The 72,089-nt window shown below is 34.8% G+C and overlaps 2 pseudogenes; both read left to right on the top strand.

The window, feature by feature from the left end:
• The first annotated feature begins 42,794 nt into the window (after positions 1 to 42,794).
• Positions 42,795 to 44,640, top strand: LOC120130980 (annotated as a pseudogene).
• Positions 44,641 to 49,461: 4,821 nt separating this feature from the next.
• On the top strand, positions 49,462 to 58,705 carry LOC120130979 (annotated as a pseudogene).
• The last annotated feature ends 13,384 nt before the right edge of the window (positions 58,706 to 72,089 follow it).

Genomic DNA, 72,089 nt, shown 5'->3' with positions numbered 1-72,089 from the left:
TACGGGCAAGGCATTTTACTACTTTTTGGATGGATACTCGGGGTATAATCAGATTGCCATCGCACCAGATGACCACGAGAATACAATATTCAAGTGCCCTTATGGAACTTATGCTTTTCGAAGAATGCCTTTTGGACTCTGTAATGCTCGTCTACTTTTCAGCGCTGCATGCAAGCCATATTTTCGGACATGGTTGAGGATTTTCTGGAAATTTTTATGGATGATTTTTCTGTTTCCGGCGATGACTTTTAAAAATACCTCGGCAATTTGGAAAAGGTACTGAAGCACTGCGATGAGGATGATCTCGCGCTGAACTGGGAAAAATGCCACTTCATGGTAACCAAAGGCATTGTTCTAGGCCATAAAATTTCTGCAAATGGCATTGAGGTAGACAAAGCAAAGATCGAGGTGATCGACAAGCTACCCCCACCAAATTCTGTCAAGAGCATTTGGAGTTTCCTTGGACATGCTGGATTTTATAGAAGATTCATCAAGGACTTCTCCACAATATCCAAGCCCTTGTGTACTGTTGAAAACATTTTGATGTTTAGATATAACAAATTAAATTAAAAGAATTTTAATTTTGAAAATGATTTTTCTAAGCATATTCGATATATTAAATCGAATATCAAAATATTACTCAAAGTATTTCAAAGTTCATTTTAAATCCTTACTCAAGTGTAAAATTAAGTTTTAATCTTAAAATAATTTCAAAACGATTTTACAAAATATTTCAAACCATTTCAAAGCCAAAAATTCCAGATTGCTCAGAGGGAACCGATTCCCCCCCAAGGGGTACTGATTCCCCCCTGAATGGTTTGGCTCCGAGAATTCCAGTATGCTCGGAGGGAACCGATTCCCCCCACTGTTCAACGGTCGAAATATTTGAATTTTACACTTAGGGAATCGATTCCCCATGAGGGGTACCGATTCCCCCCACGCTCCAAGCAGAAATATTAATTGTTTTCACACTTAAACGACTCCAAAAACTTCATTAATGATCCCCAACGTTCAGAAGTGATTCAAGGTGTATTTAAGCAAGCTTAGAAGCCATTGATCAATAATAAGAAATATCAAGCAACTAGAATCAAGAGAGAATCAAAGAGAAAGCATCAAACCTCAAGTTTGAGCATTTCAAGCCTATTTTTCATTCAATATTTATTTTTCTTTCAAGAACAATTATTGTGCTCAATTGTATTTATTCTTGAGTGTTCTTTCTTTGTTCTAGAATTGTGCAAACATATTTGCCTTGTGAGGTTTTTCTTGTAAGTTTGCAAATTTGTAATCTTCTCTTTGAGAAAAGAGTGTTCTCAAGAATTGGGGTATATTCTTGAGGGAGTTGTAAGGTTATCTCTTTGGCCTAAAAAAAGAAAAAAAAATGGGAAATGAGGAGCATGGAATGTCGTAGAAGAAGGATACATCAAGCCTCTCACTCATCCAAGATTGTGGAGTGAAGGAGAGACAAAAATGTTCCAGCTCAACTCCAAAGCCATCCATATCATATTTTGTACTCTTGGACCAGATGAATACGAAAGAGTTTCATCTTTTACAACCACCAAAGAAACATGGGACAAACTTCAAGTCACTCATGAAGGTACCGATGAGGTAAAGAAATATAAAATTAGTATTCTAACGCATAACTATGAAAATTTCAGGATGAAACCAAATGAAGATATCAAAGCTATGATGAATAGATTCTCAACAATTGTCAATGGTCTCAAATCATATGGAGAGATCATTTCAAATGAAAAGATTGTGAGAAAGTTAGTCTACTCTCTTCCAAAATCGTGGCAATCAAAGAAGACGGTAATCATCGAGTCTAAGGACCTTATGTCCTTAACTCTTGAAGAGCTAATCGGTTCACTTCTCACTCATGAAATGATGCTTGAAGATGTGGTGGACCTTGATAAGATTGAAGAGACACCAAATAAGAAGGAGAAGAATAAAAACATTAGAGTTGCTCTCAAATCCACAAAAGATGAGAGTGATTTGGATGAAGATGACGATGACGAGGAAATGGCATTGTTTGCCAAACGGTTCAGAAAAATGATGAGACCTTACCGAAGGAGAAAATTCAAACGAAATGAAGGCCTAAAAAATTAACCAAAAGAGAAGGACTCGATCATTTGCTATGAATGCAAAAAGCTGGGGCATGTCAAATATGATTGCCCACAATTAAAGAGAAATGGTCAATCAAAGAATAAGCACAAGGCTCATGTGGCTACATGGAGCGATGAAGAATGTTCCGATGAAGAGGAACAAGAAGTAGCAAACTTGTGCTTGATGGCATTCGGGGAAGATTCTAAGGTAACCTCTAACTCATCTGATTTTGATGATTTATCCTATGATGAGCTATTAGAGGAATATAATGGGTTGGCTTCGGATTATGAGAATTTGTTTTTAAAATATAAAAATTATGTTTCAAAATTGAAAAATGAAAATAAACTCATATCCAAAACCAACAACGATATTGAAAGTAAAATCAAAGATTTGCAAATCAAACTAGAAGAGTTTGCAAAGAAAAATTTGGATTTGAAAAATTTACTTTCAAAGGTCAATGATGATCATCAAAAGAAAATTGATGATCTTAAAGCTTCTTTTGATAAAGTTGGAACAAAACGTTTTGAAAATGGAGAAAATTCAAAATCCAACTTTGTTAGAAAAAGTTTTAAAAACTACAATCATAGAGGTCCCCAGAGAACCTCTAATGGAAAAATTATTAGAAGTATACGGGTTCCTAAAGAGCTCATTAGTACTAAAGATAAGGATATCCTACACAAATGGATACCTAAGGGGACTAGAATTTTGGAAACTAATGAATATGGACCCAAAAGAATTTGGGTACCAAAAATTAGAAATTAATCTATGTTTGTAGAAAAAGGAGCATTACGACAAGGCACGGAAAACAAATCCAAATTCATGGTACCTTGATAGTGGATGCTCAAGACACATGACCAGAGACAAAAGCCGTTCATTGAGCTTAACGCCAAAAATGGAGGAGAAGTGACTTTTGGTGATGATTCAAAAGGTCACATTGAAGGTATTGGTACTATTGGTAATACCACTTCCATACAAATTAAGAATGTTTTATATGTTAATGGATTAAATCATAATCTATTGAGTATTAGTCAATTTTGTGATAAGGGATTCAATGTCATGTTTGATATTAATGGTTGTAAAGTCATTGATATTGCATCTAATCGGGTTATGCTTGTTGGTCATAGAATAGGAAACATTTACATGGTGCATTTAGATTCTATCAATATGACTAATTTCTGCCTAGTTGCTAAGGATGAACATGATAGTTGGTTATGGCATAGGAGACTAGGACATGCTAGCATGAGTGTTTTGCAACGGTTAGTTCAAGGAGAATTGGTTTGAGGGATGCCTAAATTAAAATTTGATAATGATAAAATCTGTGATGCTTGTGCTAAAGGAAAACAAAAGCGAGTTTCTTTTAAATCCATTAATGACGTATCAACTAGTAGAGTATTACAATTGATCCATATAAATCATTTTGGGCCAACTAGAACTACTAGCTTGGGTGGAAAACAATATGCATCTGTCTTGGTAGATGACTATTCTAGATATACTTGGGTTCTATTTTTAAGTACTAAAGATGAAGCATTAGAACATTTCATCACATTTTCAAAAATAATCCTAAATGAAAAAGATTACTCTATAACTAGTGTTAGGAGTGATAATGGCATTGAATTTGAAAATATTGGATTTATTGAGTTTTGTAATTCTAATGGTATTAGCCATAATTTTTAAGCACCTAGAAACCCTCAACAAAATGGAGTTGTTGAGAGGAAAAATCAAACTTTAGAAGAAATGGCTAGAACTATGCTTTGTGAAAAATAATTTGTCAAAATATTTTTGGGCGGAAGCCGCAAATACCGCTTGTTATGTTATAAATCGAGTAATGATTAGACCAATTTTAAAGAAAACTACATATGAAATTTTCAAAAATAAAAAGCCTAACATTAGCTATTTTCATCCTTTTGGATGTAAATGTTTTGTTTTGAACAACGATAAAGAAAACCTTGGCAAATTTGATGCTAAAAGTGATGAAGGAATTTTTCTGGGTTATTCCTTAAATTCTAAAGCTTATCGAGTATTTAATAAAAGAACTTTAGTTGTAAAAGAGTCTATTCATGTTGTTTTCAATGATAATCCCCTTTCGAGGAAGGATTCTTGTGTGAATGATGATGTAGGTATTGTAAATACAAATGATGTTAGACACGACGTTGGAGAATCATCATCAAAGAAAGAAACGAAAGATGAGGAAACTCATGATCCTCTTGAGAATCCAACCATTGAAGAAAGGGAAATATCTTATCCAAGAGAGTACAACTATGTGAAGGATGGCGAGATTATAGGTGATCCATCCAAAGGGGTAACAACTCGATCTTCTTTTAGAAATATTTGTAATTTTGTTGCATTTATTTCATGCATAGAGCCTAAGAATATTAAAGAAGCATTAAATGATGAACATTGGATTATGGCTATGCAAGAAGAATTAAATCAATTTGAGAGAAGTAAAGTATGTACATTAGTTGAAAGGCCTAGTAATAAATCTACTGTAGGTACTAGATGGGTATTTAGGAATAAGCTTGATGAGAGTGGTAATATAGTGAGAAACAAGGCTAGACTTGTTGTTCAAGGGTATACTCAAGAAGAGGGCATAGACTATGATGAAACATACGCTCTCGTAGCTAGGATGGAAGCAATTAGAATGTTATTAGCAGTTGCATGTTTTCATGAATTTAAACTATATCAAATGGATGTTAAAAGTGAATTTTTAAATGGTTTTATAAAAGAAGAAGTGTATGTGGAACAACCTCTAGGTTTTGAAGATTCAAATTTCCGAATCATGTTCTTAAATTGACAAAAGCACTTTATGGTTTAAAACAAGCTCCTAGAGCTTGGTATGAAAGATTGTCAAATTTTTTAATTAAAAAAGGTTTTTCAAAAGGGAAGGTTGACACTACATTGTTTTTAAAGCATAAAGGTAAAGATTTATTAGTAGTTCAAATTTATGTTGATGATATAATATTTGGTTCTACTAATGATGTTCTTTGCCAAGATATTTCTAAGCTAATGCAAAGCGAATTCGAAATGAGCATGATGGGGGAGCTCCCATTTTTCTTGGGACTCCAAATCAAGAAAAGAAAAGATGGCATCTTCATCAATCAAGCTAAATACGTCAAAGATATGCTCAAGAAGTTTGGACTGGAAAATGAGAAACCTCATGACACTCCAATGAGCTCTTCTACAAAGCTTGACATGGATGAAGGAGGTAAATGTGTGGATGTTAAATTATATAGGTCAATGATTGGTTCTTTGCTTTATCTAACTGCAAGTAGACCATACATTATGTTTAGTGTTTGCTTATGTGCTAGATTTCAATCATGTCCTAAGGAATCACATTTACTAGCTGTTAAGAGAATCTTTAGATACCTTAAGGACACTCCTAGTTTAGGACTTTGGCATCCTAGAGACTCTAGCTTTAGATTGCATGCCTTTTCTGATGTGGATTATGGAGGATGCAAATTAGATAGGAAAAGTACCTCCGGTACTTGCCAATTCCTTGGAAATATACTGATTTCTTGGTTTTCAAAGAAACAAAATTATGTTGCATTATCTACCACTGAAGCCGAATACATTTCAGCTGGTAGTTGTTGTGCACAAGTTTTATGGATGAAACAACAACTTTTTGATTATGGAATTGAAGTAGGTACCATTCCTATCAAGTGTGACAATACTAGTGCTATTTGTCTCACTAAAAAAATCCAATCCAACACTCTAGAACTAAGCACATTGAAATAAGACATCACTTCATTAGAGACCATGTCACTAAGGAAGATGTAGTTATAGAATTTATTGATACTTTGCATCAATTAGCGGATATCTTTACAAAACCTTTAGACAAGGAACGATTTTGGACACTTAGGAGAGAATTAGGTTTAACTGACCTATCTTCACTAAGTGTTTAAAATAACTTTCGCACTTTTAAGACTAAATGAAAAATGCTTATAATAGTAATTTTTGACTGCATTCATTGCTATTAGTTAGGGGAAGTTTATTATTCTTGATGAAAAATTAACTTTATGTTCAAATGTAGTTTAAGGATTAATTTGATTGATTGAACATAATTAATTTTTGATATATGAGTTGCCAATACCACTAGAAAAGATTAATTTAGCATTTTGAGTGTTTAAAATACAAATTTTTTAATTATAAGGCAGAGGGAATCGATATACCCCTTGAAGGGGAACCGATTCCCCCTTTGAAGGGGAGCCGATTCCCCCTAGGGGAATCCCCCCTGGGGTTCTGGTTTTATCGGGTTGAACCCTTGTATTTTGCTAAAACCTTCTCTTTTTCTTCCTATCACCGTCGTTTCCCCCTCTCTACTCTCTCCCTATATCCATTTTGCCTCAAATCAACATTTTTAAACGGAATTCTCTTCAAATATCATCTCCTAAACCTGCTAGCATCATTAAAATCGTGCAAACAACATCAAAATCCACTCAATCTCATTTTTCAAGGTAAATTTTTCTAAACTCTCTATTTTATTGATTTTGAACATAGGACTAGTTTTAATTAGTTATAGATAGAAATAGTGATCGGGCATTGATTGTTTAGTGATTAGAAACTAGATTTTACAACTAATTTCATCAAAAACACAAGAATTTTTTGAAAGTTTTTGAAATTTTCGAAATATTTTTTTTAAATTATTGTGTTTTGATTGAATTACATTGTTGTTATAAAACTATACATATATTGATTTTCAAAACCTTATTTTTCAATAAGTTTTTCGAAAACTTTGCCCATTAGGATTGGTTTTAGAGAACCTTAAAATATTGAGAACTCAATTGAGTTTTGGGATTGATTGAATTGCATACATGTGTTTTCTAAATTGAAGGTTATCCATTCTATTCCGATTTCCTAAAAAATGTCCAATCCTAAACGTGCTAGGTCATCATCATCTAGTCGCTCAAACCGTCAATCAAACCCACCTCGAAATCCTCCTCCTATTCTTGAAATTCCTATTCCTAATCCCGTTGATCCTAATATGACTATCAAAAACTCGTTCTTCAATCATCCTGGTCCTAGAAATCATCGTTTTTGGTATTATCAATATTTTGACTCTTACAAAATTAGAGAAGAACGTATCCATTCTCGTCAAGCTATGATAGATATCGATTTTAGATATCTTCCTCTTTTACAAGAGTGGAAATTTGATAAACTTTGTGACCTTGAACCTATAATTTACCCTCAACTTGTTCGCGTATTTTATTCTAATGTCGTTTGTATTAAAAACCGAGCTCAAACCAAAACCATAGCAGTTCGTTCCTACCTCCTAGGATAATTCATCCATCTTGACTCGACTTACATAGCTAATGAATTAGGATTAGATAATGATGGTATATCAAATGAAAAATAACTTTTAGGTTCTCGTTATAAAAGAAGGGATAGTGCGAGTGTCTTAGATCTTCATGATCGTTTTCTTCATCTAATGATTTCTTGATGGTTTCGACCATTCGGAGGTCGTTACTCTACTCTTCGTGCTTTAGATCTTTGGTGGTTACATTGTTTCCAAAACATTATTAAAATAAATCTTCCTGAGATTATTTTTGTTGAAATCGTTGAAACCGTAAACTTAGTGCCAAATAAGAAACTTTGTTCCTCTCTAGTTTATGGTTGCATTCTAAGTAATCTATTTTCTAAAGCCGGGCTTAGAGTAGGTCTAGATGTCGTCTTTCCTCTCAAGAAACAAATTAATCTTCTTTCCTTAATGAGAGCGGGATGGATAAAGAATAAGGACACCTGTGAATGGGTTCGATCTTCTGAAGATACTCCTGGAACTAGTTCTTCACGAGCTCCTCCAGCAGATAACGACGATCCCGAACTTGAACAATTAATGTAAGATATTGACGAAGCCGACGATGAGCCGGAACAACACGAGGAATAAGCTCAGCAAGAATATCATGTGCCTCCATATTTTCAATCATTCATGGAGACATTTGATTTCCGTTATGCATCATTGGATTCTCGCTTCACTTCCATAGAATCTCACTTCTCGACTATGGAAGCTCAATAATTGGAAATTCTCTGGGAGATACGTACAAACAATGAAGCAACCAACGCTCGTATTAATGAACTCACTCATGAAATAGCAGCTATGTGAGCTCATTTCCCACCTCCCTATCCTCCTACGGATGCTTGAACTTTAATCTTTACTTTGCTTGTTTGGATTGAACTTAGATATTTGCATTATTGTTAAAACATTTTGAGTGCTTTTGGATTGTTTATTTTTTGGTTGTTCGAACTTATGTTTAATACATTTGATTTGGATTTCGTGTTTATTTTGCATCTTTAGACATATATGACCAATTATCCATTACATGTTTATGAATATTGATTATGAAACTAATGGCTAACCTCTCTTTTGATTGTGTTCTTAGCAGTTTAAGCTATATATATAATCAATTGGCTAAATGATTTCAAAACCTTGTTTAAAATCTTTTACGAGTCTTTTTGATTTAACAAAAAGGGGGAGAAATGTTAAAAGTATTTCTGAAGAGGAGTAGTGTTAAAGTAAGGGGGAGTAGTATTTTTTCAAAATCAAAATTCATTTTGAAATTAGAAAATCTTAAAATGTTTTGTTATATCAAAAAGGGGGAGATTGTTGAAAACATTTTGATGTTTCGATATAACAAATTAAATTAAAAGAATTTTAATTTTGAAAATGATTTTTCTAAGCATACTCGATATATTAAATCGAATATCAAAATGTTACTCAAAGTATTTCAAAGTTCATTTTAAATCCTTACTCAAGTGTAAAATTAAATTTTAATCTTAAAATAATTTCAAAACGATTTTACAAAATATTTCGAGCCATTTCAAAGCCAAAAATTCCAGATTGCTCAGAGGGAACCGATTCTCCCCCAAGGGGTACCGATTCCCCCTGAATGGTTTGGCTCCGAGAATTCCAGTATACTCGGAGGGAACCAATTCCCCATGAGGGGTACTGATTCCCCCCACGCTCCAAGCAGAAATATTAATTGTTTTCACACTTAAACGGCTCCAAAAACTTCATTAATGACCCCCAACATTCAGAAGTGATTCAAGGTGTATTTAAGCAAGCTTAGAAGCCATTGATTAATAATAAGAAATATCAAGCAACTAGAATCAAGAGAGAATCAAAGAGAAAGCATCAAACCTCAAGTTTGAGCATTTCAAGCCTATTTTTCATTCATTATTCATTTTGCTTTCAAGAACACTTATTGTGCTCAATTGTATTTATTCTTGAGTGTTCTTTCTTTGTTCTAGAATTGTGCAAACATATTTGCCTTGTGAGGTTTTTCTTGTAAGTTTGAAAATTTGTAATCTTCTCTTTGAAAAAAGAGTGTTCTCAAGAATTGGGGTATATTCTTGAGGGAGTTGTAAGGTTATCTCTTTGGCCTCAAAAGAAAGAACAAATTAGTGAATTTGTTGGAAAAATTCTTAGTGTGGATAGCTAAGGTAGTGGACGTAGACTTTGGTTGATAAAGTCGAACCACTCTAAATCGTTGTGCAATTACTTTCAATTTTCTACAAAAGCTTCCACAAAATTTTAATTGCCAATTCACCCCCCTTTTGGTCGATTCTGTCAATCGATTAACTCAACATGTACCCTGCTGCAACAGAACCAACCGTTCGTGTTTGATCAGAAATATCATGGCGCATTCAAAGAGCATAAGCAAAGGCTTGTCTCTGCACCAATCGTAGTTCCCTCAGATTGGACGGCACCATTCGAATTAATGTGCGACGCAAGTGATTTTGTCGTGGGAGTTGTGCTTGGGCAACGTAGAGGTAATTTTTTTTCATGTTATATATTACGCTAGCCGTACCTTAAATGACACACAAATGAATTACACGACCACTGAGAAAGAATTACTTGTCGTGGTATTTGCATTTGACAAGTTTAGGCCATACTTGATAGGCACAAAGGTTATAGTTCACTACGATCATTCAGCTATAAAATACTTAGTGAACAAGAAAGATGCCAAGCCTAGACTACTTAGGTGGATATTACTCTTGCAAGAATTCAACTTAGAGGTAATTGATAGGAAATGTACAGAAAATCCAGTTGCAGACCATTTATCTAGGATAGAAAACATTTCAGAATGCCATGACATTGTTGATATTAAAGAAAAATTCCCTGATGAGAAAATTTTATATGCCACGGTAATTCCGTGGTACGCTGACCTTGTTAATTTTCTTGTTAGTGGTGTTTTTCCTTATGAACTAAACAGCCAGGGCAAGAAGAAGTTTCTGCATGATGCCAAGTTCTATTTTTGGGACGAGTCGTACTTGTTCAAGCAATATGCCGATCAAATGATTAGACGGTGTGTCCCCGAAAAGGAACAACGCGATATCTTATACCATTGCCATACCGCGACTTGTGGAGGGCATTTTGGAGGTACGAGGACTGCTGCAAAGGTCATCCAATTAGGCTTCTATTGGCCATCACTATTTAAAGATGCCCACGAATTTTGCAAAGCGTGCGACAGATGCCAGCGCACTGGAAACATTTCCAGACGACACGAAATGCCGCTGTAAAATATTTTAGAGATACAACTCTTTGTTGTTTGGGGCATTGATTTTATGGGACCATTTCCATCTTATTTTGGAAACTTATACATTTTAATCGTGGAGGACTACGTATCCAAGTGGGTTGAAGCGATTACGACACCAAGGAATGACTCGAAGACATTGCTCAAGTTCCTTCACAATAATATTTTCACTTTGATTTAGAGCACCAAGAGCCATTATCACTGATGAGGGCACCCACTTTAACAACAAGCTAATTGTCAAGGCATTACATAAATACAGAGTGCGACACAAAATTGCCATGGCATATCACCCACAAACAAATGAGCAAGCTGAAGTGTCCAACCGTGAAGTCATGCAGATTCTCGAGAAGGTGGTGAACCTTCAAAGGAAAGACTGGTCCCCAAAACTCAATAAAGCGCTATGGGCATACCATATGGCATTTAAAATACCTTTGGGAATGTCGCCCTCCAAGATGGTATTTGGAAAAGCCTGCCACGTGCCAGTGGAACTAAAACATAAGGCATATTGGGCAATCAATAAGCTGAACTTTGATGCACAACTAGCTGGGGGAAAATGATTGCTCGATCTGAACGAAATAGAGGAGTTTCGAGCACAAGCATATGAGAATGCCAAGATCTAAAAAGAAAAAAACCAAGAAGTGGCATGACATAATACTTTTGCCATGGTATTTTCATGTGTGCCAGAAAGTGTTGTTGTTTAAATATAGGCTCAAACTCTTCCCGGGCAAACTAAAGTCATGTTGGTCGGGACCATTCGAAGTCCACCATGTTTACCCGTATGGGGCTGTTGATATCAAGAACATGGATGATGGGTCCATATTTAAAGTCAATGGCCAGCGCCTGAAGGCATACCAAGGAGTCCCACCATTGCGTGACAAGACTGTACTTCTCTTGCATGAAGTTGATACTGGCCCAGCATCTTAAGGATGCTGTGACATTTTAAAATTACTCATGTGCATAAATATCTGTTTGTTTTATTACTGTTTTTATTCAGTTTCCTTTTAATTACTATTTTGTTTTTCTTTGCAAGGTTAGGGTCCACACAACCTTCAATCGTACCAGCATCAGATTCTAAACATTCCAGCCCCACAAAACTGCGCAAGCGCACCCGTCGCGTGACCGTCGCACCACCATAAGCATAAAGTCAAGGTACCTTGCATTGCATTGCATTTCATAGCATGTAGTTTAGTTTTACCTTAGTTGTTAGTAAGCATTGAGGACAATGCTTCTATCAAGTTTGGGGGAGGTAGGGTTCTCGAATCATTGCATGATAGTACTAGTAAAATAAGTATGCCATGACATTAGTAAGTGCTTGAATAGTTTTCTGGAGTAAATTAAGGATGCATGATGATAAAGAATTCTTTATGGCTAGGATAAAATGTACATGACTGGTTGAGGATGATAGAACCAACTCTAGGACTTGCTTCTTTGAAACCCTTGAATACACGATTGTATGTTTTCCATGCTTGAGAAACTTATAAATTTTTTATAAGAGAATTCTTAAATGTTGTGGCATAAAACTTTAAATGATGAAAACCTCAAAAAAAGGAATAAAGTTGTGAATAAATGCCTCGGCATATCTGTAAAGATACACTCCGCTATGCCACAATATTTCCTGGAAACTGCAGTTAAATAAATGGCAGCTATGGCATATGAGTGAATGAAAGAAGTCACGAGATGACACTACCTGACTAGCTCAGGGGTGGAAGGTATGCTCCCTTTCACTTAGAGTGTGGGATGGTATGAGTGATGGTCTGACTCCTCTTGTAACAGAGTTAATGAAAGAAAAGAAAACAATGTGGAGTAAAAATTTGTAAATGTTGTGGCAAATTAAGAAAGCTTGCTTAGAAAAATTTTAGGTTTGTTAAGCATGGTCTGGATACAAACACGCACACACCCACACAAAGAATCTTGCCCTAGGGGATAGTACTTGATTTCTTGAACTAGTCTTGCATGTTGAAGCCAAATGTTGAGGGCTGAAATTTTATCCCATATAACTATTCTGCTTTTGAACTTGCTATGATATTTTTATTTTGCTTAATACTATCCATTGCTTGAGGATAAACAATAGCTTAAGTTTGGGAGTTTGATAACTCCGGAAAAAGGTCACATTTTAGGACATTTTCACTTAAGTTATTGAAAGTCTAAGAGCTCATTTAGGACCATATAGATGCATTTAGGAGCATATAGTGGCATGTTGTGGAATTCGGTTTACCGCGGCATTTTATTTTGTCATCAGTGCTACTTTATGGGGAAGGTGTTTGTCTAATGATGTGTAGAAATTGAGAGTAAGGAAAAAAGAAAGGGAAATGCCATGACATAAGGATACCGTTGAGTATAATGAAAATGCCGAGTTGGATTGGCATTTTGATAGCGAGCAAAGTGCGAGAAGATATTTTTGAAGCCAGTTATCTCCCATTTTCACCAAGAGTAAGAAATCCACCTGGATTAGCACTGCAAATACCATGCCGCCCATGCTGCAGCATGCTGCCCTGCTGCAGATGTCAGGTGCTTAGCCAACCACCCAGTATGGGACATTTCCAGTTGCCCATACACGCCAATTTGAGCTTAGAAATTATTTCTCAGTTAATCCTACTTGCCGTGGCATTTCTCCGTGACAAGCTTGAGGGAGTAGCGTTCTAAGCGTCCAAGAGGAGCTAGATCGCTGGGGGTTGTTCGTGGTGGCCGAGGGAAGCTCCAGCAGTGCACGTTGAAGGCTTTTCCTCATTCCCTTAGTTCTTTACTTTTATATTTTGTTATTTGAGTTGTAAGGAACTGATGAAACTTGCTTTGTGCTTGTTTATTTCGAACCCCACCATGAACTAATCCTATTTGGTGGGAGTTCTTTTGGATATTTAAGTTTTATTTCAATGAATGGTTGATTTTCTATGCTATAATCTGTTTTGTTTGTGAAACTTAGTGCCTTAAGGTTGTAGGAGCTACGAGAGTAGTCATTCCTTAGGAGATTCTTTGGGTTCGAGAGAATACCGAGATAACGCATCCTTAGTGTTCGAGAGAAACTAGGGAGGAAATACATAAACAAGGGGTTCTAGGTAGTAACTAGGCCTAATCCACCTTAGAGAGATAAGGCTATAATTTCATTTGACTAAAAAGAGTGTGCATGAACGATAGGTTAGATGTTAATGTTGCCGCAAAAAGGTATTGCCGAGACATATCTTGTTATCTGGACCAATAGGATCACTACAAGGGTTTACACCAATCGGTTTTTCCAGGGCATCTTATATCTGTTGAGTCTCTTACTAGAGATAACATAGGGTACTATAGGAGACTTTGTCGGGCAGAAGAGGCATAGAGATAAGACCATTCAGAGAAGTAGACTTAGATTTTCCATGGTGACTCTCATCGCTCATTCCCATAGTAGCGTGTCGTGTGAGAAAGACAAAGTCCTATTAATCAAATCATATATTTACATTTTATTTTGCCTTGACATTTCCATTTGTTTTCTCTCAACACAACTTGTATTGCCAGGACATATCCATTTTCCATCACATTACCATCGTTCTATTTCCACATCAGTCATTCCATTTTGCCACATCATTATCATTTGTATATACCATCACTAACTTTACTTAGGTGACAAATCATATACTTACTCATCAATGTATTACTTGTTCGATTGTGTATACTTGCACATATTTCTGCACCATTTATAGTACTCACAAAGAGCAGACAATGTTGAACTACAACCTTTTGATATGGAAATAGAATGAACATTTCACCCATATTGAAGAAAATCTAATCAGAATCGAGCAAATATGAATGTTGGAAATGGTAACGATGTATTACCATCATAGCAGTGTGAAGGTGACAATGAATTACTGGCTGGAGATAGAGTTAAACAACCATGATATTATAGCAATGATGATCGCAACCGACCGATTAAGGAGCACATTGTATCAACACTGGATGACTTGAATCCTAGCATCGTTCGACCAACCATTCATGCTACCCATTTTGAGTTGAATCTGTTGATGTTTCAGATGCTGCAGTCGATGGGATAATATAATGGTTAATTTTCTAAAGATTCGATAGCACACCTTAAAGTAATCATGGAAGTATGTGATTTGTTTGTGCATCAAGGAGTACCTAAGGAAGCTTTGAAACTGAAACTATTTCTTTATTCTCTATGAGACAATGCTAGAGCATGGTTTAACTAATTGCCACCAGATTCTATAACATCATGGAATGAATTAGCACAAAAATCTATATTTATATTTAATTTGCTCAATATGAATGTCAAGTTAAGGAATGATTTAACATCCTTTAAGCAATTAGAATATGAAAACTTGTACGAAGCATGAGAATATTTCAAGGATTTGCTAAGCAAAAGCCTAATGCATGGAATTCTGCATTGGACGCAAATGAAAATGTTTTATAATGGTTTAAATATTTTAACACACATGGTGGTTGATGCTTCTGCCAATGGAGCACTGTTGAATAAAACATATAATGAAGCGTATGATATTTTGGAAAATATATCTAACAACGATTATCAATACCTCAACACAAGGAACATGTTTGTCAGACACAATACTACATCAGTAGATTCTGATGCTTTAAATTCAATGGCTTCACAAATAACAACATTGACAGATATGGTGAAGAAGTTACAGAAACGAGGGGGTTTGTATGAGGTAAAAATTATAACTCTTCTTTCATGTGTTTATTATGGAGATAATAACAATTATGAGGAATACCCACAAAACCCCAAATATGTCTAATTTATGAGAAATTGCAATAGAAATGAAAACACCAATGCATATGGCAATACATACAATTCCAACTTCTGTAACCATCCCAAGTTATCTTGGAAAAGCCAAAAATGTTGCAAACCCCAATATGACATTTCAATCAAATATACAGTATAATTACAATCATTAGTAGACAGTGCCTCAGCATCAATTGTAACACCAAGTAGCTCAGTTATAGTAACGCAAAACTATCAAGGGCAACATTTAAACCAAGCTTCATCTTCAACATCTCTTGAGACATGGTTAAAGGAATTCATGACAAGAACTGATTTGACGAATCAAAGGAATGAAACTTTAATTCAAAATCAATCAACATCTCTAAGGGCTTTGGAAAAATCAAGTGGGGTAGTTGGCCAAAGCTATAAGTAATCGACAACAAGAAACATGGTCTTGTGATGCCGATAATCTTAAGCCACAAGGAAAAGTTCATTGTAATGAGCACACTACTAGAAGCAATATTCATATTGATAAACCCGTTGAGGAGCCTAAATGCAAAGATGATGAAAGGCATGTACAATAAGATCAGGGAAAAGAAATAGAAGTGGAACTTGAGCAAACAACTGTTGATTCTACAACAAGAGAAACATGATAGTATAGTAATTTTAGGCCATTACCAAGAACCACAACAACACTGCCACATGTAGCAAATTCAATGTCAGACAATTGATTCCAAGGCCTCCATCTCTCTATTCCCCCAAAGACTTAAGAAGATCAAGAAGGACCAACAATTCAAGGTATTTATATATGTGATTAGGCATTTGACAATTAATATTCCATTGATTGAATCATTGGAACAAAACCTATTAAGTTCATGCGAGAATTATTTCAAAGTAGTGAAGGCTGGGAGAATTTGAAACTGTTGCACTCATCGAAGGCGTAGTGATATAGCAACAAGTTGGTTACTACCTAAACTCAAATATCCAAGGAGTTTCACTATTCCTTGTATTGTTGGTGATTAATATATAGGAAAAACATTATGTGATTTAGGTGTTAGCATTAATCTAATGACACTGTCAATCTTTAGGAAATTTGTAAGTGGAGAAGTGCGACCCATTACTGTGACTTTACAACTTACTCACATATCCACCGAACATCCTAGTGGCATTATTGAAAATATGCTAGTTTAAGTGGACAAGTTCATTTTTCCCACCAATTTTATTATATTGGATTGTGAAGCTGACAAGGATATCCCAATCATACTTGGTCGACCCTACATTTCCATTAGTCGAACCTTAATAGATATTGAGAAAGGAGAATGAAATTGTTCAGCAATATGTGTGGGAGTTCTACAACAATCTTACTAGTGAGAAAAACCTTTAGTCTTTATCCGATAAAAAATGGTTCATTGGTGGGCCAAATCTATAAATATGTTGTCGGGCATAGAGGAAACCGAGTGTGAACATACGAAGTTCATCGAAAATCTCACAAGCCATGAATTGAAGCAGATTAGTGTCGATCCATGTCTGCCTATGTCTGCCTGGACGTGGATGGATTAAGTCTACCACCAAAGTTTACACCATGAGGCAAGACCTTACTTTAGAAGCAACGATATGGTTAATTTTTTTTGTGCACACTCTTAATGCCCACAATGCATTTTTCATCTATAACTAAGGATATAATTTTTCATTTTATACTATGCAAACAAGCACAAGTGGTTACCTTGTCCTCTGATCAGGTTTTAGAAAATATGAGTACTATTACACTAGCATCTATTAAGAGGATGATGTAGCATGATGGGTTTGAACCAGAGTAGCAAGATGATGATGATGATGCCACACACACTGCTGACCAGGCCACTACACCACAAATTAGCGCTATTTTACAAGAGTTTGAGAGTATTTTTGGCATTTGTCGTAACAAAGCAGAAAGGTATCTTGTCAATGTTGAGGCATGCATTTGACACAAATTCAGTATTGGGAATATGCACAAGAACAAGATAAATCATTTTAGAAAATGGTAGCAAATAAATTCAAAAAAATGGTAGTTACTTTCCCATCTTTCCCAACTAAAATATTAGAAGGTCTAACTTACCAACGATGTTAGTCAATAAGGATAGTTCCACTAGCATGATGAAGATGACACAAATACTGAGGAAGATGATACTACCAAGGATGCTGAAACAAAGCATAATGAGGACATAAAGAAAGAAATTGATGAGGATAAGGATGACGAGGATACGGAGACTGCCTCGGACGCATCTACTAATTTATTGCTGCCAACTCTGAAAATATTAACATAATGTAAGTCAACGAGGAGCAAACCAGCCTCCCTGAAGAGGAACAAAGTTTGGAATCAAATGAGAGTCCGGAGAAACAAGACGCACAACATTTGTTGGAATTGAATGATGATAAAGCCACATGTTCTACTACGACCGCTAATAAGAAAAGCCAAGATGTTGATCATATTATCAACAATGTTATTGAAACAACATGAGTCAAAGCTAAATTTCCTAAGGATTTTGCTGTTGGGAAGGTTGACAACACTATGTGACAATAGGAGCAAAAAAAGTTGTAATCACTTACTCCATCACTAAAATAGAATGATGTTGCAACAACATAAATGACTTCGGTCTCTATTGCTACTGTGGCAAAATCCATGTCAACGTCAACCATCAAATAGTGCAAAAGTTTGATGAAGGCCAAAGTGAAAGGTAAGAAGAGATCCAACCAAGTGTAATCAGCCCACGAAAGAGCCCAAGGAACCTCTCCTAAGGAAGTATCGTTCATCCCCTCTCATGTTATTTTCTTTACTTTAAATATTTGTGTTTGCATCCGTTGAGGACAACACAACCCTTAGGTTTGGGTGTGTGTCCAATTAAGTTGTTTATATGTAATAATGTTAAAATATCTAAGTAATTGCATGTTATCTTGCATTGTTTTGCATTTTATTAGCATTCTGTTAACAACATTTAGGAACTGCATATGTACTGCTACATGTTTATTATTATAAAGCCAATGAAGTTTTTAGTAGAATTTTGATAATGCCCTACGATGAAAATTTTGAACTATGAGATATCATGAGAATGCTTTAGAGACTTGTTAGAATTAGAATCCTTAGAAACCACTGAACATTATAGGTATATGTTCTCCATACTTAGAAAATTTAGAAATTTTTGAACTTTAAATCTCATATCTTTATTAGATGTTGTAGTAATTGCTTCTAAAAAATCAAATAAGTTGGAAATGCTGGTAATAGCTCCAACATTTTAGGAAATAAGTTGGAATGCTCTAACATAGTTTTAGGAAGTTGAATAAGTTGGAATGATCTAACATTAGTTTAAAAGGATTGTTGCAACATTGAAATCATTAACTGAGTAGGAACATTTTTTCTAAATCAACTAAGTATTTATTAGATACACTTAGCCTGCACATTACTACACTATTTGGATTATGGTTTTAATAAGTGAACATTGTGTTCTCTAATTTAAGATTATCTGAATGCTGTCAACATTGCAGCAACAACATTCTGAGGGTTGAAAAGAAAATGAAATTTTGATTTGGTTTAATGATACCATTATATATCATTATTTTTAATTTTAATTTGCTTGAGGATAAGCAAATACTTAGGTTTAGGGGCGTGATAACTCTAAAAAAGAGTTATCATATATGTTTGTTTTTACCTAGGATGAATTTAAGAATTATTAAAAGCATAATTAGGAACATTTGTACATATGTTTATACATTTTTCATCATGAGAGTTAGTGGGGAAACTTTGGCTAAAATTAATTATTAATGTTGAATTCTGACACACATATGTTGTGGCATTACTACTTGCTATAGAAGATGTTGATCTGATTGTAGAAGATAGTTGGCAACAACTGCTGATATCACAAGTGGTTACTAGAATTTCTGGAAAGGGACAGCTGGTTGAGCAGCTGTCAAATGGATGCATTTCATTTAATATGTGGAACAATTTTATTGGTCAAAGATTGATTCCTTTGGCCTATAAGTAGATAAGGCCTTTACGCCATTGAATCATTGAGTCTTTCATTTTCCAATATTTTCTTCACCTTTGAATCACCAGATCAAGCCATGGATGCCTAAGTCTACCGCTAGTGAGTGCTGCAGTAGTTGGGAAGCATTTTCGTGTAGCAGCGGTGATTGAGAATATCCTTTCTTATTCTTGTTATTCCATTGAGATAAAGGAAGTAGCAAGTTAACTTTGAATGTTTAATTAAAATGTTAGGATGTTATTTGGTTATGAACATCATATGTTTGTGTAATTACTTTTGTTATGATATATGCTTTTATTTTATGTTCTTGTGATGTTGAACTTTGTTAGATATTTTTAGAAGTAAAATTATTTTATTAATATATATTATATTTAGAAATAAGTATTTTCAGTTAGTCCAATATTTTTTTTCCAACATTGGTATATGTGAGAAACGTCTTAGTGTATTGAGATATATGCTGCCAATGCTATGCAAGATTAGTTGTTTAATTAATTAAGTTAATGAAAGTTTATCTTTATTGGTTAGACATTATTAATTATTGCTTAACATATGAATATAAAATTTGATGCATGATCATAGTAGAAGCTGTCATTTATCATCTAAATCATTTCTAACCTCAATCTAATGCTTTTTGGATGTTGTAGCATGACCTGACACTTTATTATACTTTATCTACCTTTTCTACAATTCTGTTTGTTGATAATCTTAAAACATTTTATTTCCTAACAACTCTCTAGTGATTAAATCTTGCTCTGTGTGGGTACGACATTAAAATTTTTTAAAGTTTCAACTTTATTATTTGGTTTACGATACGTGCACTTGCATTGAATGCTATAACAATTTCGTAGCGTCAGTAGACATACAAAAAAAAGGGATAAATAGTACATCAGAAGGTTGGCTAGTATAGACTTTGCCATGGTGATTCTTCCTCCAAAGGATAAAAGTTTTTATTTCCACGCTTTTTAAACTTGTCTAGTATCTATTTTCACAAGGATGAAGACTTCTTTGTGCAGCCTAGAGGAAGGCCCAAATATGAGGTCGGGAATTTTCCACTTGAACAATTAAAGATAAGGTGAGTTATATGATAAAAAAACTAGTGTTATTATTATTTTTATTAAGTTAAGGTGATTACAAAATAATATATATTCTAAATACTTTCAATGAATGCTCAATCATCCTTGTTACAATCATAGTGCTCGAACCTGAGACCTGTAAAAACAACATATTTCCTTTAACCACTAAGGTAATTTGATTCATGCACTAATGTTATTATTTTTAAAAGAATATTAATGATAAATTTAATATTTTGATTTAATTTTAAAGTAAGCCAAGCTTTCTATATTAGATATATAGATTGTTGATTTTTTTATGAAATGAACATCGAAATGAGTGGATTAAAAATTTGTGAAAAGCATACCTAGTTCTTTACTTGGTTTTAGTGGTTAAACATGGTTACCTCTTATAAGAGATCACATGAATAAATTCCCATAATTTGCATAAAAGGGTTCTTATGTTTTTAGCCTTTTCACACCAATAAGATAATGTCACATGTTATCATCTTATTAGTGAAAATTAATGCATTAAAAAAATCACATCATCTGCCACGTTAGATTACCATTAGTTATCTGACGAAGGTTAAAGAACAACTGATCATTCTGTTATTTTATATAATATTAATGTATGTTTCATTATTTTTGAAACATTAGTGGAGAAAATAAAAACTTACTAATACTTTTATCACCATTTATATAGTTTATCCTATAAATAAAACAACCAGAGTATATGTCAAAAATCAGCATACCATGCCATTTTCCAAAATAACATCCTAGGAAGTGTATAAAGACAATTTGTACCATCCCAAAGTTTGGAGTGATTATCATATACAGGGTCGGCCTTGGGTCGGGGCAGGAGGGACGCCCACTCAGAGCCCATAAATTTTTCTTTTTGAATACATATGAGAAAAACATCATAATAGATTCAGCCGACTAGAAGGGCCCATAAATTTGTTAAAATTTTTCTTTAATGAAATCCAATGAACGTTAAATTGTTATTATTAGAATTTGTTATCACCGTTCAATTATTTTTTCAACTTTTTATTAATGATTATTTTTAAAATTTAAAAAGAAAATCAAATTAAACGTCTTCAACAATTAAACCTCTGCAACTTTTATCTTTTCAAATTTTTGTTTACGTTTATTTTTTTTTCTCTATAAAACACAATGAGGAGAAAAAATTAAATGTAATCAACTTGCATCTTTCTCTTCCATATTTCAAAATTCATTTGAAAACTATTAGTTACTACTCTTATTTTTCAATTCAATTCCAAGTTCAAATATAACTCTGAAGGTAAAATTCTATTGGAATTTATTTCTTTTGGGGTTTTTATTAGTTTTTATGTATTTATTATATTTATTATCATTAAGTTTCTAGGTTTGTTTTTAAAATATAATTTATTATACTACGATCGAGGATTTGATTTTCAAAATTCTAATGTAAATTATTTATTTAATTTCAGAGTTCATTCATTACGGTGTTGCGGAGTTTATATATAAATACTTCAATCGAGGATCTCCCCATTTTACAGGTATTATTGTTCTTTTTTTACATTAGTTGCATTGAATATAATGTCACCTAAAAAAATATTTGTCTGGTGGTGAAAAAAGAAAAAAAGAAAACAAAGAGATGAGTTAATAGAATCATAAAAAGTGAACTCTTGACAAATTCTTTAAAAACAAAGAGAGTCTTCTAATGAAAATTTAAATGGTGTTATTGTTAATTTAAATAATATTGATAGTTCATACCAATGTGGGTGCTATTGATGTAAATGATCATGATGATATCTTAAATCATATAGGTGATAACATTTCTAATTTAAATGACCATAATCATGCACAAAATGAGTCTAATGTTGAAGATGTTAGGATTGATCATATTTAGTCTTTCTTTTGAACATTTATGGTCCTAGAAATTGGGGTAATCTTGAAAATAAATCTAGAGATATTTTAGTTGAAAAAGATCCTATAAGAGAATTGAATTTGAAATTTCCCTTTGCCAATAATTCTAGGCATTTTTCATATGCTTATTTTTGTAGAAAGTTTAGTAATGGAGAGACTAGTGATAGAAAATGGTTGGTTTATTCTAAACATGTAGATAAAGTTTATTGTTTTTGTTGTAAATTGTTTACAAAACAAAACAACAAGAGTCGTTTAGCAAATGATGGATTAAATGATTGGAAACATCTTGTTGAGAGACTCGAACAACATGAGAATGGTATTGAGCGTATGACTAACATGAATGTTTGGAGTGAATTAAGAGTGAGATTAAAAACTAATCAAACACTTGATAAAGATTTACAACAAGAAATTTTGAAAGAGAAATAACGTTAGAGGCAAATTTTAATAAGAATAATAAGTGTTGTAAAATATATTTACTAAAAAAAATTAGCTTTTTTAGGATCTAGTGAGAAAATTTATTTGTTGAGAGACTCGAACAACATGAGAATGGTATTGAGCGATGACTAACATGAATGTTTGGAGTGAATTAAGAGTGAGATTAAAAACTAATCAACACTTGATAAAGATTTACAACAAGAAATTTTGAAAGAGAAATAACGTTAGAGGCAAATTTTAATAAGAATAATAAGTGTTGTAAAATATATTTACTAAAAAAAATTAGCTTTTTTAGGATCTAGTGAGAAAATTTATGATGAGAGTAATGAAATTTTTTTGGTCATAAAAATAAAAATATTTTCTATACTAATCTCTCTCTTGGCTCATGGTATTAGAACTTCTATACTAAAGATCATTCGAAAGGTAAAGTATTTTCTGTTATTCTTGATTGTACCCCTGATGTAAGCCATCAAGAACAAATGACTCTAATCGTGCAATGCGTAAACATGTCAAACAAAAAAAAATAAAAATAAATGAGTACTTTATAAAGTTATTGAAAGTGGATAATACATCTGGATTGAGACTTTTTAATGAATTAGTAAATACATTACTATCTCTTGAGCTGAATGTTGATGATGTAAGGAGCCAAGGATATGGTAATGGCCCTAATATGAAAGGAAACATCAAAGAGTTCAAAAGAGATTGTTTGAAATAAATCCTAAAGCTTTATATATGTCATGCGCTTGTCATAATCTTAATCTTTTTATTTCTGATATGGCATATTCTTGTGTTAAAGTTATTTCATTTTTTGGGATTGTACAATTTATATATTCATTGTTCGCAAGTTCTACCGAAAGGTGAAATTTTTTATGTGATAATATTTCAGAAACCGTGAAATCTTATACTCGATAGGAAAGTCGAATTAAAAGTGTCAAAGCTATTAAATGTCAAGCTCCTAAAATAAAATTAGCTTTGTTACAATTATATGAATCTTGTGGTAATGATGCTAAAGCAAAAAGTGAAGTACAAAGTTTAGCTAGTGCGCTTGAATGTTTTGAATTCTTATTAGAATGGTTATCCGATATGATAATATATTTGCTATCAATATGGTAAGTAAGAAATTACAATCTAAATCAATGTGCATTGATACTGCCATAAAGGAGTTTGAAGGTGTAATTGTATATTTTGAAAACTATAGAAACAATAAGTTCGAAGCTAGAATAAATATTGCCAAAAGTCTTGCATTTAATATGAACATAGAGCCAATTTATTCGAATAAGCATCATATATTTAGAAAAAGACAATTTGATGAGAATAATCATGATGAAGAAATGCAATCAGTAGAGGTGTCTTTTAGAGTTAATTATTTTTTGCTTGTTGTTGATATGGCGACTGCTTCTTTAAAAGATAAAATTAAGCACTTAAAGATTTTTGAAAATTGTTTTGGATTTTTAATTGATTCTATAAGGTTGAAGTCGTTAGATGATAATAAATTAAGAGAATGTTGTAATAATTTTAAGATTATTTTTTCTTATAATAATTTATGGGATGTTGATGCAGATGATTTTTTTTATTCTGAAAGGAAAGTGTTGCAATTGACTTTGTCAAATGTGTTCATGTCAGCGCTTGAAATTCTTGAGTTTGTTAAAGTTGCAGATTGTTATCCTAATGTTTCAATTGTTTACCGAATCCTATTAACAATACCGATGACGATAGCATATGCGGAAAGAAGTTTTTAAAAACTGAAATTATTGAAAAATAACTTGAGTTAACAATGTCACAAGAAAGATTGAATGGGCTGCCTATGTTATGTATTGAAAAAAATATGTTGAAAATCATTGATGTTGACACTATCATAAATGATTTTGCATCAATAAATGCTCGAAGACAATATTTTCTATAAGTTTTGTATGCTTAAATATATTTTTGACGTTTTTGAGATTGCAATGAAGTACTATTTGTTTACTTTAATAAAAAAATCAATATAGATTTATATTATATATATTTTTTAAAATTCTTCTAAATTAGGGGTCATTTATTTTATTTCATCCCGAGCCAAAAAAAAAGTCAAAGACCGATTTTGATAAGATCTAACATTAAACTGATGAACTCCCTAACGTATATATGTTTAATTGAAGACATCAATACCTTTCATTGTCTTCAACTTGTCTTCCAGCCATTTATACTTGTCTTGAAATTCTATTGTATCCGAAGGTTCACCTTTCAAATTTTCAGGCTCAGCAGGGTTATCTAAGTCTAGGACAATGAGTTTAGTAAAGTGTTATGGATTGAGAGAAAAGAAAGAGATTCGAGAGAAGAAAGTTGAGAGAATATTTAGAAAAGAATACTTCATTCATTGCATAAGGAAAAATGTGATTACACAGCAGGTATTATTTAGTTACAAGTTGGAATTGAGACTCAAAAAATGGACAATTGTCTTAACAGAATAATAACAAACTGATTTATATCCTTCTATATCATCTGTAGGTATTGGGCTGTCCAGATTGGGCCTCTCACTCTTCTCTACTGCTCCCTTGGTCTTCTCCAACACATCAGCTAAGTCCAAGGTATTACTCCCTCGTGCTTCAATTCCTTCCCTACTTTCAATCCCTAAATTATTTTCCTCAATCCCTAACCCTCGTTCTAATCCCATATTCCATTCCGCCGTTCTTCCTCTTCGCCTTCGATTCTAACATCACGTTCTTCCTCCTCTTCTCCTGCTATAACAATACCCCCGTCTTGAGATGATCCTTGTCCCCAAGGATCAAACATAGGAAACTATCCTCGCAGAACGGAATAGTCTTCCCAAGTATCATTTTCTTCATCCAAGTTCTCCCATCGAATCAATAGCTGAGTTATGGGTTTACCATTTCTATTCACGATACGTCTTCCCACCACTTTCAATGGCTTGATTCGCAACTGACCGTCATCTTCTATTGCAGGAGGATCTGTGACAGCTTTGGAGGAATCCCCGATGAACTTCTTCAAGAGACTCACATGGAATACTGGGTGAAGTCTCGATGACTCTGGTAAGTGCAATTTATAAGCGATTGCACCTATCTTTTCAATTATTTTATATGGCCCATAGTATTTTGCTGCTAACTTGAAATTTTTGCACAGGGCAAGGGAAGTCTGCCGATAGGGTTGTAATCGCAGGTAAACCAAATCTCCAACATTAAAATTCCTTTCTGATCTATTCTTATCTGCTTGTTGCTTCATCCTGTTACTGGCTAACTCTAACTGTTGTTTAACTAGTTGTCTTAGATGTTCCCTGCTATTCATAATTTCATTAAATGTTTGTACAGTAGAGTCTGTAGGCCAAACCATAATAGGTGGTTTGTATCCATATAATTCTTGAAATGGAGTCATCTTTAAAGCAGTATGATGAGTGGTGTTATACCACCACTCTGCCTGAGGTAGCCATTTAGCCCATTTTCTAGGTTGATATAAACAAATGCCTCTTAAATATTGCTCCAAACACTGATTAACCCTTTCTGTCTGGCCGTCTGTTTCTAGATGGTAAGCAGTGCTGAAAGCTGCTTTAGTACCAAATTGTTTCATTAATTCCCTCCAAAAAAAACTAGTAAATGTCTTATCTCTGTCAGAAATGGCCATTTTAGGCTGGCCATGTAGTTTATAAATATTATCTAGGTAGAGTTTAGCTACCTCTGCTGCAGTGTAAGGATGAGATAAAGATAGAAAATGACTGTACTTTGTGAATTTATCCACAATCACTAAAGTATAGTTTTTCTTTAGTGAAGTAGGTAAACCCTCAATGAAATCCATAATGATGATTTCCCAAGCTTGAGTAGGAACAAGTAAGGGTTGTAGCAAACCAGGCTTAGCAATATATTCTACTTTAGTCTGCTGGCAAATGTCACAACATCGTACATAAGTAGCAACCATAGATTTAAGATTTGGCCAATAAAAATTTGACCTAATCCTATAATATGTAGTCTGTGCACCTGAATGTCCTCCTTGAGGAGAATCATGCATATTCTGTATAATATGTAATCTAAGACTTCCAGTAGCTCCCACATAAACTCTCCCTTCATATCTAAGGACATCCTTAATATACTTCCACTTATTATCAGCAGCAGGATTAATAGACAAAATTGATATCCAATTTTGAGCTAAAGAATCCTCCTTATAACTGTCCTCAATCTCCTGAACCCAACTAGGAATCAAAATTGTCACCCCCATAGTCAAACATTGGCCTTGATCCTCCCATCTTCTAGATAAAGCATCAGCAATTATATTTGACTTCCCTCTCCTATATTGAATAGTATAATCTAATCCCAACAACTTTGTCAACCCTTTCTTTTGAATGGTAGTGGTCAACTTCTGCTCTAACAAAAATTTTAAGGGCTCATGATCAGTTTTAATAACAAATGGGCTACTTTCCAAATAATGTCTCCATTTAGCAACAGCTAATAGAATAACAAGATATTATCTTTCATAAATAAATAATATTGAATCTCTAGGGCTTAGAGCTTTACTCAAATATGCAATAGGCCTTCCCTCTTGGGACAAAACAGCCCCCACACCTCCAGAACTAGCATCTGTTTCCAAATAAAATGTCTTAGAAAAATCTGGCATGGCTAGGACTGGAGCAGTACACATAGCCTTTTTAAGATCTTCAAAAGCAGCATAAGCAACATAATTCCATTGAAATCCATTCTTCTTTAGCATCTCTGTCAATGGCCTGCTAATAATGCCATAATCTTTGATAAATCAAGATTGCATTACTTCAATCTTGCTTGATCAGTAGACCCCTGCAGCAGAAATAATATGACCAAGATATTCCACCTTAGTCTGTCCAAAAAGCATTTGGACATTTTGCAATAATTGATTAACTTGCAAAACTTCCAACACCATTTATAAATGTTGAACATGCTCCTGCATACTGCTGTTGTACACTAATATATCATCAAAGAAAACTAAAACAAATTTCCTTAGGAAAGAATGAAATAACTCATTCATAAGAGCCTGAAATGTAGCAGGTGCATAGTAAGGACAAAGGCATTACCTTAACTCATAATGCCCTTGATGTGTTCTGAAAGCTGTTTTATAAATATCCTCTAGCTATGATTCTAACTGCCAATATCCATACCTCAAATCAATCTTAGAAAAATATACTGCCCCATGCAACTCATCCAATAAATCCTCCACAATAGGAATAGGAAATTTGTCCTTGATTATCATAGTATTTAATTGCCTATAATCCACACAAAACTAATAGGAAAGCATACTAGCAATCTGTTTTTCTACCTCCACCTTCTGATTATGAGGAAACCTGTAAGGCCTTAAATTAATAGTTGTAGAATTAGATTTCAGTAAAATAGCATGATCATAAGATCTCTAAGGAGGTAGGCCTGTAGGTTCAGAAAAAACTATGCTATACTGCTCCAATACATGTTGCAGTTCAATAGGAATAGAAGTAGAATTTCCTGCCATAGTTAATAACACCACATGACCCAAAATATCTGAATCCCATACAGACATTTTAAGTAAGGTTGCTCCTGATATTTGTTGTAGTTCAGATGAGGGTTGCTGTCCCTGAATACAAATTTGCTCTCCTTGATGGTCAAAGCTTAGAGTCATATTATTGAAGTCCATTAATATTGGACTGAATAACTTCATCCAATCAACTCCCAAGACCATGTCACTTCCTCCCAATTTGAGCAACCTAAAATCATATAAAAAAGTAGGTCCTTGCATTTGCCATTCAACTTTGTTGCAACGGGCAGAACTAAATAACTGTTGACCATTAGCCACAGTGATAGCCAATGGATAAGGAGTTTTAATTTGTATACCAATATCAGCCAATTTAGGAGTCAAGAAACTATGTGTGCTACCACTATCAATTAGGATATTCAATGGTCTACCTTGAATAGTACCTTGTATTCTCAATGTATTATGGCCAATGCAGCCCGTAATAGCATTCATAGAAATCTCCAAATTTTCATCCTCTTGTTACTGAAAGTGTTCTGTAGCAGTATGATCATTTTCCAATGTAGAAGTTTCCATCTCCTCAGTAATCATATTCAATTACCTGGTTTTACACTGATGACCTGGCAAATACTTTTCACCACATCTAAAACAGAGATTATTTATTCTTCTGTAATCCATAAGACTTTGCTTTTGATTTGGTACTGAAGTAGGTTTGGTAGGGACTGGCACTGTATTTATTTTAGATGTATATAAGGGATTTGGGTAGGGTGGGGTTTTAAAAGAAGACCTCACTCTTCTGTTCTCAAACTCCACAGACAGTTCATACAACTTGGCCTGTTTAGATGCTTCAGATAAATTTTTAGGATCTAAAGCCTTGACCCTATGCTTGATATCCTCTCTAAGTCCACTAATAAAAAGTGACACAAAAAATTCCTCTATCAAAGTAGGATTTTTCAACAGCATATAAGGTTGCAACTCCTCAAACTTCTCTTGATACTCTTCCACAGACCCCTTCTGAGTCAATTTCGTGAACTCCTCAACAATATCAGAAAAAGTTCTATCACTGAATCTATGACAGAGATCAGCTTCAACTCATGCCATGTTACATGTGTTTCTACATAATGTAACCATCAACCAAACTTCTACCTTGCCTGATAAATACATGTAGCTAGTTCCACTCTCTGCTCAACAGGAACCCCACAAATAGAAAAGTATTTCAGGCATTTTGAACCCACCCTCTCGGATTAACCCCTTCAAAGAAAGAAAGTTCTATTTTAGGTCTATTCCACATAATCCCATAACTAAATGAACCCCCTGGCCCCTTTTTTTCAGCTTCTAGTCCCAATATAATAGGTCTAGAGTCACTATTTTCACCCATTTGATTCTCAGACCTGAACCCGTTTTATAAGTAACCTAGATTTGTCATTCACTACAGTCACCATACAAGATCTTCTCCTGTTTTAGAAGTATCAAGAGTTGTACCTTTCCCCCACCGATGCTCTTGGTCCCTAGTTCTGCCTGTCAGTGTCTTTAATATATCTTCCACATAGCTATGATTTGTGGTCATCCTGGCCTCCAGTGCAGTAATCCTGTTCTCCTGAGTCTCCCACCATTTAGGTGGATTAGTCTCATTCTGACCTTGTTTCACCAAAGCAGCAAGGTCTTCAATCTGTTTCTAAATCCCAGCTAACTATGTTTCTGCCATGGATTGGTTCTTCTTTGTCATACCCTAAAAATTCTTTTGCCAGAATCTTAGCTCTGATTACCAATTGTTATGGATTATGAGAAAAGAAAGAGATTCGCGAGAAAAAGTTGGAGAAGATTAGAAAAGAATACTTCATTCATTGCATAAGGAAAAATGTGATTACACAGCAGGTATTATTTAGTTATAAGCTGGAATTGAGACTAAAAAATGGACAGCTGTCATAACATAATAATAACAAATTGATTCCTATCCTTCTATATCATCTGCAGGTATTGGGCCTCTCACTCTTCTCTACTGCTCCCTTGGTCTTCTCCAACACATCAGCTAAGTCCAAGGTATTACTCCATCGTGCTTCAATTCCTTCCTTACTTTCAATCCCCAAATTATTTTCCTTAATCCCTAACCCTCGTTCTTCTAATCCCAAATCTTCTTCATTCCTCCGTTCTTCCTCTTCGCCTTCGATTCTAACATTATGTTCTTCCTCCTCTTCTCCTGCAATAACATAAAGCCTACCCTCAGATTTCAGCTATAGTTTGTTCAGATGAATATTGCAGCATGTTGGTATTATTATCCTCTAGTAGCCGTTGTGGGTATTACCAGTGAGTATGCCTCTTTTAAGGGTAGAATAAAGCCTAGAAGATTACAAAATCCTCATTACAGGCATTCATATTAAGACTCTCAAAAAGTCCCTTTTCCCATTGTTGTCATTATCTAGGACATTTGCTCCATCATCTGTTTTAGCAGAGATTTCAACATTTGCTCTCTCATGTCCTTCACCTCGTTGGCAAATTGTTCGTGCATATCCTTTTGATCAGATTTTTTAAGCTTTGCAACCTCTGTCATGGCTTTGTTTTTTTTTCATGCATGTTACAAAGATAACCAACTTGTTGATCTCCTTCTGATTTTGAGGTCACCATTATTAGAACCTCTCATATATTAGTTGTAACCCCCCAGACCGATGCGGAGGATCCGATCCGATCCGGGAAGTCACATTAAGGCCACCGGAGTGACCTACTGTAAAAATAGCGAAAAATTTAAAACTTTTTATTGAAACATGTAACTTATAAAATCAGTTATCACTATTTAAAAATAAAACAGATTTCCAGACTCCTATATAAATCAAAATACAATTACATGCCCCCTAATCACATGTATCATTCTCTGTAACAACGCCAAAAAAACTCCCTTACTAAAGTCGATAGATGCAATGGTACAATTCTTTTAACCTGAAAAGGTGAGTAATATAGTGAGTTTCGAAAAACTCAGTAATGCAGAACTACCAGATGATGTTGAAGAACGTGCAGATACAGATAAATGTACATATCCTTATTATTTCCAAACATTTATAGATTTTTATGCTGAGCAAAGATCCTACTGATATTTCAGATGGTAACGGACAATGAGCTTTCAGTTCAGACAAATATTTCGGATGACTGAGTTCAGGAGATCAGAATAGGTTATCTAGTGTGTTCCCAAAAACCATGTAACTTTTCAGATCTTTTTAAAACATATATATATATATATCCCCACCCCAACACATCATAATGTGTAGGTTCCCCAGAACCATACACCCAACCCAACACATTATATAAGGCCCTGAGCACAAAGCCGATGAACCTGTGAAACTTCTTCCTTCAATAATACCCCCCAATTAAAACATTTTCTGTCCGTAAATGGATATATCAAAAATCAAAACATAAATCAGTCAAGTATCATATCAGAAATCAGGTCAAGTAACAGATCAGAATCCAAGTCAAGTATCAGATCAGAATCCATGTCAGATATCAGATCAGAATCCATGTCAAGTATCAGATCAGAATTCAAATCGAAAATCAGATAAAATAATATTCATGTGAGTAGGGAACACACCAGAGTTTACAGGTATTATTTAGAGGTACTGTATCAGGAAGAGAAACACAGTTCTTCAGTATGTCGATAGAATGTTGGAATTTAGAATCACTATTGGAAGAGTTCATTAACTGACAGAATCATCAGTTATTCAGAATGTGAATTATCAGGATATTATCTTATTCGGACAATTTTCAGAAGCTGTACGTAATTAGAAGGGTATTCAGAATACTATACATCCATGTCAATTGATCGGATAATCGAACAACTTAAGAACAAAGATTCAGAACCTTAACAATCTATGTCGACTGGTCACTTTATTTTCCTTCTAAGGTATTTACTCTTTAATACCACAAATTCTTATCCGTAGACCATTTTCGGAATCATCGCTGAATAAATCTTCCAATGTCTTTATTTCATTTCCACAATATCATGGAATGCTGACGTACTTGATTAATTTGTTCATAACCCATTGTAATTGTACACTACGTAAACTCATCAGAGTTTCCAGACTTATCCAAATCACTTATTAAATCCTCAGTCATTGAGGTTACCTAGTTCATTTAGCAGTCATGTCCATTCCAGTTACTTCAGGATTTTCCAGAGTAATTCAAAGTTCCTGAATTTCAGATACATGTTGTACTTCCATTCCATTCAATTTGGTCTTCGTGGTTGATTTGTCGAATAAACGTCTAATTCTTAGTATTGAATACAATCTAGAGCTGAGCTTAGCTGAATACTTCCAAAATTTATCATCAAGCCAAACTTGAGAAGACGAATACATGTTCCAATAATATCTATGACATTCAGGTATTGACATAGCTTTAGGGTTGATCTACTCACTTAAACTATTTTCTATTACCTTTAAAGGTAGTCCAATACCTATGCTTACTTAGATTCCTTAATTCATTTACTTAATATAGGCCATAAGGGTATTTTGGTCATTTTGGTTTTCAATTTTATTCCAATCATAACAGAGCTCAAGGATATCCTATTATTCCTGAGCTTGGTGATATTCTTGGGTCATTTCCATTACAGGGGTAATTTGGTTATTTTACAGATCCACGGTATTTCAATCTTTTTCCTTCATTCCGGTCTTATTATTTAATTCCAATTTATCATCTATTCCAGTCCGTTCGAATAATTTTAATAACAGAGCACCCTCCGATAAATTGTTCTTCAGGTATTTACTCATAACTCGGATATTTTCGGGTCAAGTGCCTTCTCGGATTTTACAAACGCAATATTATGAATTTTTCTTTACAAAGACAGAATATTAATAATTAACTTTGTACTTAATCGAGTTAAGTACAAATCCTCAAAGTGCTTTCTCCTTCAGGGTCAACTTTGACTATTTTACCGCTAAAGGGCATTTTTGTAATTTCTTAACCAGATAATTTCGATATTAGCTCTTAACGAAAATAATATAATATAGAGATCATATGATTAATTTCTTCCTCGAACATTCTTTGATCTTGAAATGATTCCTTAAAAGACTTCTAGTATCTAGTATAAACCTTCTTGGGGTTAAAAATCGGTTATCCATAATTTTCAAGAAAAACTAACATTTCTTATGCACATCAATAGTTTTAGCAGATCAATAATTCTTTTCAGATTTATTAATCCACTTCCAGGGACAATTCTTGTCATTTTCCAACATAAGGGTAATTTCGTAATTTTACCTAATCAAATATTCTAATAATTTATCATCTAAGTACCTTTAATGAGATAAATTATAATGTACATATCCATGGTTGATTCTTTTATCACTTAATTCAAGAACTTGTAATTTAATTCCAAATGTCCTCCAATTTCTTATAATAGTAATCTGAGCCATATTCAGTTACCTATTTTCTACCGTATTCGTATCTAGTGTAGATCATCATTAATTATACATACGAGACCAAACATTTCCATTCATGCATTTACCAATACCAATATGTTCTATAAAGCATAAAGAGATAGTAAAGTATTACCTCGATTTCCGTGCAATACTGATCGACCATAAAAATCCCATTCGAACGCCTTTGATCTTCAATTCAACTTCCAATAATCTCTCAGATACATATCAACATAAATTATATCAGAAACGGAGCTTAATTGCGATAAACGGATCGAATCGGGTGATAAATCAGTGAAAAACAGCTTACCGGGTTCGAATTTGGCGAAACGGACTTCGGATTCAGAACGTCGAAAGTATAAAATACGACTTTTCATAAATTTGGAATTTTTGGTCAACATCAAAGTCAACGGGTTTGACCGGCAATTTCGAGGCCTTCGGGTTTGAATTTCAAAAAACGGACAGCGAAATTGGATTTGGAACGTCGAAAAATGTCAGGATAGGTATACTCGGTCAAAGTCAAAGGTCGTTTAATGCCCGGTCAAAGCCAGACAAAGTTTTGGTCAACAGTGGTCAACGGTCAACGAGTCAACGGGTCAACGAGTCGGGTCGGGTTATGACCGGTCAAACCGGTCAACTATGCACCAATACCGGTCAAACCGGTCATTTTTCCTTCCCCACGCGCAGTGGCGGCACGTGGGGTCGCGACAGTGCCCTGATATCGGAAAATTCCTGGAAAAATTCCTAAAAATTATTTTAAGCGATTTCGAGATACTTACAAAGCTCGGTTCAATTTTTTGAACGGCGGAGAGCTCGATTTCAACGAATCAGAAACTTTGACCGCTTAACCTCCATACGCGCCGCCGCCGCCGGAGAAAAGGGAGGACACCGGTGGACTCGGAATGGCACAAGGAACACGATGGTGTGGGAGGTGTCGTAAACGGATGACCCGATCGTCGTGAATCAATGAAAAACCAACTAAAACCGAGTTATTATCGACGATACTTCCGATTGAAATTCACGACGAACGGCGATGATTCACGACAAAAGGTTTGAGGGGTTTTGTTCCTCGGTTGACAACGAACACGATGGTGGTTTTGTCTTGTCGATCAGAGGTCAGACGACGAGTAGATCGGACTTGAAAGTTGGTTGATCGGAGAGGGAAAATCTGGAAAATTTTCCAGAAAACATACGGGAATGAGGGATTTATAATTCAACTCATAATAAAAATGGGTAAACCATGAGTTTAGTCACTGAACTTCCTACACTTCTTAAAACGGTCTGCCAACTTTGAAATGTTACAATTTAATCCCCAATTCCTTCCAAAAATACCAATTAAATTCACCACTTTATAATTTCTTAAATTTTGCCCCTAAATTGGGGTGTTACAATTCTCCCCTCCTTAAAAGATTTTTTCCATATCTTCGAGTAGATTTTATAGAAAATACGGATTCTCCACTAATCCTTAACCAGTTCAGTATACATTCTTATCAGAACTTTTCATTATTTCAATAAAGAATCCGAAAAAATGACCTTGAGTAATCAATTCAATATTTGTCATAAGAATAGGCTCATAGAGCAGTAGCATATCCCAATTTCATTTCTGGAGTCGGGTCAAAATTTCTCAGATGAGTACCTCTCATATGCCTCGTGTGGTACTTTACAGCGTTTAGATAGATATTACTGGTTTTCCTTTTTGTAAAAATATAGTCTTAACGGATAAAAACTTTGGTCTACTCGTTACAGATAAGGACTCAGCCCTGGGGTTCCAGCTCATAGAGGTACGATTGCAGTCTAGGGGCATGTACTGATCAGACATATTTTGACATTCGACCGGCCGGTCTATCTTGAAAATTTTTGACTCAAACCATGGCTCTGATACCACTAAATGTAACCCCCCAGACCGATGCGAAGGATCCGATCCGGTAAGTCACATTAAGGCCACCGGAGTGACCCACTGTAAAAATAGCGGAAAATTTAAAACTTTTATTGAAACATGTAACTTATAAAATAAGTTGTCACTATTTAAAAATAAAACAGATTTCCAGACTCGTATATAAATCAAAATACAATTACATGCCCCCTAATCACATGTACCATTCTCTGTAACAACGTCGGAAAAACTCCCTTACTGAAGTCGATAGATGCACTGGTACAATTCTTTTAACCTGAAAAGGTGAGTAATAGAGTGAGTTTCGAAAAGCTCAGTAATACAGAACTACCAGATGATGCTGAAGAACGTGCAGATACAGATAAACATACATATCCTTATTATTTCCAAACATTTATAGATTTTTATGCTGAGCAGAGATCCTACTGATATTTCAGATGGTAACGGACAATGAGCTTTCAGTTCAGACAAATATTTCGGATGACTGAGTTCATGAGATCAGAATATGTTATCTAGTGTGTTTCCAAAAACCATATAACTTTTCAGATCTTTTTAAAACATATATATATATACCCCCATCCCAACACATCATAATATGTAGGTTCCCCAGAACCATACACCCAACCCAACACATCATATAAGGCCCTGAGCACAAAGCCGAGGAACCTGCGAAACTTCTTCCTTCAACAATACCCCCCAATTAAAACATTTTCTGTCCGTAAATGGATATATCAAAAATCAAAACATAAATCATGTCAAGTATCATATAAGAAATCAGGTCAAGTAACAGATCAGAATCCAAGTCAAGTATTATATCAGAATCCATGTCAGATATCAGATCAGAATCCATGTCAAGTATCAGATCATAATTCAAATCGAAAATCAGATAAAATATTCATGTGAGTAGGGAACACACCAGAGTTTACAGGTATTATTTATAGGTACTGTATCAGGAAGAGAAACACAATTCTTCAGTATGTCGATAGAATGTTGGAATTTAGAATCACTATTGGAAGAGTTCATTAACTGACAGAATCATCAGTTATTCAGAATGTGAATTATCAGGATATTATCTTATTCAGACAATTTTCAGAAGTTGTACGTAATTAGAAGGGTATTCAGAATCCTATACATCCATGTCAATTGATCGGATAATCGAACAACTTAAGAACAAAGATTCAGAACCTTAACAATCTATGTCGACTGGTCAATTCATTTTCCTTCTAAGGTATTTACTCTTTAATACCACAAATTCTTATCCGTAGACCATTTTCGGAATCATCGCTGAATAAATCTTCCAATGTCTTTATTTTATTTCCACGTTTCCACAATATCATGGAATGCTGGCGTACTTGATTAATTTGTTCATAACCCATTGTAATTGTACACTACGTAAACTCATCAGAGTTTCCAGACTTATCCAAATCACTTATTAAATCCTCAGTCATTGAGGTTACCTAGTTCATTTACCAGTCATGTCCATTCCAGTTACTTCAGGATTTTCCATAGTAATTCATACGTTCCTGAATTTCAGATACATGTTGTACTTCCATTCCATTCAATTTGGTCTTCGTGGTTGATTTGTCGAACAAACGTCCAATTCTTAGTATTGAATACGATCTAGAGTTGAGCTTAGCTGAATACTTCAAAAATTTATCATCGAGCCAAACTTGAGAAGACGAATACATGTTCCAGTAATATCTATGCCATTCAGGTATTGACATAGCTTTAGGGTTGATCTACTCACTTAAACTATTTTTCGTTACCTTTAAAGGTAGTCTAATACATATGCTTACTTGGATTCCTTAATTAATCCTAGACATTTACTTAATATAGGCCATAAGGGTATTTTGGTCATTTTGGTTTTCAGTTTTATTCTAATCATAACAGAGCTCAAGGATATCCCATCATTCCTGAGCTTGGTGATATTCTTGGGTCATTTCCATTACAGGGGTAATTTGGTTATTTTACAGATCCACGGTATTTCAATCTTTTTCCTCCATCCGGTCTTATTATTTAATTCCAATTTATCATCTATTCCAGTCCGTTTGAACAATTTTGATAAAAGAGCACCCTCCGATAAATTGTTCTTCAGGTATTTACTCATAACTCGGATATTTTTGGGACAAGTGCCTTCTCGGATTTTACAAACGCAATATTATGAATTTTTCTTTACAAACACAGAATATTAATAATTAACTTTGTACTTAATCGAGTTAAGTACAAATCCTCAAAGTGCTTTCTCCTTCAGGGTCAACTCTGACTATTTTACCTCTCAAGGGCATTTTTGTAATTTCTTAACCATATAATTTCGATATTAGCTCTTAACGAAAATAATATAATATAGAGATCCTATGATTAATTTCTTCCTCGAACATTCTTTGATCTTAAAATGATTCCTTAAAAGACTTCTAGTATCTAGTATAAACCTTCTTGGGGTTAAAAATCGGTTATTCATAATTTTCAAGTAAAACTAACATTTCTTATGCACATCAATAGTTTTAGCAGATCAAAAATTCTTTTCAGATTTATTAATCCACTTCCAGGGATAATTCTTGTCATTTTCCAACATAAGGGTAATTTTGTAATTTTACCTAATTGAAATATTCTCATAATTTATCATCTAAGTACCTTTAATGAGATAAATTATAATCTACATATCCATGGTTGATTCTTTTATCACTTAATTCAAGAACTTGTAATTTAATTCCAGCTGTCCTCTAATTTCTTATAATAGTAATCTGAGCCATATTCAGTTACCTATTTTCTACCGTATTCGTATCTAGTGTAGATCTTCATTAATTATACATACGAGACCAAACATTTCCATTCATGCATTTACCAATACCAATATGTTCTATAAAGCATAAAGAGGTAGTAAAGTATTACCTCGATTTCTGTGCAATACTGATCGACCATAAAAATCCCATTCGAACGCCTTTGATCTTCAATTCAACTTCCAATAATTTCTCAGATACATATCAACAATAATTATATCAGAAACGGAGCTTAATTGCGATAAACAGATCGAATCGGGTGATAAATCAATAAAAAATATCTTACCGGGTTCGAATTTGGCGAAACGAACTTCAGATTTAGGACGTCGAAAGTATAAAATATGACTTTTCAGAAATTTGGAATTTTCGGTCAAAATCAAAGTCAACGGGTTTGACCGTTAATTTCGAGGCCTTCGGGTTTGAATTTCGAAAAACAGACAGCAGAATTGGATTTGGAACGTCGAAAAATGTCAAGATAGGTATACTCGGTCAAAGTCAAAGGTCGTTTAATGCCCGGTCAAAGCCAGTCAAAGTTTTGGTCAACATTGGTCAACACCGGTCAACAGTCAACGAGTCAACGGGTCAACGGGTCGGGTTGGGTAAACGGGTCGGGTCGGGTTATGACAGGTCAACTATGCACCAAAACCGGTCAAACTGGTCATTTTTCCTTCCCCACGCGCAGTGGGGGCGCGTGAACAGTGCCCTGATATCGGAAAATTCCCAGAAAAATTCCTAAAAATTATTTTAAACGATTTCGAGATACTTACAAAGCTCGGTTCAATTTTTTGAATGGCGGAGAGCTCGATTTCAACGAATCAGAAACTTTGACCGCTTCACCTCCACACGCGCCGCCGCAACCGGAGAAAAGGGAGGACACCGGTGGACTCGGAATGGCACAAGGAACACGATGGTGCGGGAGGTGTCGTAAACGGATGACCCGATCGTCGTGAATCGATGAAAAACCAACTAAAACTGAGTTATTACCGACGATACTTTCGACTGAAATTCATGACGAACGGCGATGATTCACGACGAAAGATTTGAGGGGTTTTGTTCCTCGGTTGACAACGAACATGATGGTGGTTTCGGATTGTCGATCGGAGGTCGGACGGCGAGTAGATCGAAGTTGAAAGTTGGTTGATCGGAGAGAGAAAATCTGGAAAATTTTCCAGAAAACATACGGGAATGGGGGATTTATAATTCAACTCATAGTAAACCATGAGTTTAGTCACTGAACTTCTTGCACTTTTTAAAACGGTCTGCCAACTTTGAAATATTATAATTTAATCCCCAATTCCTTCCAAAAATACCAATTAAATTCACCACTTTATAATTTCTTAAATTTAGCCCCTAAATTGGGGTGTTACATTAGTGATTTGGACCCTTATGCAGATGAGTGTTTATTGTGAGAGTGTAATACTAATACATGAATACATAAGAAATTCATTCGAGATCAAATGATGTCAGAAAACAATTTTTATTACAAAAACCATCATTTGTTTATTTGTCATTTCTCATTATATACCATGAATTTCAACTTATTGCATGGAAAATTAATCAAAACTCATCCTTTTATGAGTTATAAGCGTCTTGCTTTTACTTACTAAAAGCTAAGCGACCTTCTAGCATCGTGTGATGGGGAGATTAGAGATAACAAGAATAATTAGATATTGAGATTTTCGAAGAGTATAGAATCATGCACCGTTCTTGAGTCGAAATTATGGGGAGCTTACGAAGGCTTGTATTATGCATGAAACTTGGGCATAAGGAAAATGATTGTGGAGATGGACAACTCGAAGGTTGCAAGATGACCCGAAGGAGGAAATGTCATACACGATCATGACACATATAGTTCTACTTGCAAGGTAAAATTGTGAAGGAAACAACCGCGGATGGTACGACGAAAATGACGTGAAAGTTGCATTTTGGAACTCATGTGTTTGCTCGACCCCAAAAACATTAATATCGTTGTTCAACAGCGAATATTCTAGACTGAAAATGAATAATAAAATATCGATATAAGTGTACTTCTCCTATAAAAAATATTTAATCGTTCATTAAAAGAAATGAAGCTTAGAAGGTAAGAAGATAGGAAACGCATTGTAATGTTATTTTCATTATATTCCATATTAGAATACAAGAGTATTTTACCTACGTGAACAGCACATTATGAGTCCATGACTAAGTCAGCATCACTAACTCAAGTTATTTATATGCGTAATTTAGGCTTATTTTAACTTGCCAAAATTGATTTAATTCACATGAGATAGGTTTTTTCAAATAAAATACTCAAAACAAATGAAAAATTATTTCAAATAAAAACAAAATAAGAAATCAAACAACAGACAAGAAACACTGTCCGTTGGTGGAAAAAACATCATGCGATGAGATTTACCTAATTCAAAACATATCTAGAACCAAGACATATAATGTAATTTATTAGTATGAGATTTACTTTTATGCGAGGATCTCTCGTGTGTGTCTCAAACATTATTCTTTGAAGCCTTTCTTAAGAGCAATTTATGGTTCTATATATTTTTTACGTAAAAATAAATAGATATTTTAATCCATTAATTTTTTTATTTTAATTAATTTAAGATGATTATAAGATAATAAATGTTTGAAAAATTCATAATAATTTGATAATGAAAACCCATCATCCTTGCAGCCTCTTGTATTCAAACATATGATTTTTAGAAATAACAATCATCTCTATTTTCAGACCAAATAATTTAAGACATTTTTTAAAAGTACGAGATGATGTGAAAGATATAATTTAAGACATTTTTTAATCCAACAGATTCTATGTATATTTGAAAATAATAACAATATTTATTTAATTATATCATCATTTATTTTAAAAATAAATTCAGACCAAATGAGGACATTAACATAAAAATAAGAAGTTAAAATGACTTTTTTTATATCATTTATAGCTAGCTCGAACCCACCAATCCATGTATAAGTAGTACTATTTATTTATTTCTTTATTTTTTACTAAGAGAAGAGAAAAAATATTTAAAATTAAATTTGAAATATAATATCAAATAAGGGTAAAACGATGTCTTTTGTCAATACACCATTACTTTAGTCAATAATAATAGTAGCGTTTACATATAATATGGAAATAGTTGAATGTCAAAATGATTGAATGTTTAATGGGAGAAAGGAGATTGAATTGTGGTCAATTAGGGTTAGAGGAAATGCTTAAAATATTTAGATTATAATATTACAGTGTTAATATTGAAAGGTGACTCCGTCAGTGGGAGGATGACTGGGACAAATCACAAAGACGCAACAGTTTTACATATCTAATCTCTCATACCAATTTGACACCGTGGGGAAACAAATCTCATATAAGGTACCCTAAATTATTGTATTTTCAATCATGGTCCAGTTTCCTTTTCCTCAACTACAATCAAGTTTATGATGCAACAATCCAGATTAACCATGGCGTCCCTTCGTTCCGTATGCGCATGCTACCCCTATTCATGCCAAGGATAATTTCTTTTAGTTGATATATTTTAGATCGTAAGTTCAATACTCATTAAAAAAAAGAGTTATCTTTCCCTCCGCAGCTATAAATTGTTCAAAATATTAAATAATATGTGATAAATTTATATTCGAATTTTAATATTTAAGTGTCTCTTCTTTCTATCATGGGAAGAAAATTTAGGGTTCATTGCTTTTTTGTTACAATTAATGTTTGTAAACGAAATAGGACGTGATTAAAATTGATTATTTGCAAAATAAAGTGTCTGATCGATATTGGTAGTAGTACTTGAAACAAAGTGAGCAATTATATATAACAGTTGTCCCATTCTAATATTTTAAGATTTTGTCGGAAGATGATGGAGATGTTCGATTTATTATTTTGCAAATGTTAAAATGTTTTATATCTAAAACAATCTTATAATTAAAATTAAATTGAAAATATTTATATATGTTAAATAATAATTTATCCTAAATTAGCTATATCGATATGAATTTAGAAAATATTTATTTTAAACTCAATATTGTTTGGAAAAAATGTAATAAAATCAAGTGCACAAGTTGGTTTTTGATAATGCGTAAATGAATAGATGAGGGGTGTAAACGAGCCGAGTTAAACTCGAATATTACTGAGCTCGACTCGAACTCGAAAATTATAAATATAAACTCAACTCTACTCGAAAACTCGCGAGCCTAAAATTTTCAAACTCGACTCGAACTCGAAAGATAATATTAAAACTCGACTCGAACTCAAAAAGACTCGAACTCAAAAAAATTCAAGAGCTCAACTGAAACTCAAACTCAATTGAAGCTCAATTTTGAGTTCGATTCAAGCTCGATTTTGAGCTCGATTCTAAGCTCGACGGGTTTATTTTCCTTTGTTGAAAACCATCCACTTTTATACACTTACTTTACATCTTATTCCTCAACAACCAACGATGCTCAAGTTCAACGTTAAGTCTGACAATCTCAACAATTTGCCTTATCTGATCTAACATTGGTCTATAAAAACAGAAAAAGATCCTATTAGCTTCTGCAATAGCCTTCGATGGCTTCCATCATTATACCAATATTCATCTTCTTTTTCTTCTCTTCAACTTTTTCTCTCAACTTTTCTTCAACAAATTCTCTGAACCCAAATCTCACTTCCATACGAAGCTTCTGCAAATCAACTCCATATCCAGGTTCTTGTTTCGATTCACTGAAGCTTTCCATTTCAGTAAACATCAGTCCCAACATGCTTTTCTATCTTAGAAGATAAATATCAAACTGAGCAGTGTAAAAAATTACAACAGAAAGAAGTGAAACTAGAAAGGAAATGAACTCAACTTGCTTTCCGTTCCCTGCAGGAAGTCCATAATCAGCAAGCAGGTACAAGAGGAAAATTTCGTTCCAGACATCAGGTAAGCCAGGAAGACACCAATGGCTACAATCAGGTACCAATGGGCTCATCAATGCCTGGAGATGATTATCTTAAGAGACTGAGAAGTGGGGATTTGGACTTGAGTGCCAGGAGAGAGGCTATTGAGTGGATTTGTAAGGTTTGTTTATTTCTGCTTGTTTGATCCATTTCATTGGGTTTTTGTTTTTCGACAGCATCATAGCCTTTGCTCAGTAAAATTCTTAACATTCTGCATTTCTTTTATGGCATCCTGAAATTGGAATTAGCCCTCTTTTTATGTGTTATGAATGGTTGTTTACTCTTTCATTATTGATCAACAGGCTTGTTTTTTCTGCTTGTTTGATCCATTTCATTGGGTTTTTTGTTTTTCGACAGCATCATAGCCTTTGCTCAGTAAAATTCTTAACATTCTGCATTTCTTTTATGGCATCCTGAAATTGGAATTAGCCCTCTTTTTATGTGTTATGAATGGTTGTTTACTCTTTCATTATTGATCAACAGGCTTCTATTTATTTCTGCTTTGGACCATTGAGTCTTTGCCTATCCATTAACTACTTTGATAGGTTCCTATCAATGTACAACTTACCTGTAAGTATCCTCAAATTAGCCTCAAAATTTGGTTCTTGAAGTTCTTGAATCATAATATAGTCACTGATTTAAAATTTTCACAGAGAGATAAAAGATGGACAATCCAACTGTTGGCTGTTGCATGTTTATCTATTGCAGCGAAAATGGAGGAGACAGTGGTGCCCTCATCTGTAAAATTGCAGGTGATTACACATGTAGATTGATTCAATACTTCTTCAATGCATTTTAATTGCTTGGTATTTTCCCGATTCGAGTTCCATGATTGTGTTTGTTTGCAGGTAGGGGAACCGAAGTTTGTGTTTGAAGCTAAACAATACAAAGAATGGAGCTTTTGGTTTTAAGCACATTGAAGAGGAGAATGCAAGCTTTAACACCTTGTTCCTTCATCGATTACTTCTTGAACAAACTCTGTAACAATCAATATCCGTTGTCGAGTTCGATCTCTAGATCATTACAACTAATATTAAACATAATCAAAGGTTTATTCTCACAGTATCTATTTGTTTTACGTTTCCATCGAGAATCATTGGTGCTTGATGGTGGAATGAATGAATGAATGAATGCAGGTATTGATTTGTTGGAGTTCAGACCTTCTGAAATTGCCGCTGCAGTGGCCATTTCCGTTTCAAGAGAAATGCAAGGATTCACCATTGATAAAGCTATTTCATCATTCATCTTTGTACAAAAGGTAAAAAAAGATACAAACTCTAGCAATGACAAATTTGGTTGATCTTGGACGATTTTCTTTTGCAGGAAAGAGTTGAAGTGTACCGAGGTGATGAAAGGTTCGACATTAATCAACGGCAGTGCAACTTCATCTGTACCCCAAAGCCCTTGGGGTACTGGATGGCTCAACATGTTTGAGCTATAAAAGTTATGAAAAAACATGGTTCATATACAAGTAGTTGTCATCCCAGACCAGACATTAAAAGGAGAAGCTACACAACAAGTTTAGGAAATTTTCTTGCATGTATGTAAAAGCATCTGGAAATGTTTTTTCAGCTAGTCATGGTAAGTTCATTGGATACTAAATGGTAAATAAATAACACATTTCAAGTATATTTTTTAAAATATCAATAATTTTGTAACAAAATGAAATGTTGTTCTCCATAAAGGTTTTGAGTTTAAATAAATATATCTATAGGATGTGTGAGCATTGTTAATTGATTAAAAATTAAACATATTACTTTATAACTCCCAATTCTACTTCCATTCTAAAACACTTTAATTGTTTATAATTATATATATTATAATCCTATCATGTATTTACCTCGACTATTCATATGATTCAAATTCGTCATTTTCCATTAAAAAATTGGTGATTGTATGATATTGATGTTAACCTGTTGACTATGGTATGATAAAATATGATCTCATCGTTTAGTTGTATTGTACATCAAATCTCCGTTTACATTATGTCGTCGAGTCAGTTCTTGAAATATTATGTTGGTCAGTGCTGCTTGAAAGCAATGACGATGTCGATAGTCATCATTAAGATATGATAAAATCATGTCTCAATCACCAAGTTGTGTATATTTATTTTGCATGTTGATATGTTTATGTATAAGTATGCGAATGATTTATTTATGAGTCACATAACATCATTTTGCATAATTTGTATGTTACCTTCATGTGCATAACTTAACCTCTATATATAATCGGATTTAGGGTTTATGATTTAGGATTTAAGGTTTAGGGTTTAGGATTTATAGTTTAGGTTTTAGGTCTTAGGGTTAATTACAAATTCATTAATTAATCGATTTGGTACCGATTTATGAGGTAAGTACAATATAGTATATTGATATTAAATGCATTACAATATGGTTTAGTTGTATTATAGAATTTTTAATATATTTTTAAAATTTTATAATTATCAATAATGTATTTTTAATATATTTTTAATAATGTAATTTTAAAAATCTAAAATTATAATATAATATTTTTTTCGAGCTGCTCACGAGCTTTTCGAGTCGAATATCGAGTAGCTCATTTCAGCTCGTTAAGAACTCGAGTCGAGCTCGAGCTCGAGTCCATTCGATCCGAGTATTTATCGAGCCTTGATCGAGTCGATCTCGAGTAGCTCGCGATCTGCCTCGTCTCATTTACAGCCCTACTTAGGGGTTGTTTGATAAAAAAATGATTAAGCGTTGAATGATTCAATTACCTGAATGATTCAAAGGCTCTGTATGAATTAGCTCTGAATGTGACATGTTGTTTGATAATGGTTCTGAATGTACAATCTGAATTATGAATATTTTCATTTTTACCTTCATAATGATTTATTATATTATAAGATATGATTGTTTAATAAGACAACATGTGAAAAAATAGGTATTATGGTAAAATATCGGGTGCTTAATGATTCATAATGTACTTTAATACTGAATCATTCAGTAGTATTTTGTTGAATCATTCAGCATAGTCTTCATTCAGATGTGGATGTAAGAATCAAACAAATTAAATATCGAACGATTCAATATTCAGCGCTGAATGATCATTCAACAATAAACAAACAGCCTCTTGATGTGGTTGGTGGCAATTCCACTTAGCGGCTCCTGATGGAATCGCTTCAGCATTTGAAAATCAATCATACGTAAACACTTCTCGTCATCTCAAGTTATGACAAGTTTATGATTTTTATGGCCAAATCCTCATTATAAATATCATCTACTCATTACATTTTTTAACATAAAAACACAAATAGTTTCATTTATTGGGATTTTACACTATTTAATGAAAACTTTTAGTATTTAAAAAGATGATATAAGTTTGAAATTAGTCCCTAATATTTATTAAAATAATTATTTTGGTATATATTTTTTAGAAATTTTAACATTAATGTCTCATTTAGGGGAGAAATTTTATCGTGCGGCAACCTTAATATACAGTTAAGGAAAGGCGTTACCGGTTTTCTTATTATTATTTTTAATATTTCCGACAAAAAATTACCTAAAACATTATTATTTTTACCTAAAACATTAATGTTTTTAACATTTCCGGTAAAGTATCTAATAATAACAAAACTGATAGAAAAAAAAATAATGTTTTAGGTAGCGCTAAAGGTGTGCAAATTCGGGTACTCGAAACTTCCGGGTCGGTGATTTCTCGGCCCGTGTCCCGACCCAGATGTTAAGGGTACCCGGAAATCGGGTACTCGGTTTTTTATTTTTCATTTTCAAATTATTAATTTAAAAATATACACAAATTTAAGTGTTCGAAACTTCGAATTACATACACTAATATCCGAACATAAAATTTAAAAGTTTGAAATACAAAATCTAATAATTCATAATATAAATAATTCATTATATTATATATATATATATAATAAAAATAAAAAAACTAACCGGGTACCCGGAAACACTAGATTTTGTGACCTGTGCCCGACCCGATCGGGTATTTTTTTTAAGAAAATTACCTGGTTTTTTAAGGTTCGGGTAGGCGGGTCGGGTAGTTTTGTACACCCCTAGGTAGAGCTACCGGATATGTTAACAAAACCGGTAAAATGCCAATAATAACAAAATCAGTATAAATAATAATGTTTTAGGTAATTTTTTATCGAAATTATTAAAAAAAAACAGTAGCGTCTTTCCTTAGCCGTATATTAAGGTTGTCGTACGTGAGATTTCTCTCATTTGGGGTAAAAACATCTCTAATATTTGATCGAATCGTCACTTTGACATTTATTCTTTATTTCTATGTATTTTGACCCTTAATGTTTTATTTTAGGATATAAATGCCTCTATTTTTTTAGTGTTAACCATTTTTAACTAATAGTTTTCATTTATAAACGATGGTACCTTCTCATTTCTTAATTATTATGTTTATTTGACTGTGTTTAAATTCAGAGTTATGTAAATATGTTCATTAGTAAATATGCAATTAAGATTTTAAATTAAAAAGAATGAGTATACTTCCTAATATATATTTTTCTCTAAAAATAAAATATATTTACAAATAAATTAAATAAATATATATCATAAATTTTATGAAACTTTGAAACTTTCATGTTATTTTCTCTTTTAAAAAATTGTAATAGATTAACATATAATTGAATCGTTATAACAATTAAATGTTACATTTTAATTAATAAAATTTAGTAACTATTATAAAGTTAATCAACCGTTTAATATAAATGATATGATCAACCGATAAGAACATAATTTGTATCTATACTATTTATCTTATTTTTAAAGTGTTATAAATTTATTTAAATCTTTAGAAACGGATTAATTATTTTATATAAATGTTAATACAATTATAAATTTATGTTTTACTATTTTTTTATAAATTTAAAAAGAATATAAAGTTGCTTAATCTTTGAGGTTCTTTAACTCGTACTATATTTTACTAATTTTAAGTCATATAATATGATAAAATTTTTAGTATCTTACTTTTATTTTTTACATATTTTATTAAAATCTAATCAGTTCACTCTTAATTTCCGCAAAGTAAAGCAATATTCATATTCTAGTAACACTAAAATTGGCCCAATCTCTAACCTAATTTTCTCTCTAAAAATTTGTCACTTTTTTTTATTTAGCCAATGACGACATTAATCTTAATATTTGTTGTCGATCGTGGTGATTATAAGTTCTCTTGTTTTTTCATATTATTTTTTTTTTGTTTTTTTAAGTCTTTTTGAATTTTGAATAATAATATATGTCTTTGTGACACTTTTCTCTATTCTTTTGACACGTGATTTCCGTACTCTTGTGACACGATCCTTATGACTTTTAGACGTTTTTCGTATATCTTTGTTATTGTTTTGGTATTTACACGAAAACCATCACGACATTAATCTTTTTTATTTGTCAATGGTCAGAATAGTTAGATCCCCTATTTGGTAAAAGATCGTTTGCCGATATAATCAGAATTGTGTAATGAAGTAGCCTGTTAGATAATTCGGTTCGCTCACCACTCTTTTATTACTTCGTAAAACGTATCATTCGACAAAGATAAATAATTTTTATGAAGTTTACTGAGTTCTTTTAATGTTAATTGTCATTCTCAACGAAAGGTTATGTTTTTTTATATCTTTAAATTTAATATTTTTATATGAGTTTTTAGTGATTATTGTCTTTTTTTTATATATTTAAGTGTATTATAATTCTTATTTTTTTTAATTTTTGTTAATAAAATCCAATTGCATTGTTAAAAAAAGTTAACCCAAATTCTATGTAATTGCAGCCATCAATCATGATTAGTGACTAATAACATTTTGTTGTCCCCTTTCCCCAAAAAAGCAGTCCTTATCAGCTTCACCACCACCACACAGCTCATTTCAAAGAAGCAACTGTTGTTTCGACAACGAAATTAGAAATATCACTTAAAAATCATTTTAAGATACTAGTTTTAAATTATTTCTATGAATTTAATATATTAATTTCATGTTTATATCGCGGCTACCTTCCATTGCCCATCCCCTCAGTCTCCAACTTATATATAAGCCCTCCTATTATTGCATGCACTTGACACTCCATAACTCTCTTCAAGAATAAATTAAGAAAGAAAAATGGAGAAAAAGAAGCCGTATCTCGCTGTAATTTATGCAGTCATGTTCTTGGTCTCCAAGGCTGCATTCAATGGCGGTATGAACAATTTCGTCTTCGTTTTCTACAGACAAGCTGCTGCTACCCTTTTACTATCCCCTCTCGCCTTCTTCTTTGAATGATAAAACAAAATTTTCAAAGTAACTATTTTCTTCAATTCTCTCTGATAATATAATGATTATTTTCTTTCCAAACTCAAGGAAAACCGCGCCACCTCTATCATGTCCGACTTTCTGCAAGATTTTTATGCTATCTTTAATCGGGCAAGTCTACTTGAAATCACAGTCCAAGTTATCATTATTCATTATATAGATGTGATAGCATGGGATTAGGGCTTTCACTTTAATTATGTGTTTTTCTGGAAATATTTTAGGATAACATTGAGCTTGGATATCAATGGCGTCGCCCTGGTTTATACATCTGCGACTCTAGCTGCTGCAACAACGAATTGCCTTCCCGTCATCACTTTTTTCATTTCTGTCTTACTACGGTAAAATATTATAAGTCGGTCTCCTAACATAAAATTTTGTGTCCATTTGGAGGATTTGGTTGTGTGACAGAACCTGAACTATATACCGCGCTGAATTTACTAAAACATTGAAATATTTATGACAGAATGGAGGCATTGAGACTGAAAACAACTTCTGGGGTTGCAAAGCTTGTATAAATACTAATTTGCTTGGCTGGTGCATTGACCGTTGCCTTTTACAAGGGCCCCCATTTCAAACTCTTTTGCATTCATCACCAGTTCAAGGACCAGCATAGCCGAATGCTTCCGAGCCGAACATCCTCTGTTGGGGAGACATGGATAAAAGGTTGTCTCCTCATGTTTCTTTCCAACATCTTTTGGGGCTTATGGCTGGTTTTACAGGTAACCGACCATTTATACCTTAATCAATACATGCAACATATGATAAAAGGCCTATTTGTTTGTGAAACAGGGTCTGGTTTTGAAGAGCTACCCTTCGAAGCTTCTCTTCACAGCACTTCGATGCCTTTTAAGCACGTTTCAATCATTTGCTATTGCTATTGGCGTGGAACGAGACCCTTACCAATGGAGACTGGGCTGGAATCTCAGACTTGTTGCTGTAGCCTATTGTGTAAACATCTAGCACTACTACCATTGTTATCATCCTACGTAGAAATGCACTTTAGACCATTGGTAAGATTGTGCAGGGGATAGTGGTGACAGGCGTGACATATTACTTACAAGCATGGGTTATTGAGGAGAAGGGGCCAGTGTTCTTGGCCATGTCCACGCCATTGAACCTCATCTTCACCATCTTCTGTTCTGCCATTCTCTTATGTCAGATTATAACTGCAGGAAGGTCAGATTCTCTTATCGTCCTTGTTATTGATATTATAAGTCTAAACCATCTAATCAATTGTTAATTCATCTTTGCAGTCTGTTCGGGGGGCTTTTATTGATCGCGGGGCTATATAGTGTGTTGTGGGGGAAAACCAGAGAGCAAAGAATGACGGATGACGAAAATCGTTTACCAGCACATCAGGTAGACAAAGGTTGCACCAAGGAGTTGGTTGTTTAGGGCTAGGTTGATATTATTATTATTTTTGTTTTGTTGAAAAAAATTGTACAAATTCGTATAAACCAGTAGAGCGTATTTCGCAGGCGTGTACCTCATGTTTCATTTGCATGTGGGTGGAGTCATAAGACAATCTTCGTAACTTTCGTTACAAATATCTTTTATTTCAAGCACTCATTCGTATATCTACATCTTTCCATTGTATGGCATGAATATGATGCATACAAAGAAAAATAATAATGAAAATCACATATTTTCAACATGCCAGGCTTTAAAAATTCCTACCCATTCATGCATCACTATCTGTCATGATCATTGGTCAAAAGAAGAAGAAATATAAAACAATCGTGCTTAGTTTACATCATTGATATAAAAAATGAGCAAAGACGAATAAGAGTTGGAGGTGTTTTCTACGTGTACTTGTATTAGTAACCATTAACGGGTAAAGTTTAACACAGCTCTAATAAGATGGACTCTTATTGTCTACTACGTGAGGTTTTGTTCTAGAAGAGGATATCTGAATTTCTTTTAGAGAAAATAACATGACCAAAAATGCCTTATAATATACGATTTTAACCAACTTTTTTTGGATTCGCCAAAATGACCAACTAAATCGCAATGCGATTGATAATTCGCAACGCGATCTCCGGTATCGCAAATCAGTTTCCAGATTCGCAACGCGATTCTGACTATCGCATTGTGATTTCCCAAATTCGCGTTGCGATTTTCCTAATTCGCAATGCGAATACGTAAATTGCAACGCGATTACGTAAATCGCAATGCGAATACGTAAATCGCAATGCGAATACGTAAATCGCAATGCGAATCTGACTATCGCAATGCGATTTACATAGCACCATTCGTATTAACGCGTATTTTCTTTTCAAATTCCAAATACGAATTTCTTAATATATCGGAAACTGAACCGTCCACAGTATATCCCGTAATCGTAACTCATAACCTAAAACCTAAAATCACAACTCAGTCACATCTCCATCTCTCACTATCTACGGCGAAATCTGTCCCCATCTCCGAAGATTTCCGTCCCCATCGCCGGCGAAATCCCTCACAACCATTCACGGTCAGAAATCCCTCACAATCATTCAGAAAAAATCAACTCCGAGGTTAGTTTTTTTAATTATTTTTATTTTGAAATTTTTGCATTATTTTAGGTTTTTCATATTGAAATTGATGATAAGTTTACTGGTAATTTCAATAATAGATTAACCATTTCACTTAGATTTCTTATTAAATTCATTCGATTGCTGCCAATACTGCTAAACTGTTTAGTTTTTAACCCTGAAGTATTTGTCTTTGTTTTGTCTTTTGGTTGAAGTAATGCAGAAGAAGAATAGTTTCTAAACTTAAAATCGCAACATGAAATGAAATCGCAACACGAAAATGACTATCGCAACGAGAGAAATGAAAATCGCAACGAGAGAATCGCAACGCGAAATGAAAATCGCAACGAGATAATCGCAACGCGAAACCAAAATCGCATTGCGATTTTCATTTCGCGTTGCGATTCTCTCGTTGCGATAGTCATTTCCGCGTTGCGATTTTCATTCTCTCGTTGCGATTTTCATTTCAACCAAAAGACAAAACAGTGTTGCAAATTTTAGTTTCAAGAATAAACTACTACTTATGTTTATTGTTTTTGGTATATCTTCACAGTGTAGTTTTTGGTATATCTAACTTAGTATGTTTATTGTTTTTGTAGAAATTTTTTTCGGCTTCATTGACATTAAGGAATAAAGTTAGCCTAGCCACTACAATTGCTTCGAAGCTTTCACCTGCACAAAAAATTGTTTGAGGAAACTTGCTTCGGGCCATGGCTGAGAGTACATCATCCGGGTGGAGATGCTAATTTGACCCATTTGTGGCTTCAGACCATGACTAGCGATCTACCCGACAGTATACAACGTGGTGAGGAAGAGATATGGTTTTATTTTCCATCGGCGTATTCTTGTTTTGGGCGGAAGGAGTTCTGCTTAATCACTGGTCTACGATTCGGACACGATGATATAGGCTGATACACTCGTCATATCACCCGCCCATCATGGTTATCCAGGGTTTTTCCTGATGAGTCAATAGAGAAGCCGAACTTACACGTCGGCGACCTGAAGAAATTGTTTAATAAGAAAGATGGTTTTACTCGGATGAATGACGTCGATGTTGTCCGAGTATGCCTTCGACTACTTTTGTATGCCGGCTTTTTAGGCAGAGAGGCCAGACAACCTATTCCTCATGAGCTAATATTATTGGTAGAGGACCTAAATGCATGGAATCTGTTTCCGCGGGGTTCATATATATGGAAATCTACCTGGACTAAGTTGTCGTATGCCTTTGATGACCGCAAATGTTTGCGTGGCGATGGGTCGAAATACACTTTGTCAGGCTTTGTTTGGGCCTTTAAGGTAAGAATTTCTATATAATGTTTTCAAAATTTTAATTAATTATTTAACAATTACTAATGTTTGTTATTATATTGTTTGTAGATTTGGATATTCGAGGCTTTCCCCAGCATGCGGATATATGCATTAAAAACTTCAAATGATATTCCTAGGGCTATTTCCTGGAAGAGGAAACGTCTGTTGGATTGGGAAGACTTAATACCATATGCGACAATAAATAATGTAAGTTAACACAAATATTATCATATATAAACAAGTTATTAATAGTAGACGTTTAACTTTGTTTGAGTTTTTATATTTTTAGGAGGCCAACACTCCATTAATGAGACTGACACCCACGGAGGCTGAGCTTGCCACTGATTGGTGGCAAGCTAGTCAACGTTTTCTTGATGGCACGAATGAGCAGCCTCCACTTCCACTTCGAGAGCCATCACCTCACCCAGAGCCATCACCTGATCGACCCGACTATACACCTCTACAACGAGAGCCATCACCTATCCCGTCACATCATCGAGCCTCTTCTCCACCATCACCTCATGATAGGCGACCGGCAAAGATGCCACGACTTCTATCTCCTTATTCTCCACCTCCACGGGATGAGTCAAGGGAGTTACGTGATGAGGTCAATGCCTTGCGCGAGGAGATCGGTACTCTACGCGATAACAATGGTGCATGGCGTGTGGAGGTGTCTACTTTACGTGGTGAGGTTGCCGGTCTACATGAGATGGTAGTATCGTTGTAGAATGAGGTTCATACTCTACGCAACGAGGTAAGTTTAAGATTTTCCATATTTAACTTGATGATAAATTTACTCGTAATTTCACTTAGATTAACCAGTTCACTTAGATTGCTTAGTAAATTTATTCGGTTGCTGCCAATACTGCTAAACTGTTTATTAACACTGTGAAGTTAGTATTTGTCTTTTGTTTTGTCTTTTGGTTGAAGTAAATTTATTCGGTTGCTGCCAATTCTGCTAAATTGTGTATTCTTTAACACTGTGAAGTTAGTATTTGTCTTTGTTTTGTCTTTTGGTTGAAAGTAAATTTGTTCGGTTGCTGCCAATTCTGCTAAACTGTGTATTCTTTAACATTGTGAAGTTAGTATTTATCTTTTGTTTTGTCTTTTGGTTGAAAGTAAATTTGTTCGTTTGCTGCAAATTCTGCTAAACTGTGTATTCTTTAAAACTCTGAAGTTAGTATTTGTCTTTGTTTTGTCTTTTGGTTGAAGTAATGCAATCCATTCAAGTTTCAATTTGCAGAAGAATAAGAAATAGTTTATTCTTGAAACTATATTTTAGCAACACTGTTTTGTCTTTTGGTTGAAATGAAAATCGCAATGAGAGAATGAAAATCGCAACGCGAAACGAAAATCGCAACGATAGAATCGCAACGACAAAATCGCAACGTGAAACCAAAAATCGCAACGCGAAACTGATAACTCCTTGAAAAGGTCATATTTTGGGACCTTTTCACTTAAGTTATTGAATGTCTAAGAGCCCATTTAGGACCATTTAGATGCATTTAGGAGCATATAGTTGCATGTGGTGGATTTCAGTTTGCCGTGGCATTTTATTTTTACAGTGGTGCTGCTTTATGGGAAAGGTACTTGTCTGATGATATGCAGGTGTTGAAAGCAAGGAAAAGAGGATTTAAAATGCCATGACATAAGGATATTGCTGAGCTAAATAAAAATGCCAAGTTCAAATGGCATTTCAGGAGCGTACAAAGAGAGAGAGAAGATATTTTCTAGCCAGCTGTCCTGGATTTTACGCATGCTCTGCCCGAAATACCCACCGCAGCATTTTGGCGCTTCAACCACCGGTTCTGTTGATGACGTTGCCTAGTCTGACCCTGCAGATCCTGTCAGTCCTAGGGCGCCTGTAGCGGGATTATGTCGGTCTCTAGCCAACTACCTAGGCTGTATCATTGCCTAGTCTGCCCGACTCCCAAGAAAATCAACCATGGTTTTGGGGTTTCCTAGGATGGTTAACACCAAAGCTTAGGATTTCTTTTCCCCTATAAATAGAGGAGGAAGCCATATTGAATAAGACTTTAGTTCCAGCCACATTTGATCTTAAAAAGTTAGAGAGAGAAAGTCTCATCTTTCTCCGTCAATCCCACTTGCCGTGGCATTTATCCTTGACTAGTAGAAGGGAGTGGCGTTCTGAGCATCCGAGAGGAGCTAGTCCGCTAGAAGTAGTCCTTGGTGGCCGAGGAAGGCATTTGGCAGTGCACGTCGAAGGCTTTCTCTCCTCCCCTTAGTCCTTGCTTTTATATTTTATTGTTGGGTTGTAAGGAACAAATGAATCTTGCTTTGTGCTTGTTGATTTCGAGCCCCACCATGAACTAATCCTATTTGGTGGGAGTTCGCATGGTTATTTAAGTTGTTATTTTAATAAATGGTTGTTGTTTCATGCTCTATTATGTTTTGTTTATGATGCTTAAAGTCTTGAGGTTGTAGGAGCTACGAGAGTAGCCTTTCCTTAGGAGGGTTCATGAGGTTCGAGAGAATGCCTTGGCAATTTATCTTTAGTCTTCGAGAGAAGCTAGGGAGGAACTACATAAACAACGGGTTCTAGATAGTAACTAGGCCTAATCCACCATAGAGATAAGAATAGGATTTCATTCGACTAAAAGGAGTTGTGTATAAACAATAGGTTAGATGTTAATGCTGTCGCAAAAAGGTATTGTCGAGACATATTCTATTAGCTGAGTCAATAGGATCACTGCTTGGGCTTACGCCAATCGGTTTTGCCAGGGCATCTTTAGTCTGTCGAGTCCCTTACTAGAGATAGCATAGGGCACATCAGTAGACTGTCGGGCAGGGTAAGCATAGAAGAAGCACCATTCAGAGAAATAAACTTAAGTTTTCCTTGTGTCTCCCATCTCTCATTTCCATTGCTGCTTGTCTTGTGAGAAAGCTAAAGTCCTACATATATTAAATCTAGTATTTGCATTTTTATTTTGCCTTGACATTTCCATTTGTTTTCACGTATCACAATTTAATTTTCCACGACATATCCATCTGCTACCACACTATCACCACTCCATTTCCACTACGTCCATTCCATTTTGCCACTGTATTCTCATCTGTATATACCATAACTAACTTTACTTAGGTGACAAAGTAAAGTGCCTTGACAAACCTATTTGATTTCCCCATTCTCTATGGAGACGATACTCTACTTATCACTTTATTACTTGTTCGATTGTGTATACTTGCACACATATCCGCATTATATTTTAGTACTCACAAACAGCGGACAAGTTTTTGGCGCCGTTGCCGGGGAATTGGCAACTGGAAGTTAATTAGTTTTGTCATAGCATTTTTATTTTACTTGTTCAATTTTTTTTTGTATAGTTTTACTTGTTATTTTCCTTGTCTTTTTCAGGTTTTTATTTTACGTACTCAAAGTGCTCCAGCAAAGATGTATCAAATTGGAAATCAAGGAATAGGTCAAGAGGAATATCAACATGCCGAGGCAATTCCGAATGCTGGGAATGTAGCTAGGCCTCGTAGTATTCGAGATCATTTAAATATTATCATGGACGAACTAAATCCTGGAATTTTGGCACCCATGATTCAGACAGCCCACTTTGAGCTCAAACCGGTTATGTTCGACATGTTGGACTTTATTGGACAGTTTGGTGGTGCTCCTCATGAGGATGCAAGGCAACATGTTCGGGCATCCAACTCAGCATGTCTATTATGCCACGGCAATCACAATAAGAGTGACTGCCCGACCAATCTAGAGTCCATCAACTTTGTAGAGAACTACAATCGAGGTAACAACAACCCCTATTCTAACAATCTTGGATGGTGTCAACATCCAAACATTTTGTGGGGAAATCAAGGAACCAGCAACTCTAGTCAGCCCGCTAGGCAGCAGAACTTCAGTGACTCCCAGTTTTCAAACGAATATGCCATGGTATAATTCTAACGAGGGAGTACCATATTCATCTAACACAAGCTCTTTGGAGGCCATGATGCAAGATTTTATCGCAACAATGAAGACCATGCGACCTCTATAAAAAGTTAAGAAGCTCTACTTCAGAGCCACAGTTCGTCGTTGAGGGCTTTGGAGGGTCAGGTTGGCCAAATTGCCACGGTATTACATTTTTGCCCACATGGCAGTCTACCTAGTGATACTAAAGTCACTAAGGATCAAGACATGGAGCATTGTGGTACATTCAGCTCAAGGAGTGGCATCAAAATCTATAAAGATGCTAAGTTTGGGGGGAAGACACTCGGAGAGCCCGATCATGAGATTATGCACGAAGATCCGAAGGTGCAAGAAGATTCATATTCATTGGAAAATAAGGATGAGGGTTCGAAGAATACAACCAATGAAGAGAATAAAAATTTTGCCACGACAAAAGAAAAAACCCCATCTGTAGGAGTTGATGACCAAAAGAAAGCTGCAGAATTTTGCCGCAACAAATTTTTATGCAGTGATAATCACTTCAATCTTGATGAAGAAGACGAAGAGGAGCTCGAGGATATTCCAAAGGAGATGAGTAAGTCTAGCTCACCCATAACTAGACCGGGTATGAAATTTGAACCTTTGAATCCTATTGAATTTATTCATCCTAAACCTCAACTAGCTGCTCATTTTTCTAGGCTAGAAATTGTGAAAGAACTAAGGAATGAAATGGAGATTAAAAAAAATTTCACTAATGAGAAATTATTATTTGTCGCGGTAATTTCGTGGTATGCTGACATTGTCAAATTTCTCGTTAGTGTTGTTTTGCTTCCTTACTTGACTGGCCTAGGAAAGAACAAGGTCATACACGATGGTGGCTACTGGCATAGGGATGACCTCGACCTCTCCAAAGAATTTGCTGCCCAAGTGATTTCAAGTTGCCACAGCAAAAAGGAGCGAAAAGAGATCCCATTCCACTACCATTCAACTTCATGCATAGAGCACTTTGAAGGAGAGAGGACTACTGCAAAGGTCCTAAAATTTAGATGTGAAAGACCCGAAATGCCAATGCGATTTATTTTTAAGGCAGAACTGTTATATGTGTGGGGCATTTTGGTCTACACTGGTGCTTCGATCAAGCGTGACAAATCTGCACTTTTATTGGACGATGTCGATATCGGCCAAGCATCTTGAAGATGCCGTGACATTTCAGATTTACTCTTGTGCATAAATAATATTTTATTATGCTATCGTTTTAGTTTATTTTCTTTTAAGTGCTTATTTTTCTTTGCAAGGTCCATCCCATGCAGCCCACCGAGTCAATGGAGGAGAAACAATATGAGATGCCACGACAAGTTCCTTTGCGAAGGAGCCGACGTCGCCTTAGGAAGGCATCTCAGCGTACGGAGACCCCGCTCCCAGCCGCCCCAGAAGGTCCTAGCACTCCTCCAGTCGCACCCGCGTCTGACTCCGAACATTCCATCCCCGCTAAGCTCCGCAAGCGCACTCGCCGTGCGACTGCTGCACCACCACCATGAAGCAAAGGTACCTTGCATTGCATTACATTAATAGCATGTAGTTTTCATTTTTATTAGATTTAGTAAGCATTGGGGACAATGCTTACCTCAAGTTTGGGGGAAGTAGGGTTCTCGCATCATTGTATGATAGTATTAGTAAAATGAATATGCCATGACATTAGTAAATATATAATTACTTTTCTGGAATTAATTGAGGATGCCCGATGATGAAGAATTCTTGATGGCTAGGATAGAATGTATATGACTGGTTGAGGATGATAGAACCAACTCTAGGACTTACTTCTTTGAAACCCTTGAACACGAGTGTATGTTTTCTATGCTTGAGAAACTTAGAAATTTTTTATAAGAGAATTCTTAAATGTCGTGGCATAAAACTGTGAATGATGAAAACCCCGCATAAAAAAAAAGAAAAAGAAAAAAAAAGAAATATAAATTATAAATAAATGCCTTGTCATATCTGTAGAGGAACACTCCGCTATGTCTTGGCATATGAGTGAATGAAAGTAGTCACAGGATGACTCTACCTGACCAGCTCAGGGGTGAAAGGTATGCTCCCTTTCATCTAGAGTGTGGGATGGTAGAGTGATGGGTTGACTCTCCTCGTAGCGGAAGTAATCAAAGAAAACAAAGGGGAGTAGTAATTTGAAAATGTCATGGTAAATTGAGAAAGCTTAGAAAATTTTTAGGTTTGTTAAGCATGGACTGGATACAAACACGCACACACCCACATAAAGAATCTTGCCCTAGGGGACGGTACTTGATTTCTCAAACTAGTCTAGCATGTTGAAGCCATATGAGCTGAGGGCTGAAATTTTATCCCATATAACTATTATGCTTCTGAACTTGTCATGGTATTTTTGTTTTGCTTATCACTATCCATTGCTTGAGGACAAGCAAAAGCTTAAGTTTGGGGGTGTGATAACTCCTTGAAAAGGTCATATTTTGGGACCTTTTCACTTAAGTTATTGAATGTCTAAGAGCCCATTTAGGACCATTTAGATGTATTTAGGAGCATATAGTTGCATGTGGTGGATTTCAGTTTGTCGTGGAATTTTATTTTTACAGCGGTGCTGCTTTATGGGAAAGGTACTTGTCTGATGATATGCAGGTGTTGAAAGCAAGGAAAAGAGGATTTAAAATGCCGTGACATAAGGATATTGCTGAGCTAAATAAAAATGCCAAGTTCAAATGGCATTTCAGGAGCGTACAAGGAGAGAGAAGATATTTTCTAGCCAGCTGTCCAAGATTTTACGCATGCTCTGCCCGAGATACCCACCGTAGCATTTTGGCGCTTCAACCACCGGTTCTGTTGATGACGTTGCCTAGTATGACCCTGTAGATCCTGTCGGTCCTAGGGCGCCTGTAGCGGGATTATGCCGGTCTCTAGCCAGCTACCTAGGCTGTATCATTGCCTAGTCTGCCCGACTCCCAAGCAAATCAACCATGGTTTTGGGGTTTCCTATGATGGTTAACACCAAAGCTTAGGATTTCTTTTCCCCTATAAATAGAGGAGGAAGCCATATTGAAGAAGACTTTAGTTCCAGCCACATTTGATCTTAAAAAGTTAGAGAGAGAAAGTCTCATCTTTCTTCGTCTATCCCACTTGCCGTGGCATTTATCCTTGACTAGCAGAAGGGAGTGGCATTCTGAGCATCCGAGATGAGCTAGTCCGCTGGGAGCAGTCCTTGGTGGCCGAGGAAGGCATTTGGCAGTGCACGTCGAAGGCTTTCTCTCCTCCCCTTAGTCATTGCTTTTATATTTTGTTGTTGGGTTGTAAGGAACGAATGAATCTTGCTTTGTTCTTGTTGATTTCGAGTCGCACCATGAACTAATCCTATTTGGTGGGAGTTCGCATGGTTATTTAAGTTGTTATTTTAATGAATGGTTGTTGTTTCATGCTCTATTTTGTTTTGTTTATGATGCTTAAAGTCTTGAGGTTGTAGGAGCTACGAGAGTAGCCTTTCCTTAGGAGGGTTCATGAGGTTTGAGAGAATTCCTTGGCAAGTTATCTTTAGTCTTCGAGAGAAGCTAGGGAGGAACTACATAAACAACGGGTTCTAGATAGTAAATAGGCCTAATCCACCTTAGAGATAAGAATAGGATTTCATTCGACTAAAAGGAGTTGTGTATAAACGATAGGTTAGATGTTAATGCTGCCGCAAAAAGGTATTGCTGAGACATATTCTATTAGTTGAGTCAATAGGATCACTGCTTGGGCTTACGCCAATCGGTTTTGCCATGGCATCTTTAGTCTGTCGAGTCCCTTACTAGAGATAGCATAGGGCACATCAGTAGACTCTGTCGGGCAGGGTAAGCATAGAAGAAGCACCATTCAGAGAAATAAACTTAAGTTTTCCTTGTGTCTCCCATCACTCATTTCCATTACTGCTTGTCTTGTGAGAAAGCTAAAGTCCTACATATATTAAATCTAGTATTTGCATTTTTATTTTGCCTTGACATTTCCATTTGTTTTCACGTATCACAATTTAATTTGCCACGACATATCCATCTGCTACCACACTATCACCACTCCATTTCCACTACGTCCATTCCATTTTGCCACTGCATTCTCATCTGTATATACCATAACTAACTTTACTTAGGTGACAAAGTAAAGTGCCTTGACAAACCTATTTGATTTCCCCAATTCCCTGTGGAGACGATACTCTACTTATCACTTTATTACTTGTTCGATTGTGTATATTTGGACACATATCCGCATCATATTTTTAGTACTCACAAACAGCGGACAGAAACCAAAAATCGCAACGCGAAACTATAATCGCTTTGTGATTTTAATTTCGCATTGCGATTCTCTCGTTGCAATTTTTTATTTCTCGTTGCGATTTTCATTTCATGTTGCGATAGTCATTTTTCACGTTGCGATTTTATGTTCCAGAAACTATCCTTCTTCTACAAATTGAAACTTGAATGAATTGCATTACTTCAACCAATAGACAAAGACAAATACTAAGTTGACAGTGTTGCAAGTTTGAAACATAATTGTCTTTGTTATCTGATGCATTTTGTGAACTATGATAGAATAATGACTTGGGTAAATTCAATGCAAGTTTGAAACATATTTGTCTTTGTTTTCACTGTTTAAATATCATGTCTGTTTATTTACTGATTTTTGTATTTAATTATTTAGCGGCCCGATAAGGTGGATGCTTTACGTCGGGTTTTTCTTGCACGACAGAGTTCACGCATCAGACGGCGTGCACGTGCTATTAAGTCTTCGTACACCCCAATAGTGCGAAGACACCGCAAGAAGAAGCTCGAATCGCCTGTCATCCCTCAAGAGTCCACTCCTATCATTGAAGAGGCCCCTATCATTCCTCGAGAGTCCCCTCCCACCGTTCAAGAGGCCACTGTCATCGTTGAAGAGGTCCCTCCCACCATTCAAGAGCCCGATTCACATGGCGTCATATGTAAGATTCTTGAGAAACCCTCTGACGTGCCGGACATGATGGATGAGAGTTGGCTCTCGTATGAGTTACCGGCCAGTACCATACCGGTATATGAAGTGGAGAGGAGACAACTACCGGACACAATTCTGGATAACACCCTTTGGGCTAAGACCGCAGTTGATTTTTATCTACATGAGCGGAGCCAGGGGTGTTTCACTGACATATGCAAGCTCAACGATGATATCTATTTGTTGTTTGATCGATCTTGGTGGGGCGTATTATTAGGGGTCGAAGACAATGGCTATTTCGATGGAGGGGTAAGTCTTATATTTTTCTTATATTTCAATTTGATTATTTTTTTTAAATTTATGTAAGTTACTAATATATGTCTTTTTTTGTAAAACAGCATATCGATGCGTGGGTGTCACGTCTTCTAATAATTAGGAAACTTAAGGAAAATAAAAGAAATACACGATATACAATTATGCCGACGTCTTTTAACGTCGTTCACTTGAAGAATCAACGAGATAAATCATTTGCGTTGAGCAATGGACAAGCTAAACTTTATCTTGCATGGTGGGAGGTCGATAAGGTTAGTATTTATTTTAGATTGAGTTTAAAGGTATTCATAAATAAGTGCGCAAATGAATGAATTATTACTTATGATTGCAGGTGTTTATCCCTGTTTTGGAACGTAAACATTGGCTTCTCGTCGAGCTTCAGCTCCCATCCCTTAAGGCAATAGTATATGACAGCATGATAAATTACATATCATTGGCTGATTTAAGAGATATTATTAAGGGATGGAGCTATCATTTGGCTAAATTCTTGGATGCGATAAATTATTGGACTTGTTCTGGAAACAAGAAGCCAAAGAAGCTCAATATTACAGTTAGCAGAGACTAGACCGCGCCACAATAAACGAAAGGACCCAGAGGGGATTGTGGTCCTCTCGTATGCTTGGCGTTGGAGCGTTTGATCACAGGAAGTATAAAGTATCTACCTCCCACCGATAGAGATAGAGCTGCAGTAGGCTTGTAGTTTCGATATTATATGGCTAGATCGATATATACGAGACGCTGCCTACCTGCATTCGCGTTATAAAAATGTCCATAAACAATTGGTAAGTTTATAGGCTTTTGGTTTGAAAATGTTTGGTTAAGTACCTAGAATTCAATAATTTGTTGTTTGTAGGTTTTAGATGTGTAGAAAGTGTTGTTTGAGCAAATGTTTGGTTTCTGCAGGTTAATCTCAGAAGTGAGCTGCGTGAAAATGATGTATGGCTACAAAAGTTGATTCAATAGTAGATGAGGAAATAAGAATTATTGCTTATTTTTTTATTGTTTAATTGATTTGTAAAAGATGATTTGTAAAAGTTGATTTGTTTAATTGATGTGAACATAATTCTTATTTGTGCTTGTTTAATTTATTGAAATGTAATGGTTGATTTTGTTGATTTCAATCTGCATTATGTTGAAGGCAAAAATGACTATCGCAATGCGAAATGAAAATCGCAACGCGAAATGAAAATTGCAACGACAAAATCACAACGCGAAACTAAAATCGCAACGCGAAACTAAATTCGCGTTGCGATTTTCATTTCGCTTTGCGATTCCCTCGTTGCGATTTTTATTTCGCATTGCGACTCTCTCGTTGCGATTTTCATTTCGCATTGCAATTCTCTCGTTGCGATTTTCATTTCGCATTGCGATAGTCATTTCCGCGTTGCGATAGACATTAAGATGATTGCGAACGTCATTTACGTGTTGCGATAGTCAAATGAATGCCTAATAAGTGATAACAACTGAACAGATCATAGAAATTTTCAAACTCAAGTTACTAATACATGCCTAACTGAAAATGTTAAAAGTTCACACATAAAATCACATAATACAACGTTTGCATTTAAAATTCACCTAAGTTAACAGTCCCAAAAGGTGAAGCCGGTTGTGTTTGGGATTTTAAAGATGATTACGATTTTGATTGCCTTTTGCTTGACACCATATGAGCTTTGGATTTTGATGAGGATCCATATTTTGGTAGAGGAAAAGATGATTGTGATGGCACTTGTGATCCACATGTCAACCTTGTATGACCATTTTCCTTGCACCGACTACATATCGATATCTTCTTCTCTTCACCCTTAGACGGTATACGATCGTGACTTTTTGGTCGGCCAGGTAGCCTTCTGTCCATGCCTGGTGGCAAAACTGTTTGTAAGTCATCTGGTATGTCCCACTCAGAAGGATGTGGAATAGGGTAGACAATCTCGCCATAAGTCTGTTGATATACTTCTGTAGTGTAGCAATCCATAGCGTATGCGCTTGAATCATCTTGGTTTAGATGAAGAGAAACTTTTATAACATGGCCACACGGATAACCAGATGTTTGCCATTTCATACAACTACACGTCTTTGCATTTAGATCGACAAGCTCATTTAAGTTATTATCCAGTACTTCAAACAAAGTGTTTGAACATGGTTCAACTCTCCATGACGTTGACTTCACAACACATTTCGTTATTTTTTTTTCTGTCCATGGTGTAACACGATGTTCCAATGTTCCTGTAAATTTAAATAAATAATACTTAGTAAAATATATGATAAGTTACGAATTTAAAGAAATAATACTTGCATGGTTTTTTTTCTTGTAGTACCACTGTTGAATAGAGGCTTGAAAAAACTCCATTAACATAGTAATGGGTAATTTTCGGGAATGACGACTTAGAGCGTTGATTGATTCTGCACTATTAGACGTCATGAAACCATATCTTGCTCCAAGTTGATGTACTTTTGACCATCTTTCAAACCCGACATCTTCTAGTGTTTGAGCACACTGAGGCAAAACACGTCTTAAACAGTTTATATGCTTATTAAAATCCACTTCCCGTTAAGCTTTTACAGCCTTCCAGTATGTCCATTTGTGATTTTTTATACCAACAGACCTTGATTTTAGATTTCTATACAAATGAACACCACAAAGTCCATGAAAAGCATCTGGGAAACACCTTCTAACAGCGTTGTCAATTGAGTTTGCCCTATCGGATATGATTGTCAGATTGCTAATAGGACCTATGCAATCCCTAAGATGCCCCATAAACCATGTCCATGAATCAGAGGTTTCAGATTTTCCAACCCCGTAAGCTATTGGCAGTATCCCATTGTTAGCATCCATGGCTACTGCTAATAAGTTTACTCCATGGTATCGACCTTTTAAATATGCTCCGTCAACTATAATAACTGGGCGCATGCAATTAATAAACGAACGAATCTACAAAATCATATACACAAGAAATATAATCATTTAAATGTGAAATGCATGTAACTAACAAAAATGAGTCAACAAAATTATATTGATTTACTAATCGCAGCACCAATGGCGATAAGCAGCAACTCAAAGCGTCCATCTCTATCTGTTTTGATATGAGTTACCGACCCATGATTTTTCAGCTTTAAATTGAGACAATAAGCCGGCAGTTGGGCAAACGATGCTTCTGGCGACCCCCCTCAACAATTCCAAGGCATAAAATTTGGCTCTCCAAGCTTGAGAATATGAGATACTAATCTTGAACCGAGCATTCATGTCAGTCATAATTTCATGTCCCCGATATACCCTACCATTCAAAAACATTAACTCAGCCAGAAAACCACCCAACACCTTTTTGTTTGCCTGTCTATGGTGAGGAAAAACTTGGGTTCTTGAACATGTATGTTTATCAATAAAAGTCCTAACTTGAAACATTTCGCAATCTTTTATCCTCTTTGCAATCATACGCCACATACAGTTTTTGTCAATCATACACCTTGTTTCGAAACGATCTTTGCTTGATTTGTTAACTTTTAGTTGATAGCCATCTTCCACACATTTCGTATACAAAGCTATCTTCAAGTCTTCCTTTGTATCAAAACAATCATCTTTCTTGATACGAATAATTTTTGTGTGACAATCAACTGTTATCTTTACCAACTCTTCTTCCGGTATCTGAAGTAATTCTGGCATATTCCAGTTATACTCCCGTGGCATTTTCTTCGGGGACTTTTCTTTGGGGATTTCTTCTTCTTCTTTTTCTTCTTCAGTGTTATATGAATTACAGAATTGATATTCAACATGTTCATTTACAGTCGTAACTTTCTCCTCATTATCATCAATAACATCTTCCTTGGCAACGGTTGTTTCATCATCAAAATTCGGGTATTGACCAATATCAAAATCATTACACGCAGGGTCTATTTCTTCTTCTGAAAAATCATCAAAATCCGAGTATTGACCAAGATCAAAGTCCTGGTATTGACCAAGATCAAATTTCGAATACTGACTAGTACTCACAATTTTTTTTGTTGGCTCATCATCGTTTAACTGGTCAATACGAAAACCAGAATTTAGTGCTGAAAGTTGATTGGGATTTGGATTAGGGAAAGGTTGTGGGTTTTGAGATTGTGTTTGGTATTGGAAATGTGGTGAAACAATATTTGCTTGGTGATGAAATTGTGGTGGAACCATTAAATTTTGAGCACCATAAACTGGAGTTGAAAAACTTAGTTGATTACTACCCGCTACTGACCCAACTTCACTACTTCTAGGTTCAACAACATACAATGTAACATCATCACTTGAAACACTAATGTAAGCAATGAATCGTTCAACATCTTCATTGTCGGTTAACAAATAAACTTTACCATTTCTCTGATAAGATAGCCTAAATCTACTTAGGGGCTCTAAATTCAATTTATTTGCAACACGTAACATTAGAGTTTCATAAGTTAACTTTTTTAATGACAGTTTTAGTTGAAGATTCATGGGTAAAGGCATATATTGTAAAACACCATGAACATTCTCTCATGACCCTCCAAAACACAAATCTATCCAAACATGATCAACATTAGATGATTTCATTATTGTAAATTAATTTACTAAACAAACGAGCTGCGAAACTAAAACATGTTGCCAGATGGGGAAGGATGTTGTTTGATATAGGAACGGATGTCGCCGGAGAGAGTGATAGATGGAGATGGAATGAGTTGCGATTTAGGGATTTAGGTTATGAGTTGCTGCTGCTGCGTATTTATATACCCAAAACATTTGTGTTGCGAAATTAAAACCTGTTGCGAATTCAGAAATCGAGTTGCGAATTTAAAATTCAGTATTGCGATAGTCAGAATCTCGTTGCGATTTTCCTAATTCACATTGCGATTTACGTAATCGCATTGCGATTTTCCTAATTCGCATTGCGATTTACGTATTCACATTGCAATTTACGTATTCGCATTGCGAATTAGGAAAATCGCAACGCGAATTTGGGAAATCGCAATGCGATAGTCAGAATCGCGTTGCGAATCTGGAAACTGATTTGCGATACCGAAGATCGCGTTACGAATTATCGATCGCATTGCGAATTATCGATCGCATTGCGATTTAGTTTGTCATTTTGACAAATCCAAAAAAAGTTGGTTAAAATCGTATATTATAAGGCATTTTTGGTCACTGAGGTTATTTTCTCTTTCTTTTATTATCGCTTATTAAAACTAATAAAGTTCTCAATCCTCACCCGTTAAATGTTTATACAGTATGACTTTGATTTGGGATGATACATCTCGAATACATAAACGTTGCAACTTCATCTTCACCTGCTGCTGATGTTTCCTTCTTTTCTGTCTCAGCCACATCCGCTGTTGCCGTAGCTACCGCCTCTAGTGGTTCTGTTTCCGTCGGCCTCGGCGGCGGGTTATCATCGGTCTCACCGGCTCCCTTCTTTTCAGTCTGCAAATGATGCTTTCGTTTATGGTCCTTATTGTGTACTGATTATTGATGCAAAATCAATTATATTGCAGAGTCGGGTATGAAAGCATTCAAATGAAAGTGATTAATCCCTTTATTTCTGAAACATGTTAATATCACCAAAATGCATTAAAACGTAAACAATATTGTCACGGATTCAGAAAGTGATACCTCGTTCAGAAAGTGATACCGTCGTCACCCTTTAAAACCTTCGGCTTGGTGGCGCAACCTCCCATATTTCTCAGAAACCAGAGAGAGCCGAATCTAAACAACTTGCGGTAAAGAAGAATACAAAGACAGAGAATTGTATATAAAGCGACAATGAGAACCAATTGACAAAATTTCCAAAAATGTTTGTAATAATATTGGTAAGAAGAACAGGTGGCTCAAGCTGTAAAGGCTTTTGATCACTCTGACGTTGATTTAAGAGAATTATTATATTTTCGGATTTATTTGTGGACAAATTAAGAAGGTGAGGCTGCAGTTATTAAATGGCTCCTTTTATTGAGCCTGTAATTTGAAAGGAGAAAGTAGCATTAATAGGGATGGATATGGGCCAGGTTGGGTCGGGTTTTTGATCCACCTGACCTGATCCACCCAACTCGGCTAAAACAAGATTTCACCCGACCCGATCCCGATCTGATATATAATTTAAAAATCCGACCCAAAATAATAATAAAAAAATATTATTTTTATTCAATAAAAATAGTGACTTAATTGAAAAAAATAATATATAGAGGAATATTATTGTAATTATTTCAAAATATTTAAGGTAAAATTATATATATTTTTCAGATCGGATCGTGTATTTTTCACCCTAAAACTCAAACCCGACCCTAATCAATTTTTTTAAAAAAAAAATTGACCCGCTCGAGTCGGATTGAGTCGGAACTAGTCGAGTTCGGATCACATGCCCATGGAGTCGGGTGGGACATGTCAATGCACGTTACTTGAAGTCCACTGTATATCTTGTTATAAATTAGGAATTATTATGCAAAATAAAGAAGAAAATCTTTTGATTTCAACTATCAAATGCACATGGATCTCAAGTAATAAATAAAATGAGAGCCAGAGACAACTCACGTTGAATAATGCAAATAAAATAAAAATAAATAATTTTTTTAGTGAGAAATGAGGGTTGTCTCAAACAGTCAACTTTTTTGTTTTGTTTTGCTTACAAATGCAAATATCAATGTATCATCCTCGCTGAAATGATTTATTTTTTCTGTGTTTTTTCTTTATTGTTTAATAATTTTTGTTTTATAAAAGAATAGTATTATTTGAATTTCAAATTTTTTGTGTACCAAGTTTAAAAATTTGTACTAATCCTAAGGGTGCGTTTGGTTCACGGAATGTAAGATTACCAGTGGGAATAAAAGATTACCAGGGAATAGGATTACTGAGAATATTGTATTTTGTGTTTAGTTGATTTAGCAAGAATGTAAGATTATCGTGTTTAGTTAAAGGAATAAAAGATTATTAGAATTTATATTTGACCAAATTGTCCTTATTATATATTTGTATAATATTACAAATTGTAAAATATTTATATATTTTCATTAAAAAAATTAAATTCATAATATTTATATAATTTTTTTAACAAAATTAAAAATATAAAAAAGGTTTAATGAAAGGGTAAAAAAAATTAACCCCTGAACTTCATATAAAATTTTAATTATAGACTTTTTTGTAAATCTAAAATAATTTAAGGATAAATTTATAATTTAACCTTCGTAGAATTTTTATTATTCAATGACATAAGAAGGATATTTTCGAAAAAAAAATAAAAATTTAAGGGCATTTTAGTTCAAAACGCCGATAATGTTACAATACCTAAGGGAAGGGAGGTAATGACATTCCCGGTAATATACCCCAAAAATCTACTATTGGTAATAAAATATTACCGGGAATGAGATTCTCGGCCAACCAAACATGTTCCTTGAACCAAACACCCCCTAAAAGACAACATCTATCTCCGAAATTATATTAATCCAAACAAAATTACTTTTAAAATAATAATTTAGATAACACAATAATTTTATTCTATTAATTTTATTTATTTATTATTTACCGATCAATGCTAACATTTTTATTTTACTGATGTACTATTGTAATAAATGGCATGCTCAACAACATAAAACTCATTGTTCCCCTTTATCACGATTTCGATGTTTCTGTTAATTTGTTAGTAACTATGATTTTTATTTTAAGTCGAGATTCGATCTTAGACTGCTCGAAGAATTATTTTGACATCTTGACCCTTTCACTAATGACATGAAGAGTCATACCATTATCGGTTATTGGTCGTCTTTCTAAGCGAAATTTGTAAGTTTGAGTCTTAATTTATTTTCTTGATCCTTTTTACTTGTCTTTGATATTCTTTACATATAAATACTTGTACTTATATGTGCTTCTAATGATTTTTAGATTTCTTTTCTGAAACAAAAGAACACTTGTATTTCATTTCATAAGCTTTATATCATAGCTCCGTCCCTATTAAATGGGGTGAAAGCGATGCTTCCATGAAAATTTATTATCCGTTTCATACTTAACAAGTAGCCTTTAAAGTTAATCATAAAAATTTGTTAAGCGCGTAAATATAGAAAAATGTATCATCTGGAATTTAACAATCCTATGAAATTTATGACCTAATATTGCTTTAAGTTGAGGCTTACATGTTTGAGTATATGCTTATGGGAGTGGATTATTTAACTAAAAAGCCCGAAACGGATCTAGAGGCTTTATAAATTACATTGGGGTTTGAAAGTGGGTTCGTAGGTTTTACAATCCCTAACCCAGATTTCTAAACCCATATTGTAGATCTGGCACCGGGGGCAGTTGGGTTAACGTGGTTCTCGAGTCGTTGTTCTGGGCTAGCCCAGTAGTAGACCATAGCCCTTTGCTCAACCGGGCCATACCATAGTAGACCAATCGAGGATCATGCTTGTTGTCGGACAGATCTGGGTTTGACTACGGTTGTAGCATCTTGAAAATCGAGTTGGTAGTTTTGAATAACGAATTTAAATACGAAAAATTTAATATGTTTTTAAAATTTATTTTCAAAAAGCTTTGAAAATATTTTGGAAGATAAATCTCTCAAATTCTTAAATCTACGTGATTACACCTTGACCACCACCAATCACTCAATACTTTATTCGAATGAGTTTAAAATATAATCACTAAATGAATTATTGTTTCAGTTATTATTGATTGTCATAATCAACGAAAGATTTTTTTCGAAGGAAACGTTACATTAACTATTTAAAACATTTAAAACAACAAAGTTCGAAATACACGAAAGAACATATGAATAACCTCCTAGATTCGACCTGGGATTTACGATCGAACCTAGACGATAACATGTCGTATTCAGAAGTTCTTTTCATATTTAAAATACAATCCAAATCTATCTCAGTAAATAAGGACCATGTAACGGTAAAATACTGAAAATAACCATCATAAAAGTCCCTACAGTAAATATACAAAGATAACAACGTTGGGATACAAAATATATATAATACAGATACGTAGGTAGTAATAAACACGTGTCACCCAAAATATAACAGAAAAGGCGTGAAGAAATATACAGTAATACAAATCTGGAAAAAGATATGTCCTCCTATAAAGTCTGTTAGCCTACTGTCGGATAGTATCTGAAAAGGTAAAATTAAAGAATGAGCTAAAAAAACCTAGTGTGCTCCTGACAGTGTATAAAAGCATACATATAAAATACTTCGGTTAAAGTTACGTATAAAATAGGTTTTAAAAACATGAACACTACCCCCATCATAACACCAAAATGTGTAGGTTCCCCTTAACCATACACCCACCTGTACACCCAGTAAGGACCTTATACTGATAGTATAAGGGCTTACGGTAAGGTCTTATAACTCATAGACTAAGCCTCAAATACTTCCTCCAATCATAACCCCAATAATAGTAAAAGTGCATGTATTTGAGTAAGAATGGTAATTTTAATTATTTAAATATTAAAACATGTCATTTATCATAATCAGATATAGAAATACAGCAACCAGAGATCATGCTAGAAGCATTCGATAATTCAAATATCATGTGATCAAAATATAAATCTCAAAATTATTAAATAGTTCAGATAGATAGTTAAAAAAGTATTGTGACACCAATAGGAACACACCTGAACCGATCTGAGTAGTTTGGGACAGTCACCTACTCTCGGG

This window comes from Hibiscus syriacus, unplaced genomic scaffold (genome assembly GCF_006381635.1).
Source record: "Hibiscus syriacus cultivar Baekdansim isolate YM2019G1 unplaced genomic scaffold, ASM638163v2 tig00110548_pilon, whole genome shotgun sequence".
In the NCBI taxonomy this organism is placed as follows: domain Eukaryota; kingdom Viridiplantae; phylum Streptophyta; class Magnoliopsida; order Malvales; family Malvaceae; genus Hibiscus; species Hibiscus syriacus.
Note: the sequence above shows the minus strand (reverse complement) of the source record. Positions and strands in the feature narration are given on the sequence as shown.